General features: G+C 37.6%; 2 protein-coding genes across 4 annotated transcripts in view; one reads left to right on the top strand and one right to left on the bottom strand.

The window, feature by feature from the left end:
* Window positions 1-30,115: 30,115 nt before the first annotated feature.
* Osgin2 (oxidative stress induced growth inhibitor family member 2) lies at window positions 30,116-44,878 on the top strand. 3 transcript variants are annotated; one of them, XM_013012553.1, is made up of 6 exons: window positions 30,116-30,183; window positions 32,002-32,150; window positions 35,607-35,743; window positions 36,715-36,906; window positions 40,709-40,800; window positions 42,985-44,878. In XM_013012553.1, exons 1-6 carry the CDS (start codon window positions 30,134-30,136, stop codon window positions 44,015-44,017), a joined length of 1,653 nt encoding a protein of 550 aa, XP_012868007.1. In that variant the 5' UTR covers window positions 30,116-30,133; the 3' UTR covers window positions 44,018-44,878. The 3 variants fall into 3 exon arrangements, with proteins under 3 accessions (XP_012868007.1, XP_012868008.1, XP_012868010.1); XM_013012554.1 differs by lacking the exon at window positions 30,116-30,183 and adding an exon at window positions 30,553-30,838; XM_013012556.1 differs by lacking the exon at window positions 30,116-30,183 and adding an exon at window positions 31,293-31,311.
* An 11,449-nt stretch (window positions 44,879-56,327) lies between these two features.
* Nbn (nibrin) overlaps window positions 56,328-72,089 on the bottom strand; it is a 57,503-nt gene continuing 41,741 nt past the window's right edge. The window contains exons 10-13 of the mRNA XM_013012404.1: window positions 71,157-71,312; window positions 68,508-68,621; window positions 58,318-58,367; window positions 56,328-56,500 (exon numbers count right to left, since the gene is read on the bottom strand). Coding sequence (XP_012867858.1) covers window positions 56,470-56,500; window positions 58,318-58,367; window positions 68,508-68,621; window positions 71,157-71,312 — 351 coding nt within the window. The 3' untranslated portion in view covers window positions 56,328-56,469. The remainder of the gene's footprint in view (window positions 56,501-58,317; window positions 58,368-68,507; window positions 68,622-71,156; window positions 71,313-72,089) is intronic.

Here is a 72,089-nt window from a genome sequence, read left to right as displayed (position 1 = left end):
GGACAGCGTCCAGGCTCTAAGTTCAAGCCCCAGGACCGGCACTAGAAAAAAAAAAAACAGAAAAGAAAAAAGAAATATGAATAGTAAACATTAATAAGATCACTTAAGTTTTTTTTTAATACTCGGGCTAGGGATATAGCACAGTTTTAGAACACATGTCTTCTACATGACCCTGGGTTCAACCAATTCACTTAATAAATAAATAGTCGGAACAAAAATATGAAAAAGGAAAGCAATGATCACTTGAAGCCAGCATGAACTCCTGAAGCAAAAGTCATGCTTCAGTAACTGCATTTCCTTTTCTGAGAGGTCAGTAGCCTGGTAGATCTGGAACACAAATTGGCTAATGTATTTGGTCTGCAGAAAGCAATTAAAGCAGTTATTCTGGAACATTATACTCTGAAAACAAATTCTAGCCCACTACTTAGTGATAGCATAGACTAATAGAAATCTACAAGTAGTATACAAACTTAAAATTGTCTTTTCTCTCAAAGTTGTAAATATCTATGAGATAGTAATATCTTGTGTTTTCTTGTTACATTTAGCCTATTCCCAATGTCCAGACCAACAATCAAAAATTACATATTCTCAATAAATATTTATTGCAAAATTATATTTAGGACTTGAGTTTTCAAATCTATGTGATGGTCACTAGAGGGAGCTCAACATTTAATTTGCATTCTGAAAGAGTCCAGTACACTGGCAATCCACAGAGCAGTCCGCATCACATTTCCTTGTGTGTCAGGGGCTCCAAATAAAACTGACACCATTATTTTTTCCCACAAAATAGAAGAGATTGAATGGACTAGCCTCTTGTGCTTTTCATGGTACTTGGGGCAAATATAAACGCCTTGGTCTCTGTGGCGCCACTGTCAAAATAACATAATGCTTCTTTGATTGAAGCTACAAAATGTCTCAGGCTCTGTGATCCAAAATGCAAAGTAGGGATAAAGATCTGACATGATGCTGTGCCAGCAGCCCGGTAACCACAGGGACAAGATCTGGCCTCAGAAAAAATGTCTACCTTTCTATCTATATTCATATTTTATGTGAGCCACCCATAAGTACACTTCTTGTGATGGATAACATTTTTAAGTAACACAAGAAATACCTCTGTTTTGTGGCCCTATTTAGTTCTGTCATGGCCCAGAGGACCTTAAATTTCTAGTCATCAATTTATTGGCTTGAACAAATGAAGACCTTTTAGTCTGAATAAACTTGTGGCAGGAAATTTAAAGTTTCAGTAAGATTATCCCTTTTCTGCCAAGAATTTTAACTCCCAGAGAGTAAGTCAACTGGAAGCTCCTTCCCACTTTCTTTTCAGAAAAATCTGTCTGGCTCTGGTTGGAATGGCAGCCAGATGCTAAGATTCACCTCTGCTGTTCTCTTGATCAGCACCTTACAGAATCCACCACTTTCTAGAACCTTCCCAGGCAACTCCATAGTACAGAAACACTATCTCTTACCCCAGAATGTTGATTTTTTTTTTTGGTTGGGGAGGGGAGGATTGTCAGGTATGGGTCTTGAACTCAGGACCTGGGTGCTGTCCCTGAGCCTCTTTGTGCTCAAGACTAGCGCTCTACCCTTGAGCCACAGTACCACTTCAGGTTTTTGAGTGGTTCATTGGAGATAAAAGTTTCACAGAGACTTTTCTACTGGGGCTGGCTTCAAACCAAGATCCTCAGATCTCAGCCTCTGAGTAGCTGGAATTATAGGAGTGAGCCACCAGCACCTAGCTAGAATGTTGATTTTTTGGCATAGAATTTCTCACTAAGAAAAAGAAGAAAGCTTCTCATTCATATAATCCTATTACAAGAAGCAACTTGACGCTTCATGAAGGGAGTTCAATTTTTTAGAATTCTGTATCCACCAGATAGTACATCATCTTGGGAAGATCATTCGCAATTTTCAAACTTAGGATCTGAAGATATCCCCTTCCCAATGGGTAAGCCAATAGTTCAATAACTATATAACATATTAGAATAATACAAACTTCTCCAACTCAGTGGGTATAAAAATCATGTGGCGGGCCAGGCTTCATCCTCAGATATTCAAAGATAGAAGGCCTAAAGTGGGGCCCAGAAATCTGCTCTACAGGCATCTGTCCAGCAATGTAGATCCAGGTAGGTTAGGAGGTAAGATCTAAGAGGAAAGGGTGCTGTTTTTATGAGTAGCTACAGATGAATAATTGTATCTCTTCTGAAAACCAGTCCGACTGGTTACTTTAAAAGGAAGTTATTATACTTTAAAAGTAAGATCACTGCTGATTGTCTCCATGAGTGGAGACATTGATTTTACTTAGACTGAATGTGGTTTGAGACTGCTCTGTTCACCATCAAGATGTTTATACCTTATACCTTTACTGTAGCCCATAACAGGACTTGCTCAGCTTCTCTTAGTCACTAGCTGCAGAATTCTAGCCAGAGCCAGGACTCCTGGCCCACCACTTTGACCATTAATGCCTCATATTGACACTAGGTTTGTTTTTGGATTTTTTAACATTTGTCTATTGACATCTTTTCAGGTAATACTATGCCTTTATCAAGAAAGTAATGCATTCTTTAAAAAATAAGGTATTTAATTAATTGCTAAGGAAGTTTTTATTCTAGACCTTTACCCACAGTAGGAGTCCTTAATATCATTTGTATTAGTTCTAAGCTATGTTTTGTGTGTGTGTATATGTGTGTGTGTGTTTGTGTACATGCACACCAGTCCTGGGATTTGAACATAGGTCCTGGGCACTGTTCATGAGTTTTGTACTCAAGATACTGTTGGGTCTTCGTCCATCCCACAAAAGACAGACGGGGTCAGAGGAAAGGTAAGTGCAGCGCTTGCCTGTTCCCTAGCCTCCCTCGGCCCAGGAGACAATCAGACACAGCGGGGAGCCCCTTTTAAAGACAAAAAGGGTGGGTGGTATGGTAAGGGAGGAAGAGGAACCAATCACTGTCAAGGTCACACCCGATCATTCACCTGAGCCTTCATGGGCTGGTTAGGCACTGATCAGAAGATCAATTGGGGTCTGCCCACTCTACTCTCCCGCAGAGCCATCTTGGCTGGCCATGTGCTCTACAGTAAATTAGGCTCTGCCCACTCAACCCCCTCCCAGCGCCATCTTTGCTGCCCATGTGCTCCACAAGATACCATTCTACCAATTGAGCCACAGTGCCACTTCTGTCTTTTTGGTGTTTAATCGAAGATAAGAGTCTCACAGACTTTCCTGCCCAGGCTGGCTTCCAACCATGACTCTCAGATCTCAGCCCCTCAAGTTGCTAAAATTGCAAGCGTGAGATATTGGTGTCAGGCTTCTAAGACATATATTAATGCAAGATTAAGTTTACTGATGTTTAGTTCCATGTACACCTTTTACATATTTCTATTCCTTATAGATACACAGATGGATCTTTATTTTATACATGAGACACTTGCACTTAGATTAAATAATTTGTTAGGTTTACATAATCCACTATCACAGTTACTACTTAGAACAGGAAGCCCAGGAGAGTTGTCCTGTATCACTTGGCATACTGGATCTAGACATCATTACCGACTTGATGAGACTAAATAGGTCCCTTACCTACAATACATATGTGCTCATCCACAAAATGCTATGTTTCTTGACGACACTCTTAGAGCTTTCATGCCACACAAAACTCCTGACATAGAAAGACCTCATTAAATGTTTAATGAAAGAATTATTCTCATTGTATTGAGTTTATAGAAATATGGAATTCCATGACTTAACTAAAGAAGTGAAGGACCTTTATGATGAAAACTTTAAAAACCTGAAAAAGGACATCAAAGCAGAACTTATGAAGTAGAAAAAACTCCCATGCTCCAGGATTGGAATGATCAACATCGTGAAAATGGCAATACTGCCCAAGGCTACCTACAAATTCAATGTGATACCTATCAATATTCCAACCTCATTCTTCAATGAAATAGAAGTAGCAATCCAAAAACTCATATGGAACAATAAAAGACCCTGAGTAGCAAAAGCAATCCTTAACATAAAGATCAGTGTTGGAGGAATATCAATACCAAATTTCAAACACTACTACAAAGCCATAGTAATCCAAACAGCTTGGTACTGGCACAAGAACAGACCTGAGGACCAATAGAATATAATTGAAAACCCAGAAATAAACCCACAGACCTATAGCCACCTAATCCTCGATAAAGGAGCTAAAAACATAGAATGGACGGAAGACAGCCTCTTCAGTAAATGGTGCTGGCAAAATTGGTTAATCGCCTTTGGAAAACTAAAGCTAGATCCTTATATATCAACCTGCACCAGAATCAACTCCAAATTGATCAAAGACTTCGAGTCAAAGCAGACACCCTGAAAACATCACAGGAAGGATTAGGAGAAACCCTAGGTCTCCTGGACACAGGCCGAAATTTTCTTAATAAAGTCAGAAACACAACAAATCAAAAAAAGGTTGGACAAATGGGATTGCATGAAGCTGCAGAGCTTCTGCATGACAAAGGACATAGCTAGCAAGATCAATAGAAAGCCAATAGATTGGAAGAAGATCTTCACTAGCCATACAAGGGTCTCATATCTAAAATATACTTAGAACTCAAAAAATTAAATCCTCCAACAACAAATCCTCAAAGAAACAACTGCCCAAGAAATAAGTGGGCTAAAGACTTAAAGAGAGACTTCTGTGAAGAGGAAATAAGAATGGCCCATAGACACATGAAGAAATGCTCAACCTAACTAGCCATAAAAGAAATGCAAATCAAAACAACATTGAGATGCCACCTCACCCCAGTTAGAATGTCTATAATCAAGAACTCTAATAACAACAGATGTTGGAGGGGATGTGGTCAGAAGGGAACCCTACTGCATTGTTGGTGGTAGTGTAAACTGTTCAACCACTTTGGAAAGTAGTATGGAGTTTCCTCAAAAGACTCCACATAGAGCTCCCACATGACCCAGCAATCCCACTTTTAAGCATTTACCCAAATGATCACAAACAAGACCATACTAAAGCTACCAGCACAACTATGTTTATTGCAGTATTATTTACCATAGCTAAGATATGGAAGCAACCCAGATGCCCCTCAGTAGATGAATGGATCAAGAAAATGTGATATATATATATATATATATATACATATATGCATATATATATATACACACAATGGAATTCTATGCCTCCATAGAATGACATCGCCCATTTGTTAGAAAATGGAAAGACTTGGAAAAAAATTATATTAAGTGAAGTAATCCGGACCCAAAGAAACATAGGTCCCATGGTTTCCCTTATTTGCAATAACTAGTATATGTCTGGGATAAGCAGAAAAGGTCAAAAGCTATGTACATATGACCATATAAGATGATGTTAAGGGAAATGAACCAAAAGATGGGGACACAAGGTTTTTTTTCTTTCCTGCTATTGTTTCTAACGTATTTATAACATACCATGTGAATTTTTTTTTGTGCTTAGTATGTCCCTCCCACACAGTAAAACCCCTGTTTTCACTGTATTTGATGTCGGTGCTCTGCATCTTACATATACACTTTTCTAATTTGGGGAAGGGAAGGGAAAAAACAAAATGCTTAAATAGGGATACAGGTTGACCCATTGTGTTGAAAAATAAACTTTACAACTTGGGGAGGGTAGAAGTGAGGAATTGTAGTTGTGGAAGTGGAAAGGAAGGGATGGTAGGGGAAAAACAAAGGAGGGGATAACAATGCTTGATAGGAAATGTACTCATTACCTTGCTCATGTAACTGTTACCCCTCTGTACAATTAAAAAAAACTTGGGCTGGGAAGGTGGCTCAGTGGTAGAGCACTTGTCTTGCATGCCTGAGGCCCTGGGTTCGATTCCTCAGCACCACATAAGCAAAAAGAAAAAAGCTGGAAGTGGCGCTGTGGCTCAAGTGGTAGAATGCTAGCCTTGAGCTGAAGGGCTAAAGGACAGCGTCCAGGCCCAGAGTTCAGGCCCCACGACCAGACCCCCCCCACCAAAAAAAAACAAGGAAATGGAAGAATATTTCTTTCTCTATAATAAATCAAAGAAGATATACCCACATGTATCCATTTACCTATATGTCAAATAACTTAGTCCTGTGTATCTCTTAAAAAAAAAAAGAAAAAAACTTAAAAAAAAGAAATATGAAATTCCAAACAAAGCATACTTTAAAACACATTTAGTTTTTCTCAATCAACAGAATGCCTCAAAAGACAGGAATGTTTGTCAAGCTCCACTTCACCCAAAATATAAATCTTCCTTTGTTTCCTAACAGCTGAGCTCAATGTAACTTTCTCACAGTTGAAGAAGGGCTTATGAGGTCACCGAGTTCCACCCTGGAATGGAATGCCCACTTGTTGCTTGCTCAGGGATTTGATGATGCCAAATAGGCTTTGTGTTTGGTATAATCAGTCTGAAGTTTGTCCAGGCCTCTCCGTTCAGGCTGCCAACACTGGCAGCAACGTTTCCAGATAACTGACCTTGGTTCTGCTGACTTGGAGGACCAACTCCCAGAGTCAAACAGGACCTCTATTCACGCTGACTGGTATTCCTTCACTTTTCATTTTCCTCTCTTTTTGGGTGTGTGTGGAGGGGGCTGGAGGGAGAGTGCTGCTCTGTTCATAGACTGAAATAAAAGAAGATTCATGTCAACCAGGAAGCCAGTGTGTATAGACAACCAAAATAAGATTTGAAAATTAAACTACTCTGCAAAGCCAAATATTTTCTTTTATCCCCACCTAAAATATTTTCTACTGGGAAGAGAAATAGGCTTGAAAAAATATTGTCAAGAAATGTACTTATTACCTTACTTATGCAACTGTGACCCCTCTGTACATCACCTTGACAGTAAAAAATGAAAAAAAAGAAAGAAAAAATATTATTTCAGGTGTTATACAGAGATAAGAGGGTGTTTCAGACACTCTGACCATGAACACAATTTATACAGTAGTAACTTATTTAAAGCTACTTTTGTTTTAATGTGCTGTTGACATTGGTACATTTGAGAAAAAGGCAAACACAAGTTAACATGAGAAGAAGTTAAAGCTAGAGGTATAAGTAATGACAGTACCTATTACAAAGGAAATGTGACTATATATTTCCACTGACCAAGCTTAACAAGCTATACAGAAGTTTCATGCTTGAAACTCAATGTAAAAGGTTAATTGCTAGCAGATTATAATCTCTTTGTTCACATTTAAAGGCAGCATGCTGTGCTGGGCTATGAAATAACGAAAATCTTCCCACAGACACTCTCAGAGTCAAGGCAGTGCCCTGGTCACCATCCAACAAGTGTTTCAATTTTGCAAGATCTGCAAGCACAGGTAACAAACCAATCTTCCCCACGTGCTTTGAAAGACAGCTTGAAAACCTTTGCCTTACTCATGGGGCATGTTTTCCTTTCATAACACTGCATGCGCATTGTGATAATTTGCCAGACCAGAAAGATTATACCCTATTGTATTTCTAGGTCAGAGGTAGAATAACAAAGAAATATGGACTGATAAGACTATGAAGATAATGTTTCATCAAGAAGCTTTTGGGCCTTTATAGAAATGAGGAAATAATACATTCAGAATATTTAAGTACCTCTCTGAAATCAGCTAGTCAAAAGTGGTAAATTCAGTCCTATGACTCCATATCTTAATAACCACATTAAACGTCATCACACTCTAACTTGAATATATGTGAAAAATACTACTTATTTCAGAGTGTGGAATCAATATTACTATATACAATATAGAGTGAAAATAGAAGAAAAGTTTCCTTAAACTTTGGGGTTTTTCATATCCATTTTTGAACATGGGTTAAGATTCTGAAGATGCATAATACAACCTTGTCTACTAAAGCCAAAAGTAATTAGCTATCTAGATTTTGAAGCAAAATTCCTATTTGTTTCCCTCTTTTTTTTTCCATCAGTCATGGGACTTGAACTCAGGGCCTGGGCACTGTCCCTGAGCTCTTTTGCCCAAGGCTAGTACTCTACCACTTTGAGCCACAGCTCCACTTCTGGTTTTCTAATGATTAATTGGAGATAAGAGTTTGACAGACTTCCTGTCCAGGCTGGCTTTGAATCACAATCCTCAGATCTCAGGCTTCTAAGTAGGGAAGATTACAGGTATGAGCCACTAGTGCCCAACTCTTTCCCTTTTAATGACTTTGGTGTTCAAAAATTCCAAATCACAAAACAAAGTGCAAACATGTTTGAGACTAAAAGAACAGATTTAAAATCAGAGTTGTCAGAAACATAGTTACTTTCACTGCAAAATATAACTCAAGGGTATACATAGCAAAGTTAACGACTCCAGAGAGACCACTAGAATTTAGCAACTGAAAATTTCAGGGGAAAATTAAAGGCAAAATCTATTTTAGATAAGTCTGTATCCTTCATGCATTCCCAGCAGTGAGCAGGTGGCATTTTAGTGATAACATGTCCTGCTAATTCTAGATCACCGAGGAGACAGGAAAAAAAAAATGCTTATAAATGAAAAAGCAGCTGAGTTAATTTGCAGTGGTGTTTTCAGCTGAAACGTTATATTCTTAGTAGTCAGCTAGTGATCTTGGAATAGAATAGATATATTTAATATTCTGACAAATATTTTCTATCTGTAGAGTTTCAAAATTACTAACATGGCCACAGCATGTGGTAACAGTGGAAAAGGTGAATAATTGAAGCTATTTTGTCCAACATGTGGTTTTCATTAATAAGGCAATGAAATATTGAATCAGCAATAAAGCAACACATACATGTAGAGAATCTAAAATAATTTTTTAATTAAAATTAAATTTACTTTTGCTCTTTACTAAAAAGGAAACAGCAAAATTGAGTCTCCAAGCACTAATAATAACATTTTGTACGTTTTTGCATTTTATTCCTACCGCATTTCCAAACATTTTGCCATTTTTATCTATATAATTGAAATCCTACCTTATACTTGTTTTGCATTGTGTGAGAGCTTATGATGCTTTAAATATAGACAGAAGTGGATCCTATTTTAATTTTATGATTATAAGTATCAGTGTTGTGAACCTTTTTGTTTATGGATTTTTTACATTTATTGTTATTTATTCAGGGATGATTTCTGGCAACTGGATTATTGTTAACAAGAAGACCAAAAGCTACACATGAAGCCAGGCACTGATGGCTCAGACCTGTAATCCTCGCCACTCAAGAGGCTGAGATCTGAGGATCCACTCCAGGCAGGAAAGTCTATAGGACCTTTATTCCCAATTAACCACTAAAAAGTCAGAAGTGTAGCTGTGCCATGAGTGGTAGAACACCATCCTTGAGAAATAAAAAAGACAAATCCAATCTCTCAATTAAAAGTCCTAGTTCAAACACACACATACACACACACACACACATACACACAAGGTATGTGTCATGTAAATCTTTTCTCATAGCCATAGTTCATATTCTGTAATACACTAAAAATATTTTTACAGCTCTGAAATTGGAACACAACCATAATATATAATTCATGGACTCAGAAACAACTATATCCCAAGAAGTAACTGTTGTTGACCGTGTCCATGTAAACTTGGAGCTCACCTGGTGACAATAAGGGGATTACTGTAACCCTCCAAATTTCAGTCAGTCCTCAAGAAGAAATAAGACTTTATTGTGCTCTGAAAATCTTCTACTGATACTTTTTGAAATGATAATTTGCGGGTGGGGGAAGGCGGTCAGTCATGGAGCCTGAACTCTGGGACTCTGGGCCTGGGCGCTGTCCCTGAGCTCTTCAACTCAAGGCTAGCACTCTACCACTTGAGCCACAGCACCACATCCAGCTTTTTCTGCTTATGTGGTACTGAGGAATCGAACCCAGGGCCTCATTCATGCAAGGCAAACACTCTACCACTGAGCCACCTCCCCAGCCCTGGAATGATTTTTTTTTTTAATTCACGTTTTAAAATTTAATTCAAGTATAATGGGTTTGGAGGAAGGAAAATAATACTTATACACAATAGAAGAAATTGAATTGCATAGAAAAACATGGGCCAAGCACTCACTGGTGGCTCAAGCCTGTAATCCTTGCTACTCAGGACTTTGAGATCTGAAAACAGTACCCAGGCCCCTGAGTTGCAGCCCCATGATGAACCAAAAAAAAAAAAAAAATACATGAACATAATTCAAAGTTATAACTACAGAGTTGGAGTCTCAGTATAACGATGTTTGTTTGTATTTTGCTTTTCATACATGCACTAGAAGTACAAATAATAAAAATCTGTATCTGGAAAAAATCTAAACATTATTTTCAATGGTCACTCATCATTGTATCAAAATAAATGGCAGTTCTTTTTTCTTCCTTAGTGACAAAGAAAATGAAGGTACATCTTAAGGTTGAAAGATTAAAAATACACTAATCTGATTATTGCTTAAGGCACTTGAAAAACAACAGGTGCAAAAGTTCACTCTGATCTTGTTGCTTGCTTCAAAGGAAAAGATAGGATTCTCATGTGGAAGACACAATATCTTTATCCTCAAGGACAACCCAAGGCCAAGAGAATTCTATTCCGAAATCATGCCACAAAAATACCCATATCTTTTAAACCTCTGCACATAATTTATTTGCTCCTCTTCACAACTGATTTTTCTTTGTCTAATTTGGTATAAAAGCAACTGACTCTATCTGCATCTTTGGACTGTCCTTTATGAAGTTTTCATTGCCACAAAACCCTGTATTAAATACATTTATATGACTTTCTCCTATTCATCTTTCCATCAATTTTATTTATGCTGACAGAGGTAGAAGTAACCAGTACAGATTTTTTAAGTTAATAAAAGCTCATCATGTGCTATTTTTTGAATTTGTTTGTTTGTTTATGCTGGTACTGAGGCTTAAACTCAGGGTCTGGGTATTATTCCTTATCTTTTTTGTTCAAGGCTAACTCTCTACTACCTAGCCACAGCTGCACTTCTGACTTAAAAAAAAATTTTTTTTCAGGTTAATTGGAGATAACAGTCTCATAAACTTTCCTGTATGGCTGGCTTCAAGTTGGCTTCAAACCGTGATCCTCAGACCTCAGCCTGGGTAGCTAGATTACAGCCATGAGCCACTGTTGCTAAAGTACTTTTCAAAGGTATTCTATCAGTTTACAAACCAGCAATGTGTGATAGTGTCTAGTTAAAAAATTTGTTTTAAAAATCTATTAAATGTGTATTAAAGACAACATATCTTAAAGACAAAATAGTAAGCTGAATATAGTTCTTATGCACCTGTAATCTCAGTGCACAGAAGGCTGGTGCAGGAGGATGGTGAATTTAACATTTAAGCTACGTAGTAAAATCTGTCACAAAGAACAACAACAACAAAAAGAAGCAAAATACTGAGTAGTTTACAGCATAAACTTTATGAAAATATTAACGTTTATAAAAACTACTTAAAGATTAATGTTCACATATCTTTCACCTTATCCAAAAAGGTATTCAGTAAATATTTGTTGATAATAATATACTTCTTATTGCCCCGACAGTAATTTAGAATACAATACTACTATATTAATATTTTAACAGCTATTTTAACACTTAAAATAGTCTTCTTTAAAAATTTAAAGGAAAACATCAAATAGACATACCTTTTCATTCTTTACAATTAATCCATCCCAGTTTTTCTAAAATTATTCCTCTTTAACTGTCAAAGCAATAGTAGTTGATTCAAATGAAGATAAGCCATAACCAGGCATGATGATACATGCTTGCAGTCCCACCACACATGATAGAAATCAGAGGATCATAAATTTGAGGCTAGCCTAGGTTATAGCAAGACATTGTCTCAAACAAACAGAACAATAGCAGCAACGGAAAAGAGAAAGCCATACTTGAAAGTTCTGGAAAATAGGATAAATGGAGATACAGAATAATGGCTGGTAACATATGTGGCTCAGTGGCAGAGTGGTTGCCTAGCATTCATGAGGCCCTCGGTTTGACCTCCAGCAATACAGACAAAAATCCAGAAAAAAAATTGCATTTGTTCTTACAACTTCATTCATAGTCACAGATATGTCTAGGCAAGTCTAAAAACATGTTTCTATGGCCAATAAACATATTTAAAAGTATATAACCTTATTAATGAATGGGAAACTAGATTTAAAGCAAACTATCATTTTTACTCTTTAGACAGGAAAAAAGGAAAACATCACAAGACAGAAATGAATGTTCCTTTAATGCCATTTAATGATAGGTAATATATTATCTATTAAAAGAAAAAATAAAAATCTCCATACCCTTTCACATAGCAGGTCCATATCTTAGAATCCCTCCAATAGAGTCACCTAAATGGGTAAGGATATGTATGTAGAAGAATGTGAGGATTTTTTTGAGGGAGGGGAAGGGGGATCATGGTTGGTATTGAATCCATTGTCTCAATCTGGCAGCCCTACTAGCTTAATCTCCTGAGAAGCTGGGATACAGGCATGCTCCTCAATTACTAGCTCAGAATAATTCTAATAGTATTTGAAATCATAAAGAATTAGAGCAAATTCACATCAGAACAACTGAGGACTGATTTAAAAAGTTATGGTATATTGTTTCAACAGCATACAACTCAGACTTTTAAAATAATGAATAAGTAGTAGAAGGATATCTGTGATAGGAATCATTGAATTTAAGCAAGTTGCAGATACCATCTCAGTCATGATACAGATTTTTAGAAGAAATATATCTGCAGTACATACAGATGTGCAATAGGATAGGATAAATTATTCAATATGATAACATCTAAGGAGGCAAAGTTTCAGCACAAAATAGGCGATTCAGTAGATTTGATAATTTCCACCTTTTTCAATGGAATGATTTTTAAATAGTCCAGACCAGTCTGGAATTCACTATGTAACAAAGTTGATCTTATATTTGAAATCTTCCTGCCTCAGCCTCCTGAGTGCTACAATTACAGGCTTAAATTAAAAATATTTTAAGTCAAAAAGTGATAAACATTCTTAATGTGACAGAAGAATATTCCTAAGACAATTTGATATGAGAAAATATCAAGGAGATGTACAAATTAAGCATAATTGGAAATTATTCAAATCCAGTTATTTTGTAAATGAAAACCCAATATAAACTGGAAGTGTGCTACCTTTTAATCAGAATCATTGAATCATGATTTACTTATAGCAAAATTAAACTGATTTTAAATGCAACAAGGTTTTACAAGCTGTGGACACAACAACAAACATTTTGTTTTAAGGCTCAACTTATGAGATCAAGTGCTGATCATTCTTTTAGGCATATGTACACTTTAATAGAAGTCTGCTCAAATGTGCTATACTAAAGAGATAAAATACTTAGCAAATTCAATTTCTTATGTTTCTACTGCTATCGCAGCATTTTATATAAAGATAACTTCCCCTGTGCTATGCCCTGGTCACTCATGAAAGCAAGATAAGCATGAATGAGTCAGCCTCCACAATCTACACATATACCCAGATTCCAGAAAATAAATTATCTACTGGAATTCCCATTCATCTCCCGCCTACTGGTTCCCAATTTAATTGCGCATGCCAATTCTCTGTGCTCAGGTGTCTTGATTTCAGTTACCTTTGCTTAATAGCTCACTTGGCTCCTTTTAATCTTAGTTAATCTGTAAACTCTCTTTTTTGTTTGTTGTGTTGCCTTGGTGCAATTCTACAGTATTTAGCTTTGCATAGTTCATTGGTATTTGCATTTTCTACTCCAGCAATACCTCTTAGAATAAACTGCAAATCTCCAACATAGTATTACTGTAAATAGACATTTTATGAGTGTGGGGGGGGTGAGTGGGTGGCAGGAGGGGAGGAGGCTTGAACTAAGGGTCTGCTCACTGTTCCTGAGCTGTTTTAGATCAAAGCTAGTCCTCGACCACTTGAGCCACAGCTCCATTTCTGGCTTTCTGGTGGTTAATTGGAGGTAAAAATCTCACAGACTTTTCTGTCTGGGCTGGCTTTGAGCCACCATCCTCAGATCTGAGCCTCCTGAGTAGCTAGGATTACAAGTGTGAGCCACCAGTGCCCAGCTTTCAGTAAATATTTAAAGGAATCAAAGTATTTTTTTTACTATTTACTATTTTACATCTTTACTGCTGTGACATTACTTTTATGTGTATACGTTGCTTCTATTCCTCCTTCCTTTCTTGTTTCCACAATTTACCACCACATTTAGCCTTAATCCATGGCCCAGGAGGGAGCCTAGCAATGAAAATGTAATAGCCAGAGAAACTGTAATAGCAGTCATTGACTTCAAACAACTGCAACAAAAACAAACAAAAGCAGAGAGGCAGATCATAAACCAAACTTTTATTACAGCACTTCAGTCACTTTTTTTTTAAGTCCAACTTAGACCAGGACCATACAGTAAGGGATGTCCAGCTCAGTGTTCATCTCTCCAGTTTTATCCTAAAACATGAATTCTAAAAAGGCAGGGAAAAAAGTCAACACTGTGAGTTCCATTACTAGTAAAAATATTGACTTGTCATCTTTCAAAGGTCATCTCAAAACTGAAGAGCCTGCTACTTAAAACACACAAGATTTGTTGTTTCATGTTATTATTTCTCACAATCAACTTTCTAAAATATGTGAGTTAAGAGAAGAAAAACAGGTGAATTGAGATAATCAATGAATAGTTCTGCCATATAAGACTGGGCAAGACTAAAACAATGTTTTTTAGTATACAGAAACTTAGAGGGTAGTCCTTGGAAGCTGGAGTCTACATTTAAACCTTTATGAGCTATGTGATCTTGAGTAAATTATGTTACTTCTCCACATTATATCCTGAGCTATATAATTTGGCCATACATATGAATGAGGAATTAGCTCTAAAACCCTTGCAAACAACAAATATGGTTCTTAAATACTCTCTCAATTTTTTCCTATCTGGTGTTTCTATAATCTGCATTTTCAAATCAGCTTTTCTTAACAAATCCTCTGTAAAAAGTAAGGTAATTTCACAATCTGAAGTTCTTTAACTTATTTCAAGTTGATTGATTCTAGATAAAGAATTTCCTGTTCTAGTAAGAAGCCAATTACCTTACATGAACTCCCTACTTGGAACAGTATCCAGCCCAATGTCTATTAGAATGTGACTGTGTGGTATCCACTAGAATACAGTACATTTTTCTGAAAATTTTTCTGCTAGACCATGGAGAGGAAAGAGCTGTCAAAGAAATAAGGCCATGCATGCATGATCTTCTAGCTTTCTCCCCAGAAAACAGGATTTGATACAAAAAGACTTCATTGCTGATATAGTGTAGTCTCTAAATTGATAACACACACACCAGTATAAAAATGAGTTTAATTTATTTAAATATTTAAATTTAATATTAAATTAAATATTTAAATCTTATGTTTTGCACCTAATGTTCAACAAGAAGGTAGTCAAATATGTTAAAATGCAAAAATGCATATGTACTCATAGGAAACAAAATAGTTTTTTAAAGAATACTTAATGAGGAAATAGAGCTGTGGCTCAATTTGTAGAATACTTGCCTTGAGCTGAGGAGCTCAGGGACAGGACCCAGGCCCAGAGTTCAAGCCCCATAACTGACAAAAAAAATTAATGAAAGAAGAATTTTAAGGTATAAACATATATATATTCATAGTAACTATATTCATACTATTTATATATTTATATAGGTAAGCATATTTATTATAGAAAGGAATAAATAAAATATTAATGGTGGTTATATTTAAAGGTATGATTCTCAGTTTCAAGAACTGGTATTATGACTGTACAAACTTGTTTTATTTTTATTGTATTGGCGACTAATAAGAGGAATGAGTTGAATGGACCCTTATATAGGGAACCCCATTCTGCTAAAAAAAATTATATTCAGAACCAAAAAGTAACTCTTATAATTTAATGATATGAAAGCAAAAACTCTGATAAAGTAATGGGCAAAAGGTTTGAATAAGTACTTAACTAAAGAAGATAATAAGTACAAGCCATCAAAATGTCATTCAACTGTATCATGAAAAGACTTAAAACCACAACGAGATGTCATTGCATAGCACTGGTTATCTAAAATTTAAAAGACTGGCAACACTAAGTGTTGGTGAGGAAAATGAGTAACCAAAACTCTCATGCATTTCATGTAGGGATACCAAAAGTAGAGGTTGGATGTGTCTTATAAGTCTACTCTTACCTTATGGTTCAACAATTCCATTACTAGGTATTTCCTCAAGTAAATTAAATCATGCCTATACAAAGTACTGTACATTCAGAGTTTTGTTTTAAAATTTTTACTCATGTAGTCTCAACTCTAATACCTACTAACTGTTAATAAATTATACTAGTCCATATAATGGCATTCTCCTCTAATAAATGAGAGGTCATCCCAGAGAGAAAATAACAAACACCAAGGTTCAAGATAAGAAATAGCTTGATGTATTGATGTAATTACTGGTATTTGGAGCGGGTGGGGGGCATGGGAGAGTGTACCTTGATGATTTTGTTATCAGGCAAATTATACATTTTGTATACTACACTGAGACTTAAGATTTAGATTCTCAGTGAATCCATTTTCTACAATTAGATTTAGGCTAGAAAAGTCCAACAGGCACTGAGATAAACTAAATGGGAAATGTGTGTTCATAAGTAGATGAAATGGTGTAGTCTCAAGGTATTATAACCTGTGTAGGAGGTTAAAAACAGGGAAACGAACAGTTTTATTTATTAAAATTATGCAGGGGATGTGATTTAAATATATAGGACAGATGAAAGGCACAAGATTGTTGCTAAGTAATTTCTGTGTATTTGCATGCGATGTTACAGTTCCAGATGAGCATATTATCAAAGCCAAAGAAGAAGTGATTATCTTGACATTATTATAAAAAGTATAATACCCTTTCAAGTGATGAAAGGATAAAAGAGCACAAAATTTTCTTCTATCAACAAGATAAATACATTTTAATTCTATTTTACTCCAGGTGTTGGCTTTACTGTATATCTTCATAAGAAGAAGCCAAGAAATGTATCACTTAAATAAGCCAAAGAGTTTATAAACTATTCTTCAATACATTAAAGAAAAAGGAAAAGGAAAAGGAAAATCCCTTATTGAACAAAGCCTATCAAGATGCTTTGTCCTACAAGGGCCCATATAGAATATAAAGTAGGAAGAAACACATGGTCATCAGGACATTTTTGGAAGCAAAAAACACAGAGAGAAAAGGCGCAGTCAAGACAAAGTTCCAATGAAAGCAGGATACAACAATACAACACAATACAACAACTAGTGTCTCTTTTTAAATCAAGTTTCTCCAGAGAACTAGAGAACCCAATGATAGCAGAAGGATAGGATCTTTGTGTAAAGGAATCAACAATGACGAAGGGATGGAAGACTAACTGTAAGACAATGAATTGGCTCCAGTAGGTTGTAATTTCTTTTCTGAGCTTATAACCCACTTGGTCTAGTTCATTTGTGGCATACTTAGACATTCATATATTCTGCCTGATTTGTTCAGCTTGTCCACCTTGTGCTCTAATTCTGGCAATAAGTTTCTATTACAGGCCCAAACTGTACTTACTGATCTAAGTCAGATTTAAAAGCAGATACTCTATTCCATGTGTCAATGTCATTTTCAGTTAGTTTTCTGATACTTCATTCTATAACTTTCTACACTTTTGCTGGTTCTACATCATATGCAATAGAATCCTGATTTTTGAATAACAAAAATTAGTTGTATGTTCTACTACCAAAGTAGTTTTAATAGCTGTAATTAGACACCATGCAATAATAAAATGTTAAGTATTATACATATCAGAAGTGAATTAAAGTCCAGAGAGAAAAGATTTTACATTGTTGTGACTTGCCTTCATAGGAACTGTCTAGAGATGATAAAAGTTTAGAAATCACATACTATTAGACAAAATTTAGTTGTCTCAAGGTGAAAAGAAATGAAAATTTCTCTTTTTTTGCTATAAATGGAATTACAATGATAAGGAAATAATTAAGCCCAATTTAAGAAGCACTGAAATAATGACTTAAAGACATTTATTAAAGAAATCAATACATTTTAAATTAACAAATGAGAAAAAGATGATGAAAAGCTTCTTTTTTGAAAGACAAACACATGGAACACACATGACAGTAGAATATTGGGAAATCCTTCCTGTCAAACTGAAAACTGATAGGACAATTTCTAGACCACAGAAATAAAGAAGGAACAGAAAATAGTGTGCAGCAATGAATGAGGAAGAACCAAATTTAAAATAGCTGACCTAGTAGGGTCTTCAGTGAACTTGCTACTCCAGTTCCCCGATTTCAGTGATAAATTATAACAGCCTCCTAATTACTGGACCTTTTAAAATCAGATATTTTGCTTAGTAGTAGGAGGTCTGAATACTAATAAATGTGGACAAAGAATGTCCTATCCAAAAGGCCTAATTATCCTTTAAAAAAAAAAGGGAGCAGGAGTAATAAGGGGCTTATCATTCCATGAAATTGAAAAAGCTCTGCCTAGGAAACAAGGAAGGTTGTCTTTTATCTAGGTTTTTTTGTTTGTTTGTTTTGTTGGTCATGGGGCTTGAACTCTGGGCCTGGGCGCTGTCCCTCAGCTCTTCAGCTCAAGGAGCGCTCTACCTCAAACCACAGCGCCACTTCCGGTTTTCTAGTGGTTTATTGGAGATCAGAGTCTCACGGACTTTTCTGCCCAGGCTGGCTTTGAACCGTGATCCTCAGATCTCAGCCTCCTAAGTAGCTAGGATTACAGGCATGAGCCACTGGTGCCCAGCTCTATCTAGGTTCTTAAATGGAGTCTGAATTCATTCTGTTTAGCTCAAATGACCCTAAACTGAGATATTTGCATTACAACTGCCCATGATGTGGCAAAACTACTCACAGTCTAGACAGAAGCAAATGTGAAACTGGTTAAGATTTTATATCCTAAAAACATAGCACACATCTCCAGATCAACTTTCTGCTAATGATGAATTTACAGTCAGAAATTATAATCTGCTTGAGGAAGTGAGTCACTGTGAGAAAGCATTAACAAATCCAACAAATAGAATTTATATCTTGACTAGAAAAAAAGGATAGTCTAGTTATTAAAGGTATTTTGCAATAAGATAGTAATGTGTGTAATAATGAAAAAAAAGTGCTTTATATAAGAGCAGGAAGATTTGCAAAAACTTCAGGTGGAACTTTTTTAAGTAAAATAATTTATGAATCAAAATGTCTTTTGACAAATAGAGCTCAAATCTGTTTATTAGTTTACCTAAAGCTAGGGTGTTTTATATTATTTAACTCTACAACTTAAGTCTTATATACAGTTTTTTAAAACATGAAAGATTAATATTAATATTTACCCATGAAAGGGTCTTGAAAGCTGGATATGCTTTCCCTGCTTTTTTGGAAGTTTATCCCCAACTCTCAACTTTGCACCCTGAATGCTACATTACATTTTGTTTTTTTGGTCGGACACTGGAATTCGAACTCTGTACCTGCTGCTTTCACTCACTGGCAATCTACCAACTGAGCCATTACCCCAACCCTACCACATTATATTTCTAACACACTTAGTATAAGTTTTCATTGATTTCTACCATGATTCATAAATTTATATGCATATAAACATATTCCATGACAATCCTAACAGGGATGGTGAATGGCCAGCTTTCAGGTTGGGTAAAGTTCAGAAAGTCTTTTGGCATATTGAAAGAGGGAGATCAGATTTGGTCAGATCTAGCCAGTGACATCTTGGCCACATGGTACATGGTAGGGTCTGGCATCTTGTCTTCATGTTGGTAAAGCCCAGGCCTCCTAGCTGATGGGCATCCCTGAATCCCTGGAGGCAGGGGCATGGCAGTCCAGTGCCTGAGACTGGGAGTTTCCTGTGACCCTGTGCCCTGACCTGACCCTATTTAGGCTCAGACCAACTCAGGTGCCAGGACAACATGCCACATGTTTCTGTGTTTGTGTCCCTTCTCCAGTCACCATGGCATCCCAATTCAGCTCTCCACTGGAGTTGAATTGGTTTGTTGGTATTGTTTTTGTTCTTTCCTCTCCAGCCTTCATGGCTCAGTTTCCTAACAGTATTAAGTGCTTTTGCTGGCTGCTGGTCTTTTGAGACAGAAGTCTACCATACAGTTGCCAGCCTTTAAATAAAGACTCCAAGATTCGACCTCTCAAAATGTGGCTTCTCTGTTTTCTCACCTTACAACAATACTATATCTGGGATTTATTTTAAAAATCTCCTTTTAGATTAAGAACAAAGACAAATGAGTGTTCTAATAATACTATATATCTAATAATACTATTACATACATACACACAAGTTGCCTTATTATAAAACAGTAATTTTAAATGCCTTGAGTGTCAAGTAAACAATTATTTTACCATGGAAACATATTTAGATAAATTACATAACTGGAAACTCAAGCTTCTTTCCAAATGATTATTTCTGGTGTACTTGGTAATTGCAGTGCTTTCTTTATCTTCTACAGGAAAGAAATGGAACACAGCAGGAATGTCCAATAGGAGAACACTAAAGTCATTATTACCCAAGTACCTCTTTTGAATTACATTAGTAATATGAAAGAACTTCATTACAGTATTTCCATCCATACATATAGTGTACTTAGAAATTCACCCCCTCCACCATATCCCCACTTGTCCCCTCTTGCTGAGTACTGACATGGCAAGACTGGATCTAACCTGCGCCATCTTGGCCACATGGTGGATGATAGGGTATTGAGTTTAACTGGCACCATCTTGTCTTTATGTTAGAAGTAGACAAGTCCAACCTTCCAGGTGATGCGTGTGCCTGAATTTCTAGAGGCAGGGGCAGGGACTTGGACAAAAGGTTACCTGCCAGTCTTAGATCATGAACTCTCAAGCTCCCTGTGGCACTGCCCCCTGATCTGACCCTACTTAAGTACAGACCAGCTCAGGTGCCATTACAACATGCCTCCTGTTCCAGTGTCTCCTGGTTCTTGGCTCTCCTTTGGTCATTATGGTGTCTCACTTCAACTCTCCACTGGGGTTGATGTGGTTAGTTTGGTATTGTTTTTCTGTTTTTTCTTTGCTTTACTACTGTCATGGCTCAGTTTTCTAACAGTGTTAAGTGTATTCCAGGGGCTGTAGGGCTTTGAGACAAAAGTCCACCTGCAGGTGCCAGCTTTCCAATAAAGACTCCCAATCCAACCTCTCAAAATGTGGCTTCTTAGTTTCTTGCTGTACAAAAGTACCTCTTTAGACTTACATACAAGAAGCCAAGTAACAATGAATAAATATACTATACATACAAAAGGACTGCTGTCATAATTCTGTTATTGATTGACAATATTAGTGTTAGAACTAAAACAAAATTAGGTTAAAATAGTGAATTAAAATATACTTATAAGGAAAGCAATTATCTGTAAATTTACGCAATGATTTTACTTAGTGTTGTAATTCTGAAATCTGAAGCTTCTGGACTAAAATGTGAGAAATGGGTTCCTTTCCAAAAGTTCTTTGTCATACATCTTAACATTTTCCCTGGATTATGGACAAATAAGCATTGAAGAAGATTAGATAGAAAAGTTGTCTACAGTTGCACTAATTCTAGGCTTATTTTTTCAGATTAAGTGAATTAAGGAAAGGTAATGTACTTTAGAACACTGATTGGAGAAGCTTTACAGCACCAACCATATAGCTAAATGTAAATTAAAAAAAGCTGAAACTATCAATTTTTTCTCTAGTGAATATACACAGTAACTTGGCTAATAGAGACTGAATGTCATCATCTAAATAGGATATTATTGTGGAACTAAATTAGCACTTGTTATAGACTCTAAGATGAGCACATCCATCTAAATTAATTAATTGGACTGATTAAACTACATATTCTTCTGAGACAGTAAAAATTCTACAAAAGACAGGAAAATTCACTCATATGAAACCAAGAGGCTGAATGCACAAATGGACAAAGGCTAGACCTCAAATAAAAATAGAACTTTGAAGCTGGGGAGGGAAGGGATGGTGGGGAAAAACAAAGGAGTGGGTAACAATGCTTGATAGGAAATGTACTCATTACCTTACTCATGTAACTGTAACCCCTCTGTACAATATCTTTACAATAAAAATATATATTAAAAATAGAACCTTGATTAACCACTTAACAACCTGCCCAGAAAACTAACCCCTTTTTTTATTTATAATAACAATTTAGAAAGTTAGCCTGATATAAATCAGTCTTGCAGAAAACTAGATTGCTATCTTTAGTGACAATCCAGGAAGCTAAACATTAACTTCTGTAATAATCAGTAGATACCTGACTAGTAATTGACAGCTTCCCTATTTTTTTTCCCCATTTCTACCTTAGTACTAAGGTACAAAAACTCAATGACTGATTCTCTTTTTGTTAAACTGTCCACAACTTCCCCATTCCAACAGTCTCTAACCAGGGCACATCTGTAGCTTTCCAATGCTCCTATCTATCTCTGAGTCTCTACCAAAATTCAAGTTATAGGTACTAACTCCTTTGCAGTATTTTTCTTATTTAGTGAAATGTCTTGACTGATTTTCCACAAATCTACCTTTATAACACCAAGTACTGTGAAGATTAGCCCTTCATTAAAAGCTGATAACAATTACTAATACCTGACACGTTTCTCACATAGTTATCTAATTTGTCATCATAATACATATAAAAATGTGCTTACTGAAATTGGCACCAAAATTCTATTCATTATAGACAGAGTCTGAAGCTGAGATGTACAGAGCTTCTTGACACTCAATAAGTAGAGGAAGCTAGGAGGAGGGCACAGAATCAGTGGGAAACAGGGGTAAAAATACAACAGAGTGGGGCTGGGAAGGTAGCTCAGTGGTAGAGTGCTTGCCTTGCATGCAGCCCTGGGTTCAATTCCTCAGCACCACATAAGCAGAAAAAGGCGGAAGTGGTTCTGTGGCTCTAGTGGTAGAACGCTAGCCTTGAGCTGAAGAGTTGAGGGACATTGCCCAGGCCCAGAGTTCAGGCCCCAGGACCGACAAAAAAATAGGATGTAAATTACAACAGAGGGGCCCATCAGTTGCACTGAACACTGATGAAAAAGAACTAAGCAACTCAAGGGCAGTGACTGGAGTGAGGGAATGAGAAGGTAAGAGGGAACAGCTTCCACTAAACAAAAGGAAAGGCATGTACATATCACCTGAAGAGGAAGACATAGTTGTATTGTTAAAGCTTAAAGGATTCACAGCCTTTATAGAGCATGATAATGACAATTTGCCTTGCAAAGGTTAAAATGTGTTTGTGACTTTAACTATCACTATCCCACAATACTGTGAAATCTATGAAATTTATGTATTCACAATCTCAATAAAAATTATTTTAAAAAGTAATAAGCAGAGCAAGGACTAAAATGGAGACAATCTAAAACTAACTTTTAACTACTGTATAGTGCATTCAACTGGAAATGGAGACATAGGTGTATATTTTAACTGCATATAACACAAAATTAACATTTTTATTTCAATATTATAAGTGATGATAAAATTCTGTAACAGAAAGAGAACTGAGTCTTTTGTAGCAATATCTTTGTTTTGGTAGACTATACAAATAAGGCTCCATGGCAAAATAACTTACCCTGAGTTATGTATTTCAGTTAACAGACAAGATTAAAGTCCAGATCTTTTGACTACCAGATATTCAGCAGACTTCCATAGGAGACAAAATATTTGCCTAGGGAGATTTATAATTCCACAGACTTTATATAACAGGGGAATGCTAGCACCTGCCAAGCATGTTAATTATAGAACACGGCTAAACACATCTTCTGTGGAGACAATGAACTAAATGTTATTTAAAAGGCCACTGAAGTTCAGTAAATATTTACTGAGTGCTCACTAGTGTTAGATATTGATTTAAACACTTGAGTCATTTATTAACAAAATGAAAAAAAACTGTCTTATGGGTAAATGCAAGGTGACAAATGGTATTAGAAGGTGGTGTGAAGGCAATATTGGTAAAGTTAGTGCAATTGGGAGTGTCACTTTAATGGTTGCACAGGGTCAGGTACATGGGGAAGGTCAGCCATCTAGTCTTCAGAAACATGTCAAGGATACAGGTAGAGGTAACAGCAAATGCAAAGTCCCAAGAGCTTACTTGGCGTTGTTATCACAATTGGAGGGGGGTAATGAAGTAAGATTGAGAATAATAGGTTATGTTAAAATTTAAAGTGGGTGGGGTGCAGGGTTTTTTGATCACTGAACTATATCAATGAGGGAGGAAAAGTTGTACTTTTTCTATATATTCTGACACTATAGGTTAAAGAAGTGTCTGCAGTTGGTTCTGAGATTTTAATTATATTACAAATATCAGAATGGAAACACTTGAAAAACGGATCTGACACTTTGTCAGTTCAATTAATCATGCAGAAATGGCATTCGGATTGTACATAATGATTTCAATTATGAGCCTGATGTCCCTTCTCCTGAGAAGTTTTAACTAATTGGTAGTGTGAAGAGGTAGCCAGAAAGTTGGGGGTGGGGAGAAGGTGGAGGAGGGTAAGTTGGTGCCTTGTCATTGATGGTTTTTAAAACCCTCCTCTGTGATCTAGTATGCAGTCATGATTGAGAATCACTACTCTGAAATACATTGTTAAAAAAAACAAAATGCTGTTTCCTCATTTCTGTTAAGTCCTCTTCTCTGTGTGCTCACCATTGCTGTTCTAAAAGTCACTAAAAAAGCACCAAGCTTATCTAAAGAAATCATGGGACCTCTACCACCAGCACCCTATAGGAGGGCAAGAGTAGAACATTTTTTCCATTATTGCCCCATTTGTAAGCGCCCCCCCCCCCCGCCAAAAAAAGAAAAGACTGGAGAGTGGATATCAAAGACTGAAAAGTTTGGGTTAGAGAATAAGAATGTAAAAAAAACAAGCAACAACTTGGTTGATATCCAGATTTTAAGAACAAAGCTGTCTAATATTCAACTATAGATTTTGGTGGTATTATGATAGAAGAAAAATATCCCATCTCCACTACTCTACAGTAAAGTTTACATTATTTGTGTGCAACTGGCATACATGTGTATAATATGAATGGATTCAAGTAGATTGAATGCAAAGGGCAAGAGGTCCCCAACCAGCATTCCCAAATCCTTATCAACTTGTTTCCCAAAGACAAACACATCTCATTGTTTTTAATTCTCTTAAGTAAATATTATGCTTATGATGCTCTTTTTCCCCTCTCAAATACCAGTGTGTAAACTCAGGGCCTCACATTTGCCAGGCAAGACTTCTACCATTTAAGCCATACCCACAGCCCTTTTTTTGCCCTATGTTTTGAGATCTTGTCTCAAAAATTTGCTAGGGGCCATACAAAAATCAAAGCCATTTCCATTTGGAACTTTTAAGACATTGCCTCTAAAATCCAGTCCTGTTGATAAATCTATTATCAACCTCATTCTCATTCCTTTATGAAGAACCTGAATGTTCTCTCAGGAGATTTAAGTCTTCTTTATTCCCTGCTAATCTTCAATTTCATGATATGCTTGATACATGTGTATCTCTCTCTCCCATGCACACGTGTGTGTGTGTGTGTGTGTGTGTGTGCTGTTAGTCTCAAGTGTTTTGTTTTTTTTCAAGGCTGTTGCTTTACCATTGAGCCACATCTCCATTCTGGTTTTTGCTATTTTATTAGAAATAAGTCTCACAGCCTCTTCAATGGCTAAGATTACAGGAGTAAGTCACTGATGCTTAGTTATTTTTGTTCTCTTTCCCACTCAGTGCTCAGCAGTTCTTTTACATGTGCACTCATTTCTACCTTTGGTTCTAAAACTTTTTTCTTAATAAATGTTGCATTCAAACACGTTTATACATTCACTTCTGGAACTTCTGATAATAAACTAATTCTTATAACATCATTTGTCATATATTATTTTTCTAAACTTTCCCTCATTAGTTTGGAGAGAAAGGCTCAAACTGATGTTAGAAGAAATGAGACAAAAAATCTCTCATTACTCCTTTTTATCCTTTCATTGATTTTAAGGATTATGCAGCATTAGCACTGCTTTGTTTACTAGTGAGTTTTATCTGTCTCTGTGTTCTTTCCCATATCTGTTCCTTCCAAGATCTGTTCTAGGTATTGAGTTTTCAATGGTGAACAAAGACACAAAATTGTGACCCTTTGGACTCTGGTAGAAGGAAACAGAAGAAAAGACATTAAAACATTCCATGTCAGGTAGAGCTCTTCTCAGAAGCTATAGCTATAGTTTCCTAATTTTCCAGGCAGTTTTTCATTCACAGATAAGAAGTTCCTTTGGTTACTTCTTGCAGTGTGATTTTCAGAACTTTTGAGTCCTACATGTATGTACATATATCTATATCTATACCCATATTAGATATGTGTGTAGATATGTGTATTTTAATACATATCTACACACATATTCACACACACATATCTATATTCTCATTGTTCAAAATATGTAACATCCTTTACAAAATTTTTTTTTGCCTGTCCTGTGGCTTCAACTCAGAGCCTGGACGTTGTCCCTGAGCTGCTTTTGCTCAAGGGTAACACACTACCACTTGAGCCACAGTGCCAGTTCTGGCTTTTTCTGTGTATGTCGTACTGGGGAATTGAACCTATGGCTTTATGCATGGTAGGCAAGCATTCTACTACCACTAAGCCACATTCCCAGCCTGCAAAATTCTTTTTATCAATAAATTAGAGTGAATTCTATGTATTTTATCCTCTGCAACCAAGTGTTCTATAACACAAAAGTACACTTTTCAGTGGGAAGCCATCTTGATATATATACATATGTGTGTTTATATAGATATGTATTTATAAATATATATATATATATATATAATTGTTTAGTCCCCTGAGCTTGCTTTGCAGAAGGAAATCTTAAGTATGCAATACAGCTCCTGATAATATGATGTCTTTTCTGTTTTCAAAGCATTACTACTATTTGCTATCTAGGCAGAGAACTTCAAACTGATTCTAAACAAAGGTGTTTATTGTATTAGAAACTATCAAGGGGTCTAAGGCTAACAAATGTGAAAAGTAAGCTTCTCAGAGTGGTAAACTAGTAAAAGGGTAACTTCTTCAAGAATATTTTCTCAAACTCTCTGATAGAGTACTTATAAAATTATTCCCTTTTCTTGACAGATATCTACAGTTTATGAAATGCACCAGTTTATTTTGAATATACTTTTTGGTGTTTCTAGAAAATGCAAAAGCTGTATGCAAAATGATTGTATTGGTCAGCTCAGTTGCTATGACAAAATATTATAGTTAGGTAGCTTGAAACATAAAAAATACAGTTAAGTACCTTGTCTCTTCACAGTTGTGGAGGCTGGGGAAGCCGGAGAGGAAAGTGTCAGTTTGATTCCTGCCTGGTGAGGGCTCTTTCCAGTTAGTGAATTTATGCTGTATGCTCACTAAGGAGTTAGCACAAGCATCCCTTTCTCCTCTTATAAGGCATGAGTAATTACCTAACTTCTTATTTCCAAATAATTACCTAACTGCCTTTTCTTCAAATATAACCACACTGGGCAAAATCAGTGTGTCAGTATATAAACACAACAATGAATCCATAGTATGTACTTCCCAGAATTGTACTATATGAAAAGTTGAAATACTTTTTATTGATAAAAATGAAAAATATCAATTATCTGGCAACTAATCTGAGCCAGGAATTATATTTTGTTTTTGTCAATGAAATTTTATTATCCTCATTTTAGAAATAAGGAAGAAATATTTTCAGGTGCTAAATAACTTTCCCAAGATTACATTGAAGATTCAGGACAATCAATCATCTTGGCTAGTATGCTATAATGTGCAAAACAGTACTAGACTATTTACCAGTAAGAACTGCATTAAATAGCAGTCTCGTTACACAGTGAGAAAAAGTGAGAATATTGTTAGAGAGGATCGCAAGGGTTCAATAGCATGTGCGTATTATATATATGTGTATGTGCATCACATAAAATGATGCTTATCAAAATGAACTCCAAGAAATGAAAGCAAGACTTTTTTTACTTTACTATTGGTAGTTTTTTGTTGTTTTCTTGTTTCTTTGGTTTATTCCCTTTTGTCTCTGTTTTTAATTTCTGTACATTTTACCTTGTATGTTAGTTAATCTGATTTGGGAAGGGGAGGGGGAAGCACTGTGGGACAAAGGGCTAATCAATTCAGCAGTGAAATCTACTAGATACTATGTCGGAAATAAACTATACAAGTTGGGAGGAGGAAAGAAAAGTCAGGAGGGGGAAAAACTGGGAGAAAATTGGGAGGAATGACACTGTTCAAAAGGAAATGTACTCATTACCTGACTTATGTAGCTGGAACCCCCTCTGTACATTACCTTTACAATAAAATTTAAAAAGACAAAGAACAGCATTAGGTAAGACTTCTAAAACCTAGTAACATTGAAAGTCGTAAACTGTGAAATATACTCCACACTAAACACAAATTGCTGTGGGCACTAAAAAGGAGGAATGAGTTCCTAAATGCAAGGGATAGTGTTGGGATTACATACCAATTTACACTATAATCCACATTTCTCTAACACTGAGTTTTACATTTAAATAAATTCCACTTAAATTTAAAAGTAAAAATATGAATATTCTAGTATGCCCTGTTGGCCATAAAAAATGTCTTTTATATAATCTTTGTGGCCTAGTCTTTATAAACCATTATCAAATGTAAACCAAGACAACAAATTGACAGTGTTAATTATAGGCCACATTAAAACCTAAAATTTGATGTGCCTGTTTTGTTCTTTAAAATCATGAGATATGGCTGGGAAGGTGTCTCAGTGGTACACACTTGCCTAACATGCATGGGTTGGATTCCTCAGTACCATATAAACAGAAAAAGCCAGAAGTGGAGTTGTGGCTCAAGTGGTAGAGTGCTAGCCTTGAGCAAAAGAAGCTCAGAGACAGTGCCCAGCCCCTGAGTTCAAGACCCAGGACTGGCAAAAATAAAAATAAAATCATGAGATAAAGTTCAAAATGAAAACAAAGTTGTAGGGGAAAAATAAAAACTTCTAGTGATAGTTATCAGGAATTCAAGGTCCTTTGAGTATTAAAGGATGAGAACACTTTCATTTTCAGAACCAACATTAAAGTAAAATGAACATATTAGATTGTCAGTAGTTCAAAGAAAAGTGTGTGTGTGTGTGTGTGTGTGTGTGTGTGTGTGTAGCTGGAAAGAAGTCAGGGCATTGTCCTTTAGCTTTTTCTACTTGTGGCTGGTGCTCTACCACTTGAGTCACAGTTCCACTTGGGCTTTTGGGCGATTAATTGGATAAGAGACACTTGGGCCTTTCCTGACCAAAGGGCAATGTCAGCCTGCTGAGGATTACAGGAGTGAGCCTCTAGCACTCTGATGGAATTGGGCGGGGATGGGATTGAACTCGGGGCCTGGGCCCTGTCCTTGAGCCTCTTTTGTGCTCAAGGGTACTTGTCTAGGGCTTGAGCCACAACAGCCACTTCTGGGTTTTGAGTGGTTAATTGGGCACTAATCTCACAGGCCATTTTCTCCTCGGGGCTGGCTTTGACCACGATTCTCACAGTAGCTAGGATTATAGGCATAAACCAGCAGCGCCGGGAGAGAAAACAGTTTAAAAAGTAACTCTTAGATACCCCGTCCTGGGAGTGGCTGGGCCCGACGGCTCTGGGTTCCGCGCGATCCAAAGCACCGACAGGCTGCAAGTCGGCTTGGTGACAACACTCAGCGACACTTCAGGAAACTTCTTTTAAGCACTCTGGTTACAGGTGGGGATGGAGGGGTGCAAAAAAGTCATGTCCTCTTTACCGGACCCACGTTAACCGTCACCCCTGTGTACATCACCTTAATAACAATAAGAATTAATTCTAAGAACACTGTTTTTACGAAACACGTGTCTACACCGTCGGCCCCTCCCTAAATAGGCAGGGTTTTCGCTGGGAGCTTGAACGCTCACCGTCCGACCGAAGACGATCCGCCCCTCCCGTCGGTAACTCCAGGGCGGCCCGGCAGGGGTTTTCGGCGGCGGCCGCTCCAGCTCGGGTTGCATCACCGTCACCTGGGGGGCCAGCCCGCCCTCCCCTCCTCCTCCTCCAGCTAGGTCTGAGGTAATCCCCGCACTGGGAAGCGCGTGGGCCACTGGCTTCCAGAAGCGCTTCCAGGAAGCAACGTTTCCACCAGCGCAACATCCGTGGGCAAAGCCCTGGCACGTGAGGCTGGGCGATTTCACCCCAGGGCCTGGGATGCGAGGTCCGGGGCCTGCAGCGCCCGGACCTGAGCAAGAAGTGCTAAGGTGAGTTCCCATCCGCTCCCCCCGGGATGCTCGGGACGGGTCCGGGGCGTTCCGTCCACCCACGGGGGCCGACCCTCCGCATCCCGATAGGAGTTGTTTGTCCTCCGAGGGAAGCTGTGGGAACGCAGAGGTCGCGGACGCAGGCCGCGGACGCAGGCTCGGAGCGCGAGAGTCGCGGCAGGGTGGAGGGCCCCACATGCTCCCCGTTTCCCCGGCCCGCGCAGCTCCGCGGCGCCAGGCCCCGCCCCTCGCGGGGATCCACCAATCGCGAGGCTCGTTACGGCCGCCCGGCACCTGCGAGGGCCGTATCCGCCCGCGAGCCGCCGCCAGCGCCGTCGCCGCGTCCCCGCCCCGCGCTCAACCCCCCTGCGCGGCGCCCCGAGTTCACCCACGGCTGCGCGCCCGGCTCCCCGCAGGCGAGGAGCGGAAGCCGCTGCCCCGAAGCGGACGCTGGCGGGACCGAGCCGCAGTCACGGCGAGGCGCGGGGAGGGGGCGCCTTCCGGATCCCGCGACCCCGAGCGTGCGGGCGCCCGTCCCGGGCAGCCCCGCCGGGGAGAGCGGCGACGGCGGCCGCGCTCGAGCGCTGCTCGCGCCCTCGGCGCCCCGCTCCATGCCGGTGTGGTGCTGCCGCTGCTCCCTGGCCGGTCATTTCAGGTGACTTCGCCGCCGGGGAAGCGGGGGAGGCGGGCTGGGGGAAGCAGCAGCGCCCCGGGACCCCCGCGGCCGGGCCGGCGTGGAAGGCGATCGCCCGGCCCCCCGCCCCGGGCCACTCCCCGCTCGGTTCCCGCTCGCCCGGCTCCCCGCCCCGGCCGGCCCGCTCCGGGGCTCCCTGCTCCGCGGTCCCCCCTTTCCCCTCTCTGAGGATCACACGGGTCCCGGGACCGCGCGACCTCCTGGGCCCGTGCTGGGTCGGTTACGGGCGAGCTGGGACTTCTCGAAAGCACTAAGTTTGAGTGAACGCGTCCCGGGAAGGGTCTGGGGGATGTGTTTAGCTATTCTGTATTAAGGAACATCTCCGGGTAGAAAGCCCTGGGCCGAAGGGAGGTGGGGGGACTTCTGGGCCAGGATCCAGCCGCAGTGGGTGCTCTCTAGTTAAGATCTTATCAGTGATAAACCTCTCTGTACTGGTGAGTTTTTTGTTTGTTTTGAAGGGGAAGAAGAAAGTGACAGTGTTACTCCCAGATTGTGGGGGAAGTTTGTAGAGGTGATACAGTTTTAACAGTGAATATGTTCTAGATCTACTAACACAGTTTGGCCACCACTTGAGTTAAGCACAAGGGAGAAGGGAAGGCTAAGGACACAAGAAACTGAGGTCAAAAAATGTCGAGTTTAGTAAAGATTTCAAGACGTGACTTGATGATATGTGTCAGTGTTCCAAAATACAATTGCATGTGTTTAGTACAATATGAAACTGATATAAAAGTTCTTTAATTGGGGTTCATATGTTCACTTTTAATTCAGAAGAAAATTAGAGCTTAGATGATTACAAAATTTCCAATATTTTGCTTTCTTGAGTCATTTGAAAAGGCCTTTTTAGGGAATTTACTTGCAAAGTACCAGGGAGAGATAGTTACTTAAAATTTTTGGCCTTTAGAATATGTAACCTTGTCTTGCCCATGTAATTGTAACCCCTCTGTACAGAATTTTCACAATTAAAAAAAAAAGACTAGGGGAAAAAAATAGAATATGTAACGTTGGCCTGTAGCCAGGCTATAATTTTGAAGCTTGAGTATTTTATGATGTTAATAAAGTTTAAGTAGAGATTGATTTTTATAAAGCCCATATTGACTATCTCTTTTATATATATATTTTTAAAGAAACTATAGTGAAACTGAAACAGAAGGAGAGATTTTTAATTCCTTAGTGCAATATTTTGGTGATAATTTGGGGCAAAAAGCGATGCCATTAGTTGAAGAAACTTCATTACTTGAAGATTCAGCAGTGACGTTGCCTGTGGTAATTATAGGTAAGTTATTGAATTTTGTTTTTTTTTTAAATTACTATCCTTCATTTACATACCAACTGTTAGGTAGTATACTAGGAAAATATTGAAAAGTACTGTTATTCAAAATAGGTAGAAAAGAGGATTTTGAAAATTTAAGGTAAAGGATTGATTTCAGTATCATTACATTTATGTGTCATTGAAATGACCACACTTTACTCCACAAATGTATACAACTGGGCTGGTGGGTTAGTGGTAGAGTGCTTGCCTAGCTAGCATGCATGAAGCCCTGGGTTCAACTCATCAGTACCACATAAACAGAAAAAGCCACAAGGGCCACTGTGGCTCAAGTGGTACAGCGCTAGCCTTGAACAAAAAGAAGCTCAGGAACTGGAAGTGGTGCTGTAGCTCAAGTGGTAGAGCCCTCACTTTGAGCTGAAGAGCTGAAGGACAGTGCCCAGGCCCAGAGTTCAAGCCCCATGACCGACCAACTATTATGTGTTAGTTAAATTATTTTTTAAAAAAAAACTGTATGTCAGTATTGTGGTAATGAAGATAACCAGTGTCATTAGAATTCTGCCCATTCTGTGTATATTATTATATAATGCCTTCTAACCCCCTATCCCCTATAATGGTAAAACATATCAGACAAGAAAAAAGACTTAAATCTAATGTCTTATGTATGTTAGTTGCCCTATAATACTTTGTAGTAATGTTTATAATTACCATAACCATAACAACATATATTCCCTGTACCATCTCAACAGACAAATACAATGTTAAAATTACTGTATAAATAAAACTTAATTCCATATTAAAAAGCTGGGCATGGTGGTTCATGCCTATAAATCCCAGCATTCAGGAGGCTCACTCAGGTTACAGAGCAAAACTATTTCTCCAAAACCACATAAGCTCAGAACTACGAAGATTTTTCTAATTGCATGGATTTTGCCATGTATATATTCCACATAAGATTCAAACTCAAGGAAGTAGTATATATAGCATGAAATAAAGCCAAAAGAGATAATTAATGGGACATAAATGCTTTGGTGGCATACAGCATCTTAAATTCCTTTGGTAGCTTGTCTTAAAATTAATAAGAAGGGAATTAAAGTGATATCATCTGATTGGCATATGAGAGATACTAGGAAGGAAGGAAGGATGGAGGGAAGAGAACAAGATTGTTTTTCTATACTTCCTTGGAAATGTGATAGAGATGACAGTTTTTGCAGTAGTTTCTATCCAAGGTAGATCTCAGGGACCGTAATATTGTATTATCTTCCCCCTTTTGTCTAACTCTGGTTTTCCATCTTAGATTGAGTCAAAGAATTGGATTCTGAAAAGGAAAAACTATCTCTTTATCTGCCCCTACCTACCCTATTCCTCCCCAAACAATTGATAATCATTTTGCTCTATAAGACCTAAGATACAGCTTAATAGCGCCACCAGTCTAATCATAAGTGCAGAATTAACTTCTTCAGTGTATGTATTTTTCTGTTGTTATAGGAAATCATCACAAACACAGTTGCTATAATACAACATAAATGTGTCCTCTTGTCCAGTTGACCAGAAGTTCAGTACTGGTCTGACTGGGCTTAAATCAAGGTGTCAGCAGTCTGTGATTACATTTTGGAAGTTCTTTAAAAAAAAAATGTTTTTTTTGTTTTTTTTTCGTTGGTTGTGGGGCTTGGGCTTGGACTCTGGGCCTGGGTGCTGTCCCTCAGCTCTTCAACTCAAGACTAGTGCCCTACCACTTGAGCCACAGTGCCACTTCCGTTTATGTGGTGCTGAGGAATCAAACCCAGGGCCTCATGCATGCCAGGCAAGCACTCTACCACTGAGCCACCTTCCCAGCCCTGTTTTGTTTTTTTTTGTTTTTGTTTTAACCATTTCCATTCTATGGCTGGTTATAGACATTGGCTCCTGATTTCTCTCTCCCACTCTTTCTTTCTTTCTTTTCTTTCTTTCTTTCTTTCTTCCTCTCTCTCTTCCTTTCTCCTTCCTTCCTTTCTCCTCCTTCCCTCCCTCCCCTCTCTTTCTTTCTTTCTTTGTTCCTTTCTTTCTTCCTTCCTTCCTTTCTTTCTTTGTTGTTAGGCTTGAACTGTGGGCCTGGGCCCTATCCCTCAGCTCTTCAGATCAAGGTGAGAGCTCTACCACTTGAGCCACAGTGCTACTTCTGGTTTTTTGGTGGTTTATTGGAGACAAAGTTCAAGCCCAGGCTGGCTTTGAATTGTGATCCTCAGATCTCCGCCTCCTTGAGTAGCTAGGATTATAGGCATGAGCCACTGGCGCCCAGCAACTTCTTACTTTTTTATTTATTTTTTTTTGGGTCCGGTCCTGGGGGCCTGACTCTGGGCCTGGGCGCTGTCCCTCAGCAATTCAGCTCAAGGCTAGTGCTCTACCACTCTAGCCACAGCACCACTTCCGGCTTTTTTCTTTTTGCTTATGTGGTGCTGAGGAATCGAACCCAGGACCTCAGGCATGCAAGGCAAGCTCTCTACCACTCAGCCACCTTCCCAGCCCCAGCTTCTTACTTCTTTAAGTCAGTAACATATTTTTATTCTTAACCTTCTTTCAATCATGTTTCCCTCTGCACAGCTGGGAGAGCTTCTCTATTTTTAAGGACTCATGTGATTAGAGTGGTCCATTTAGATAGGTTACCCTCCAGCTTGAGATCTTGTATTTCCATCTTAAGTCCTTTGAAAAGTCTGGATTTAGCACAGGGTATCTTTCGGGTATCTCATAAGGTGTCTTTTAGCATAGAGACAAGGGACATCCCACCTGCAACAATTTTTCTTACATAAACTATTTTTTTATTCTTTTATCTTTTAAGTGTTGAATCTTTTTGTGTGTTAAGGAATTTAGCTCTGTGCCTCAAATCCTGACTCCTTCTATTTGGTTACCGATTGATTGGCTTAAATCCATAAGCTTTTCTTTATTAGAACCATTTAAGCTTATTAAAAAAGAGCAGAAAATACAGAAGAGTTCTCATATGTTTGCTCTCCTTGCTTTCTTTGTGCTCTATTATAAAAAGTAACATCTTTTGGTGTGGGATAATTGTTGCGTTGATTACATCAATATTGATATGTTATTGTTAACTGAAATCTGTCATTTACATTAGAGATTCACTTTGGTGCATAAATTCGTGTGTATTTTACTGAATGTATAATATCATAGATCTACCACTACAGGATCATACAGATTTTTGAGACTGACTTCTTTTACCTACTAATGTGTTTTTATGGTTTATCCTTGTCTTCCTGTGGCTTGATAGCTTATTTCTTTTTATCATTCAATAATGTTATACTGTGTACAAGTTTATAGTTGTTGAAGGTTTGAGTTGATGAGATTCCCAAAAGAAAATAAAAGGCAAGATCAACATCTGGTTTTTATAAGAGAAAAAAAATTAGGAAAGCAAACTTATACAAAACAAGCCAAATGAAAGTATTAATGTACCCTTTTCACTTTTTTCAAAATAAGGAAATGGACCCTCAGGAATATGCCTTTCTTATATGTTATCTGGCTATAGACCATATTTATCATCGGAAGCAATACATCCAAATACAATCCTACATAGTAAATTAGAAGAAGCAAGACATCTTTCCATCGTTGATCAGGTAGTATTTATGTATCAGTTTTTAAACTTTTTATGCTGAATCAAGATAATTTTTATTTCTTTTATTTTTATTTATTTATTTATGTCAGTCGTGGGGCTTGACTCTGGGCTTGGGCGCTGTCCCTGTGCTCTTCAGCTCAAGGTGAGCACTCTACCGCTTGAGCTACAGCGCCACTTCTGGTTTTCTAGCGGAGGGGGCGGGGTTTGGAGATAAGAGTCTCATGAACTTTCCTGCCCTGGCTGGCTTTGAACTGCGATCCTCAAATCTCATCTTCTTGAGTAATTAGGATTACAGGCATGAGCCACCGGTGCCCAGCTTCAAGATCATTTTTATTTATTTATTTTTTGGGTCCGGTAGTGGGGCCTGAACTCTGGGCCTGGGCGCTGTCCCTCAGCTCTTCAGCTCAAGGCTAGTGCTCTAACACTTGAGCTACAGCGCCACTTCCAGCTTTTTTCTTTTTGCTTATGTAGTGCTGAGGAATCGAACCCAGGGCCCCATGCGTGCAAGGCAAGCGCTCTACCACTGAGCCACCTTCCCAGCCCAAGATCATTTTTATATAAGCATTAAATAACAGTTTCTAAATAACTATCATTTTTTTCAATTCCTAATTTTTTTTTTCAGATTGTGTCATTTCATTTTCTTGACTTTTTTTAGAGCAGAATTTCCCAAATAATCCCCTGGTGGAGATTTAATAGGTACTCTATGCTTAGTTTGGAAAGTATTGGTTTTATTTTTATTATTTAAGCATCACAGTTGATATTTATATACAAAAGCCATCTTCAACTTTTGCAGAATAAGGCTGTGTATTAATTCCATGTATTAAACAAAACGAATTTATTAAGCTTTCAGAGATAAACAGTGTTCTATAATTGACTGTGTGGGAAATACTTGATTAGAATAATATCCTTCAAAGTTACCATCGTTGTTTCTGTGTTTTCCAACTCTTATTTACCTTTTTATTTTTCTTGAAGGACTTAGAATACTTGTCTGAGGGACTTGAGGGCCGATCATCCAATCCAGTTGCGGTACTTTTTGACACACTTCTTCATCCAGATGCTGACTTTGGATATGATTACCCATCTGTTTTGCACTGGAAACTAGAACAGCATCATTATATCCCTCATTTAGTGCTTGGTAAGGGTCCACCTGGTGGAGCTTGGCATGTGAGTATATTTCCCTAAGCCTTTACATGTACATGAATTACTATATGTCTTCTTGATAAAATCGACTAGAGTTTTGTATTATAATAGTACTATTATATATGTTTACCACATTTTTATCTGCTGCTGAATTAGCTGTAGGCCAATTGTAGTTGTTAAGCCAAGTTTTATTAGTGATACAGTTTTTGAATAAGCCATTCTTTATAAGAATGACATAGAAAGCATTTTAGGAAATTTTTGCATTATTGAAAAACATTTATTTACTCTAAAGTTTATATATCATATATTTCAAAACCAGTATTCATTTTTTCCATGCAGTTTCAAGATTTTAAAGAAAAAAATATTGTAAGAGAAAGATGTAATAGTATTCTCAGCAGCAGTAACAAAAAGGATAACCTGGTCGGGTGCCAGTGGCTCACGCCTGTAATCCTAGCTACTCAGGAGGCTGAGATCTGAGGATCACGGTTCAAAGCCAACCGGGACAGGAAAGTCCATGAGACACCTCCAATGAACCACCAGAAACCTGAAGTGGCACTGTGGCTCAAGCGGTAGAGCGCTCGCCTTGAGCTGAAGAGCTGAGGGATAGAGTTCAAGCCCCAGGACCGACAAAAAAAAAAAGGGGGGCACAGTTTAGTTTACAACAGATTAAACAAGAAAACCAATAAATTAAAAGATTCATATAGTACATGTGTCCCTAGCAGTTAACATAGTTTCAAGCATTGTCACAGTATAGTGGTTGTTTTTACATTTTAAAAATAAATGTTAAGTAACTGTAATCCCTCTGTACAGTATTTTTACAATAAAAAACATATAGAATAAATAAATGTTAAATAATTTAGTTTGCTGTCAAGAAATGTACATCATGGGAACTTTAGCATATTATCACATTTTTAGTACAAATATCAGTTGACTGTTGTGTGCAGTGTTACTTATCTAAAATTAACATTTATCACATATCAGTTTCAGTGTGTTAAGAGATATTTCTAGATTAAATATATGCCTTATCCCTCTTTAAAATCTTAATTTGCTTTATGCTAATATGTGGCTTTTTGCGTAATAGGGTTTGTTTGGTTTATTTTTACTGTTTCTGTTTTTCTTTATTGTTACTACGAAGATGATGTATAGAGGTGTTACAGTTATATAAGTTAGGTAATGAGTATATTTTTTGGACAGTGTTACCCCTTCACCCAGTTTTCCCTCCCATCCCCACCCACAAATTATATAGTTCATTTTCAGTGTAGTAAAGCTTGAGCTCAGGATAGGTACTGTCCTTGAGCTTTTGTTTTCTCGACAAGTTGTTGGTGATTAATTAGTGATAATGGCCTCATGGACTTTCCTGCGTAGGTTAATTTTTGAACTGAGATCCTTAGCCTCCTGAAATCTAGGGATCACTACTCAATACTTCTGAGTGAATAGGTAGGATTACAGGTGTGAGCTACCAGTACCTAGTTGTTGTTGTTTTTTTTAACTTTTTAAATATCAACTTTAAACATAAGTTATTTTTCTTCTTCTTTTTTTTTTTTTTGGTTGGTCGTGGAGCTTGAACTCTGGGCTTGGGTGCTGTCCCTGCGCTCTTCAGCTCAAGGCAAGCACTCTACTGCTTGAGCCACAGTCCACTTCCAGTTTTCTAGGGGGTTTTATTGGAGATAAGAGCCTCACGGACTTTCCTGCCCAGGTGGCTGGCTTTGAACCAAGATCCTCAGATCTCAGCCTCCTGAGTAGCTAGGATTACAGGCATTAGCCGCTGGTGCCCGACTACATAAATTATTTATAATAGGTAAGAAGTGGAGAAGGGGAAAGGGATGTCTAGCCAGTTGTTGGTGACTCATGCCCATAATCCTAGCTCCCCAGGAGGATGTGATCTGAAAATTGTTTTGAAGCCAGTCTTGGCTGGAAAGCCCATAAGAGATTTATCTCCAATTAATGACTCAAAAAGCTGGAAGTAGAATGCTAGCCTTGAGCAAAAAACCTCAGGCCCTGAGTTCAAGCTGTAGGACCAGCATACACATGCACACGCATCCGCATGTGCACGCGTGCGTGCGCACACACAACACACACACGCAGAGCCAACTAAGCATTTTCTTTTACAGAAAATTCATTGAACTAAGCAGTTTGTATATCTTATAACTCTTAAGTTTCTGTTATGGCCGAGAGTTAGATTAATGTGGAATTCAATGAAATACAAGGAATGTTAATAGTTTTAATAAATTTACACCTTTTTATACATCTATACTATTCTTTTTTGGGGGGGTCCAGTCGTGGGGCCTGGGCGCTGTCCCTCAGCTCTTCAGCTCAAGGCTAGCGCTCTACCACTTGAGCCACAGCGCCACTTCCAGCTTTTTTCTTTTTGCTTATGTAGTGCTGAGGAATGGAACCCAAGGCCTCATGCATGCAAGGCAAGCGCTCTACCACTGAGCCACCTTCCCAGCCCCCACATTCTTAAATTATAGATTTACTTTGCCAGTTTCAGATTCACTACACCAGACTACTTAATAAAATACACGTTTGGTCTTTATTTATATTATATATATTTATATTACATTACTTTTTTGATTACCTCTTTGGAACCTAATTTTCTTTGGGTATGTACTACACTTATGTTTATTTCTAACTACTGTATTTTTTTCTTTATATTTCTTCTCTTTAAAACACATCTCTCTCTCTCTCTCTGGCACTTTGCCAGTTGAGCCATACCTCCACTTCCTGCTTTTTGCTGACTTATTGAAATAAAGAATCTTGGGGACTTTTCTGTCCAGGATGGCTTCAAACTGTTAATCATCAGATACCAGCTTTCTGAGTAGCTAGATTTATCAGGCATGGGTCACTGATGCCAGGCTCCAACAGCATTAGTGTAAGAGTTAGGAGAACAGGAATTAATGTCTAAAGAACTGGTTGGGAAGTATTGGGATAGGTACTGTGCCCCTTTCAGCATTCTATGCATTGTATTAAGCAAAGGCAAAGTAGGGTCAGTGGAGCTGGAAGGGCTCACTTCTGTGAAGAAAGAGTTAATCTCAACAGCAAGTCTGTTTCTCAGGCAACCACTGCTTATTTTTACATTCTTAGGCAGAGATGCTGCTGAATTCAGCCTAGACTTCAGAATTATAATTGATAAAAGGAGGAAAAGTGTTCTAACTTGTAAAAATCTGTAAGAAATAGTATAATAGAAAAAGTTTAATGTTTTGTTTAAAAAGTAAAAATACTAATATTGATCATAGGCCAAATTACCATGTTGCTTATAAGCCAAAGCTATCAACTTATATAGTCACTGGATTATACTGTTTTTTTTTTTTACAAATAACTTTGAGTGAAGACATTTGGATGGATAATACCAAATGAACAAGGTATATAAAAATTAGTGGAATAAAATTGCTGAGGAAATCTATGTATACAGCATTTAAGACTACTTTGAGCATACTTGGTAATTATTATAAATATTATAAATAGGATGGTCTGTCTTTGGAAAAAAATCTTTTTGCTGCTTAATTACATTTTTTTGTTGTTTGTTTTTTTTTTTGTCAGTCCTGGGGCTTGAACTCAGGGCCTAGGTACTGTTCCTGAGCTTTTTTTTTTTTTTTTATTGTGAGAATACCGTACAGAGGAGTTACAATTATGTGGGCAAGATAACAAATACATTTCTTCTCAAGCATTGTTGCCTCCTCTTTGTTTCCCCTTCCCATCTCTTCCCATACTCCCCACCCAGTCCTCCCCCCACCTACCAAAGTTGTATTGCTCAAGGCTAGCACTGTACCACTTAAGCCACATTCCTAGCCCTTAATTAATGTTTTTTAACTGTACTGTTTTATAGAATATGGAAGGCTCCATGTTGACAATCAGCTTTGGAAATTGGATGGAGTTACCTGGACTTAAATTTAAAGATTGGGTGACTAGCAAACGAAGGTAAAGATCAAACTATTAAAACTCTTCGGTGTACAACACAAGACTGTGGGAAATTTCACAATATTTTTTATTCCTATTTTGGGTAAGAAATATATATACATACCAAGTAAAAATATTTCCTTGTGAATATAAAGGGGTTATTTCCATTTAGAGATGCTATAAAACTAAGCAGATTGTCTACAGATTGGTTTTCTTTGGCTTTGTTAATCATGAATCAATTTGTCTTATCACTTTAAATTCCTCATCTACTCATTTATCATTTTTGACATATTTTTATGAGTGGATATAATGTGTATACTTAAAGTGGTTTAAAGGTGAAGAGTGTATTATCTGATTGATAATTTGGAATGATTTAATAAACTAGAATCTAAGGTATGACTAGCTATGTGGAAATTAAATGTTCAATTAAAAATATGACAGTAGGGCTGGGAAGGTGGCTCAGTGGTAGAGCGCTTGCCTTGCATGCATGAGGCCCTGGGTTCTATTTCTCAGCACCACATAAGCAAAAAGAAAAAAGCTGGAAGTGGCGCTGTAGCTCAAGTGGTAGAGCACTAGCCTTGAGCTGAAGAGCTGAGGGACAGCGCCCAGGCCCAGAGTTCAGGCCCCACAACCAGACCCCCCCCAAAAAAATATGACAATAAAAACAGAAGAAATTTCACCTTGGAATAATGCAGGTTTTATTTGTTTGGGGGGAAAAGAAAGCAATATTTAAAAGGAAAAATATAAGTGCTATCATTTCAAGGATGGCAAATAAAATAAAATTGATAGGAATTATCAAAATAAACAATCTATTATAATTTTATTAGTAATGGAAGCAAGTTAAAGCTGGAAGTTACATAGCCTTTGTTTAAAAACAAAAACAGAATTTGAGTACTTGACTTCTTGCTAGCTAGCCACTATGCTAATCTAAAGAAATGTTTCTTCATTTGGGGCTTCAAGTGTAGTTCAGTGATACAGTGCTTGTTTGTTATACACTAGTGGATTTAATCTCCAGCTTTCCTTCATTTGAGGATATTTCAGGAGAGCAAATATAGATCTCGATGGGTAGTTGAGATGAAGTTTTCAGGAATTATATGTTTTGAAATTTAAAGTTGAAAAATCAAGCAAGTTGAATAAGTTCTTCATTTTCATAAATAAGCAAGTAAAACTATTTGGCATATATTTCCCTTTGTAAAAGAATAAGGAGGAATGTTTTACCATTTTTGTGTCAGAAGCATTTGTCTAAATTCTGCATATTGTGTCTTTAAATATTACATGAACATGCATCTGAAATTATTATTAGTTTTATTTCTGTGTTTGCATAATGATAAGACTATTCTCTTAGACAATAATAGTCTTACCTCTGTTAACTGACTTTTAGCTAACTTCTTGTGTTGTGGCCTTAGGCAAGTAACACAAACTAGTTTTCAATTTTAGTCTGTAAAATAGAAGTGACAATCATCATCACTACATGGGTTTTTTGTAAATAATGAGAAGTGATACATTTTAAATGTTATAATCATGTACAAATTTCTAATTGGAAGTTATAATGAATTATGTCAAATACTTTGTTTTTATTAATATATCTTTAAGAATGGGTTTAGAGAGATTACTACTACTTTGAAATTCAGTGGAAAATGAAAAAGACACCAATGTGCTTTCTTAAACAGAAAATTACATTGTTAGATCTCTTTATAAGTGGAAAAACATCAAGAAAAATGAGTAACTCAGAATTTTATATGTAATTTTCATTAAGAAAATAACTTACTAAAAATTATGTCAGGCCACTATTTAACCTTTGAGAAGCACAGATACTACAGTTGACCTGTAATTTCCTACTATATCCTAAGTAATGCGGTTGATAGTTACAAAATGCAGTTTGTGATGTAAAATAATCTACTTTTTCACATCCATGTTTCTCAATCCATTTATCAATGACATTTTATCAGGTAGTTAATTTGAACTTACACTAAACACTAAGGATGCATTAAATACAGTCTCTGCCCTCATGAGACTTACCTGTTGACATTCATTAACATTTTTAACTTAAAAAAAAAACAAAATTTTTTTTTCATAAAGTGTTGGGGTAATAGCTAAGGCAGTTCAGAAGACCTGACAGACATAAAAGCTAACTGGATGGAAACTTCTAATGAAAACTAAAAGTACTATCTTGACATAGAATGTTTTTCCTTTTCCTTTTTTTAGGAATTTAAAAGGTGATCGAGTAATGCCAGAAGAAATAGCTCGCTACTATAAACATTATGTAAAAGTCATGGGTCTTCAGCAAAATTTCAGAGAGAATACTTATATAACCTCCGTATCAAGACTTTACAGAGATCAAGACGATAATGACAACCAAGACAAAGCTATTTCAAGGAAGCATTTACAGATAGAGAAGTCAAAATTGATCAAGAGAAACTGGGAAATTAGAGGTTACCAGCGAATAGCAGATGGTTCTCACGTTCCCTTTTGTCTCTTTGCTGAGAATGTAGCTCTGGCAACTGGAACATTGGATTCTCCTGCCCATCTGGAAATTGAAGGGGAAAATTTTCCTTTTGTGTTTCATTCAATGCCTGAATTTGGAGCAGCTGTAAACAAAGGAAAACTGCGTGGCAAAGTGGATCCAGTGTTAATTGTAGGTTCTGGGCTCACTGCAGCTGATGCAGTACTTTGTGCTTATAACAATAATATCCCTGTGATCCATGTATTTCGCAGACGAGTAACTGATCCAAGCTTAATCTTCAAACAGCTTCCCAAAAAGCTTTATCCTGAGTATCATAAAGTGTATCATATGATGTGTACTCAGTCATATTCTGCAGACTCAACCCTTTTATCTGATTATACCAGCTTTCCTGAGCACCATGTGCTTTCTTTTAAGTCGGACATGAGATGCATTCTTCAAAGTGTCTCTGGATTGAAGAAAATCTTTAAGCTTTCTGCTGCAGTAGTACTGATAGGTTCTCATCCTAATCTGTCTTTTCTGAAGGAACAAGGGTGTTACCTAGGACACAATTCAAGCCAGCCAGTCACATGTAAGAGTAATCCTGTGGAAATTGATGTATATACCTATGAATGTGTTAAAGAAGCCAACCTTTTTGCATTGGGCCCTTTGGTTGGAGATAATTTTGTTCGATTTTTGAAGGGAGGGGCATTGGGTGTTACCCGCTGTTTAGCTGTAAGACAGAAGAAAAAGCAGCATTTGTTTGTTGAAAGAGGAGGAGGAGATGGGATAGCTTAAAGCAAGTTTACAAGTAACTCAAATGGACAGTCTATCATTAAAAATTTTAATAGTGGTTTTGCAGTGATTGCCTAGAATTTACTGGACTTGAATGAATTGGAGGAAAGTATCAAGCTATGGTAACTTCATTTTTAAAGTTACCAGAACTTGGTGTCATGATTTATATAATGTATCAAAGGTGTCTCTGTTGGACAAATAGAAACACTGCCAAGCTTTCATTTGACTAGAACATTTTCTTCCAAGACCTATTTTTCTTACAGTTTTTGTTACTTATATTTGATTCAAAACATCATATCTGGAATCTATAAAGCTATATAGTCCTAGTAGGACAGAAATAGTTCGTCATATTTGGGTCACCTTGTTCAAAGTTTGAGCCAAGGAACACAATCATCGGCTTCATCTGTAGCTTGTTAGAAATGTATGTTCTCAAGTCCCATAACATACTGCTTAATCAGAAACTCAATTCTTGCAAGATCCCCATCCCCAAAGGCTGTATGTTCCTTAATGTTTTGAGACTGTTCTAAATAAACGGTGTATAAGGTATGTATGATATGTATAGTGGGGTAAGGTAGGTGCAGGAGGCATTTTCAACTCAGGTGCGTTAATTTATTTTGAAATTATCAGTTGTATAAATTAATTTATTACCAAATATTATGATCTTTTGAAAAATATTTTTATTGTTGAAACCTTGACAGGTACTTCATAGTCTTCTAATAATGTAAACATTCCAATAATGTTGGTAACACTTTGACATTCAGGAACCCCCTATAATACTTGTCAGAGATTTGTTCTCTACTTACCTATCATAACATCGAACTAATCTGATTTACAATTCAATAAATTGTGGATGGAACTACTTATCTTTGGTGTGGACATTGAGTTTATTTCTAGCACTGAAACTAAGATATTTGGCCATCAAAATGGTACACTTTTTTAAAAACTGAACTTGTTTCTGTACTTTCCTACTTGTCTACTTTTCAACTTTGAATGAGTTTAATGTTTTTATTTTCCAATTCTAGGGTTTGAACTTGGGGCCCAGGTGCTTTCCCTGGGTTTCTTTTGCTCGAGGCTAACACTGTACTACTTGAGCCACAGTTCCACTTCTGCCTTTTTTTTTTATAATTGACTGGAGATAATACTCTCACAGACATTCTTGCCCAAGCTGGCTTTGAACCTCAATTCTCAAATCTCAGCCTTCTGAGTAAGCTACGATTACAGGTGTGAGCCACCAGCACTTGGCTTGAATGTTTTCTTATTGCTGTCCCTTAGCTTTTTTGCTCAAGGCTGGAACTCTACCACTTGAACCATAGTTCAAGTTTCAGTTTCAGATTTTTTTGCTGGTTAATTGGAGATAATAAGCATCTCCAATTAACCAGAAGAGCAGGCTGCAAACAGCAATCCTCAGATCTCAGCCTCCTCAGTAGCTAGGATTACAGAGCCACAAGCACCAACTGATGTCACTTCTAAATTGAAAGTGACAGTATTACAAATAGTGTTTCTAGAGAAAGATTTGTTGTTTTTTTTGATAGATTTGATGTGCCCATATTTCATAAGTCTGCTCTACCTTAAGCAGTAGTATTTTTTTGTTATGACATTGTTTAAAAAACAAATGCAGTGAGAGAAAATAAAGCTTCCTTAAGTAAAGCTTTCAAGAATCCTGGTAGATAATTTCTTCTCTGATAAAACTTCCAAATCAGCCTTAGCTGTTGTATGCAATATAGACCATTCAAGCATTTTTTTTTGGGGGGGGGCAGATATACTATACTCTAATACTGTTTATTGATGTACTGTAATTCCATATTATCTTTTTTTTTTTTTTTTTTTTTGCCAGTCGTGGGGCCTGAACTCTGGGACTGGGCGCTATCCCTCAACTCTTCAGCTCAAGACTAGCACTCTACCACTTGAGCCACAGCACCACTTCCGGCTTTTTCTGCTTATGTGGTGCTGAGGAATCGAACCCAGGGCCTCACCACTGAGCCACCTTCCATATCTTTCTTTACTCTCACTAAATACATGTCTAGTCATGCCATACACTGAGAAAATGTCTTTATCCTCCCATATCTAGTTGGTAAATGGCACGAACAGTCCTACTTGATACTTGCTCAAAGAATAGAATACACCATCTCCGTAGGATTTTAATAGTAATAAAACCATATATAGTGCATACTTGTAATCCCACATTCAGAGGACAGGCAGCAGGATTGAATCTGAGGATAGCTTGAACTACATAGCAACTATATATAAAAAAAAGAGATACTAAAAAAAAGTATAGCTAGTGATAGCTGTAGCTTTGAACCTTATTCAAATTTACTTTTTATAAAACAACTTTTTGTTATTTATGTTCCAATGCCATAAAGGTTTAGTAACATTTTTTAAAGCCTGAAATGTATTTTAAGAAAAATTGAATTCACTGATAACAAATGGTAGAAATTCTAAATAAATCCTGCTGTTAAAGCAAGTTCAGTTTTTAAGTCTCAACTTCTGAAATACTGAGAAACTCAGAGTGAAATAAAATTAGGCTTAATTTGAATGTTATTTTAAAACCTAACTTGGTTACAGGACTGCTTGTTGCATAATGCCATTTTGATCACATCAATTCATTACAGTCTTTTAAAAACTATCTATTCCTATAGGAAAAAGCTGATGCCCAAAGCTAACCTGAATATGTTAAAGAATTAAATAGACTTTGGATCATCTTCCACTTAGGTTATTAAAGAACTTTGGTGGGGCTGGGAAGGTGGCTCAGTGGTAGAGTACTTGCCTTGCATGCTCGAGGCCCGGGGTTCGATTCCTTAGCACCACATAAGAAAAAAGCCGGAAGTGGCGCTGTTGGCTCAAGTGGTACGGTGCTAGCCTTGAGCTGAAGAGCTGAGGGACAGCGCCCAGGCCCAGAGTTCAGACCCCATGACCGGACCCAAAACAAAACAAAAAAAAAGAACTTTGGTGAAGGAGCAGGGCAAAAAAGCATAGGCAAGGAAGATATTAGTAGACTTAGGATAATTTTAGGAAAAACCTAAAATTTTAACTCTTAAGATGACATCCTCTTGATGGGGTTAAGGAATTGAATTTATAAAGCAATGTTTTCACACAGCAGCTGATACTTAAGGTCTGATTTTTAAAAGAAAAGGTGAGCTTTCTAATCACTTTGCACATACAAAGTGAAGTGTGTCTGTGGGTGAAAATATCACAATTCAGGATTCCTGCTAGAGTTTTCTATCCAGGGTGCTGAACAAGAGGAAGCTGTACAAAGCTCTAGAAATTAAAAAGATGACTTCCTTAAAACTGGCTCAATACTTAGAGGGTGAGGTCTGGAAGAAGTCAGCAAGTAACTCAGTGGAGATTCTGGAGGTATAATTCTGGAATACAACAAGCTAGCCAGTCAGTACTGCCAGACCTTGTTGGACACCCCTTGTTTTCAAATGAGACAAAACCCCATACCTTAAAAACAGGGTCAAGCAAAACCTGCACAAAACTTTGAAACCTCAAAACAGTCCAGTATACCCAATTATAGGCATGCAGACAAAAAATTATAGGTGTGTATACAACCACGAGAAAACCTAGAATTGATAAAGATGTTGGAAACAGAAACTGCATTAAAACAGTATTCTAAAGCTAGATAATGTATTCTGAGATGAAAACCTCATAAAGAATAGTGCATACTAATGAAAGAGGGCAAGTTATCCAAACTGAAGTAAAAGTATTAAGAAATCGGACTTAATGGAATGGGAAAAATAACATGATCCAACTAAGATATAGATGGAATCTTGGAGAAAGGATGAATAAAAAATACATATTGGGAGAAACAAAAAATTATCAAGATCCAAGATACTCAAACTGCAAACAAGATAAACACAGGAAACCACACCTATGCATCACAAATTAATGTTAAAGAGAGGCACAGTTTTAAAAGTAACCAGGAAAAAGAATATACCTAACAGAACACATAAGAATGAACAAATGACCAGAAAAATTCAATCAAGACAGTCTTAAGTATTCTTCAAGTGCTGAGGTAAAATTGACAAATTGAAATTTTAATGTAGTTCAAACCCTAAGAAAAGTAAAAGCTATTTTAGGATAAGTGACTGTTGAGATACCTTGATGCCAGCTAATTACAGAATTTTAAGATACATGAAGCAAAACAAAATCAAAGAATGCTAACAATATCAGTATTTGTAAAGAGCTTAGAAGCTACCAGAATCAATATATTCATTACACTCCCTTTGATAAATACTAAAACTGGGTAGTTCAGTTTCTCTTTGCAAAGACCTGCATGAAGGTACCAATATTTGTCCATTGTATTGTTAAGTGAACAGCATATATGTTCATTGAGATTCATTGGCTAATTATAAAGTAAGGCTGTTAAGAGACTCAAATGACCCCCTGACAGTTCTCTGCATTATCATAATTTATTCTTACAACTTACTATACTGTTTCAATAATCTTTGAAGTGACTTTGATGTGAAGTAGGGCTCACCCTATTCCTATTTTCAATGAAGACCAAGATTCCCTTACAGTTAGAGTTCTACCTACAAAGTTGCAGGTTAATTGGGTTCTAGTGAGTGGATGGAAGATGAAATTGAGGTAGAAGCCAGCATCCTGTACCATTTGCTATTTGGGCTTGTTTTGCTATATTGGCTTGTAAGAGAAGTCAGAAACAATGGTTTCTATGTATTATTTCATTTCTCATTTTCCAGATGATTGATTTACTGTAATGATTCTTTACTAGAGCTTCCTTTTCTCCAAATCACAAGCACACTGACGTATTCTTTTTTTTTTTTTGTCGGTCATGGGGCTTGAACTCTGGGCCTGGGCGCTGTCCCTCAGCTCTTCAGCTCAAGGTGAGCACTCTACCACTTGAGCTACAGCGCCATTTCCGGTTTTCTAGTGGTTTATTGGAGATAGGAGTCTCACGGTCTTTCCTGCCCGGGCTGGCTTTGAACCGCAATTCTCAGATCTCAGCCTCCTGAGTAGCTAGGATTACAGGCGTGAGCCACCGGCGCCCAGCCCGACGTATTCTTAAACACATGGCTCCACTGAGATCTCAGAGGTAAGAGCTGAGAATGTTCTAAGTTGTTCAGGGAACTTATCCTGACAAAACAGGCTAGAACTTCCTCCTATCATAAGCATCTAATACCTGTATTCAATCCCTTCCCGATAAAAATAATACTATTTCTAGTATTCCATGTAGAAATGTCTTTGACCTCTATAGCTTCATATACCTTATGTAGAATTAATACTGATTTTGAAATTCCCATTTAGGGTATCAACTCCAGTTGTCTAAGAAATAGAGATGTTGGCCTGATGCTTAAGGACTTTCAATTTGATAACAAATCTGATGTTCCAATTAAAAGAAGTGCTGTTTTCCTTGTTAAGGAGGTTAGCAGGCAGAGAGAGGGGTACATCAGAAGGATTCAAGTTTACAGTTCAGAGCATTAGAATGGCTGAATTTGCCCACTACACATCATAAACTTACAATGGGAAACAAACTGATTCTATGCTTATTAATTCAGTCAGTTTGACCTTACAAGAGGAAAAAAACATACCACTTAAAAATCATTATACACAGACTTGCTGAGCTTTTGTTTACTGAAGGCTTAACGTGCTACAATCTCTATCTTCTTTCATAATATTTGTTGTCACATTTATTAAAAGTCAAAGGGACTATGAAATATCTTAGCTACTTTGTCTCTCAGGATTACACAATTCTTTCTCATATACACAGAAAAAGACCAAACACTGTAAGAAAGCCAGCCCTGAAACATCAAGTCTGGAGTTTTCACCCATCTGTTTTTCCATTACCCAACCATTAGTTGTAACTTTGCATAGTTGCTCTGCTGTGACACCCAGTGCATCTGTCTCCATTTTTCTCCAAGCATAAATACTTTAGGGTAGTTAAAAGGCAGAAAAAGTTGGCTTGAGAAGGGGCATCTGGGACAAAACAAAGCCAGAGGCATGGTTCAAATGGTAGAGCACTTGCCAGAAAGTACCTGCCAGACCCTGAGTTCAATCCCTAGTACTTCTAAAAATAAGAGCAACCAAGCAACAACGACAAAACACCTTTACTAAACAGATTGGTTCTGGTGTAGGATGTCAATCACATGACATGTACAGACGTGGTGCCATGCTTCATCATATGGGTAGTGTTCTCAGAATCAGTTATCAAGTGGACAAGCAGGTGGGATTCAGTGGAGTGGACTCTTGGGCAAGTCTTGCAGATTGGGACAGGTAGGAAACAGCTTTTTTCTCGGGAGAAACTTCCTGTCACCTAGAGTTTCAAAACGCTGAGCCTGGTTGATAGTGGGTACGATTTCTATCTCTGGACATAACAACACAGGGTTTTATACAAGTGTTACCAAGAAATTTCCTGCTAGCAAGAGATTGTGACATACTACACACACACACACACACACACACACACACATTTAATTTTGAGGGTCACAGTTATTATTGAACAATTGATTTAAAAGCTATAACTATTATAAATGTTCTCAGTCAAATTTGCTTGAGATATTTTATAAGCATTTGAAATGAGTCAGTAAAAAGGGGAAAAAAGTTTCATTACATCTAAAGCAATCCTGAGCAGAAAAAGTAGTGCATAGTGTTAAAGGTTGCCATCTTTCAAGAAGGAATTTAGTTTGTTACCCTAATTCCAATAGCCAATAGAGACTTACATACTGTGACCAACCACAAAGCTTCAGTTTGAGGAATTAGGAAGAAATCTTAGAGATACTACTGAAAAGTAAGGATGCTGAGATCTGAGAGAAGGAAAAGGGTATGCCATTTCATATTGCCTACTTGGTTAAAAATAATAGTAAGATTATGGCCACTACCTCCACGCCATCAGCTAGCTGACCTGACACACAGTTCTTAAGGCTCTTTGGTAGAAATGGGGGCAAAGTTTCCATTCACCTATTGAAGAAGGGGAGCAGACACAATTAGCTCTTTTACCAAAATATAAAGTCTTAGGAAAAGAGTTCCCAACAAACAGATCTAGTAGAAAAATAGCCTGCCTCAAGTGAGTCTGTTTGGGTCATAGCTAAGAACCTGAAGAAGATTGAACAAAAACATCGAAGAAAGCATTTAAAAATGCATCTGGGAAATATCTTCATTTAAAATTACTTTCTATGCTAAGTAAAACCAAAGAGGGAAATTTGATAACACTGTCAATAGTGGGAAGAGACTGTTTTACTTTTTCTTTAACCTTTGGATTCCTTCATTCCATAGTAGAAGGTATCATTTCTGTATAATAGTATTTTCCTGAAAATATATTGGAGGGTGGGAATAAAACAGGGCTGATGGCAAGATCAAGTAGTATTGCCAAAACAAACCACCACAACCACTACCACCACCACAAGGCCTGTACCATTTACAAACTATCTCCATTAAAAAAAAAAAAAAAAAAAAGTATGTTCTGAGGGCAAGTAAAAGGCAGAAAATATCTTCAGGACACTCAGGATGGCGATGGTGACTTCTTTTGACTTCAATATGAGGGGTGGGGGAAACACAATGATCCATGAAGTAACAATGTATTAACTTATGCTATACCTTTTTGTACTTCCCACTAACAACCTTAAAAAAGTTAAGATTAGCCGGGCGCTAATTACGGGCTCACGCCTGTAATCCTAGCTACTCAGGAGGCTGAGATCTAAGAGTCGCGGTTCAAAGCCAGCCCGGGCAGGAGAGACCGTGAGACTCCTATCTCCAATAACCATCAGAAAAACCGGAAGTGGCGCTGTAGCTCAAGTGGTAGAGTGCTCGCCTTGAGCTGAAGAGCTGAGGGACAGCGCCCAGGCCCAGAGTTCAAGCCCCATGACCGACAAAAAAAAAAAAAAAAGTTAAGATTATTGGGGAGGGGGTAGAATTTAAATGACTAGAAAGTTTTTAGTCCTTATAAAAGGTATACATTTGTGTTTAAAGATAAGATTTCACTATGATTCTAACACAAGAGTTGAAATTCATTTTCTGTTACCATCTCCCTTTAAGACTGGAAAGAGACACCCTCATTATTTCACTTTACAGGTGGGAAAACTAGAACTTTTAAGGTCAAAGCAGAGGTACAATACCTCAGGAAGACTACCAAAGAGAGGTATAATCTCTCTATCCTGGTAAAGTCTACCCACAGCTTGACGGAGCGCTTTCATACCATTTTGTTTATAGTGTAGGAATACATACACCCAAGATGGTGACAGAACAGTAGGGAAACACCACAGCTCTCTCCAACCAAATAGAATTTAAGTTTCAAGGCTCGGTTTCCCCAAGAGACCAACAACAGCAAGAAGGCGAACACCCAGAGAAATACAGAAAATAGAAAACAAAAAGGAAAAAACTAAAGAACCTATACAAAGATGGAAAAGCACCAACACCAAGCAGCCTGGGCCTTGGTAGCTAGAGACCCCAGAGCTACAGTGGTCTGTAGAACACCAGTGCTGACCTGGAGAGTGCAAGCTGAGACAGAAACCTCTGGCACAAACCTGCACCAAGCCTCTTCCCCACCCATTGCCAGCAGCCTGGCCTGGAGCTGCCAGAGACCGAAGAGCCACAGTGGCCCATAGAACGCCAGCGCAGAAAACGCCCATGGTGCCAGACCCGACGGCATAAACAGAGGCAGGGACTGTAAACCCAGACCCGGAGCCCCCCACCCCCATCCCCTGGCCCAGCCCTGCCCCCGGCCCAGCCCCATCATCTCAATGGAACGCAGAACACAGAATGTGTTCTCAGAAACAGCGATCTGCTGCAGCACCACTGGTCAGCCCCCAACCAGTTCCAGGATAAGTTGAGTACCCCACGGGGGATGACACCCCTCCTCCCCGTCACTGGAGACCAGAGCTTGACCTGGACCCCTCTCCCTACCTCCTGGGCTACTGGTCCCACTGAAGCTGGAAATTGTGCAAGCGCCCCAGCATCCAGTAGAGCACAAGCCCACCGGGCTTGACCAAGTGTGCCCCCGGGACGGAAGTCAAACGTGGCTGCTCCTGCACCCATGGGCTGAAAGAGCCCAGCCAGTACATCCTGGGCTGGGGATCAAGCAGCTCGAGCCGCAAGTACCTGGCTAAAGTCAGGAACTGCGATTGGGTGCCAGCAACTGGTGGAATACACCCAGCCCACCTGGGTTTGCCAAGAGCAAACCTCCTGAGAGGAGGGAGAACAATCTAGGCTGCTGGTCCTTGGCTGAAGTCAGGAATTGCCTGTGGGCAGTTCCTCCTTCAGCAGGTGGCTGAACAAGTCCTATCAGTGTCCCAGGGAGCAGGAGTTATAGACATCACCTGTCCCTGACTGAAGTCAGGAACTGAGCTCATGCCTCAGCAGAGGGTGGAGTGGGTCTGCCCGCCAGAATCTAACAAGAGTGAGCCCTAAGTGGGTCAGACTAGCAGCTGGAGGTTGCTCCCCTCCCCACACCCACACCCCCACTACAAAACTGAGACCAAGCAAAGTCTCTCAGCCAGCCTAGGGCTGAGAACAGGTCCAACAATTGATGTGGAACTAACTCAGAACCAAGCAAAGGCAGCCACCTATTGACCAAAACAGTCAGAGTTCGGGATTCATCTCTAATAATCCCTGAAACATCATGTGAAAATCACAGCAAAAAATTACAAGATTATCAACAGCAAAGACAGCAAATTATCCCAAAGACCAGCAGCCACCAGAGAAGATCTCCACTGAAAGTGAAAAGGAAATGGAACACAAACACTATCTAAGAGCTGAGAGAGGCAATGACACAAGAACTAAAGTGAGAAATAGATCATAAATTTAAAGAACAAAGAAACGAATTACCAAAAGAAACCCAGAATTTCAAACAAGAGCTGCAATCAAAAATAGATGCAGTACACATCTCTTTGAAAGGCGAAATTAATACTTTCAGAACTGACATAGAAATCATAACTGGTTCAATTTCCTCCATGCAAACCACAATTGAAGCCATAGTTAATAGAGTGAATGAAATGGAAAACAGAGTATCAGGTATGGAAGACAAAATGCAGCAGCTGGGAAAAAGTCACAAATATGGAAAAAATTAACTATGCCAAATGGAAGTCCAAGAATAGCAGACAGTGCCAAGAAATTTAACTTTCATATCATTGGGGTGGATGGTGAGGAATACCAGAACAGAGGGATGTAACACTCATTCAGTAAGATTATCACTGAAAATTTCCCCAATCTCTTTTTGTTGTTGTTAATCTTGCAAGAGTTCTGTCAACTTTGATTTTTTTCAAAAAAAAAAACAGCTTTTTGTTTCATTAACTTTATAATTTTTTAAATCTCTATCTGCCCTTATTTTGATTATCTCACTCATCTAGTAACTTTAGCTTCAATTGTTTCTTGCTTTTCAAACAATTTTACTTGCATCATAGGATTGTTTACTTGAGCTACTTCAACTATTGGTGCTGGGAAAACTGGGCAGCCACATGCAGAAAACTAAAAGTGGATCCCAGCTTGTCACTATGCACTAACATCAACTCAAAATGGATTAAAGACCGCAACATCAAACCTGAAACTCTGAAACTACTGTAGGACAGAGTAGGAGAGACACTTGGAACTTAGGCACAGGCAGAAATTTCCTGAATGAGCCCCAGGGTCAAAACAAATTGGAGAGACTCAACAAATGGGACTACCTTAAATTAAAAAGTTTCTGCACAGCTAAAGACATACCTACCAAACTAGAAAGAGCCAACTAAGTGTGAAAAAATATTTACCAGCAATATATTAGGCAAGAGCCAAGAGCCTAATATCCATTATATACAGGGAACTCAAGAAATTAATCCCTCCCTAATCTAACCAATCATTAAATAGGCCAGGGAGCTAAAGAGAGACTTGCCAGAAGAGATAAAAATGTCAAATAAACACATGAGGAAATGTTCATCATCCCTCGGTGTAAAGGAAATGCAAATAAAAACAACCCTGAGATACCACGGTACTCCTGTCAGAATGACCCACATCATAAATTCAGCCAAAAACAAATGCTGGATGTGGAGAAAGAGGAACCCTATTGCACTGCTGGTGGGAATGTACACTAACATAACCACTTTGGAAAGCAGTCTGGAGGTTCCTCAGAAAGCTAAATATAGACCTCCCTTATGACCCAGTCATATCACTCCTAGGCATCAATCCTGAGCAACAGGAACCAGGATACAAGGACACATGCACCTCACATGCACCCTCATGCTCATTGCTGCACTGTTCACAATAGCCAAAACAACCCAGATGCCCCACTACAGATGAATGGATCCAAAAATTGTAATATCTATATACAATGGAATATTATGCAGCCATTAGAAATGACAAAATGATGGCATTCGCAGGGAAATGGATGGAACTAGAAAAAAATCACTTTGGATGAGGTAAGCCTAGAGCAGAGAGACAAATGTGAACTCCAAAATGCAAGGTGTTATGACAAAGTAAACAGGACTCGAGGAACAAAGGATCTCCACTCAATTTGTCGTATCATTTCTAAATGATTCCATGTTCTTGACCACATATATGGTATATATATGTGGACATCTGACGGAAGCTAGGAGGAAGATACAGAATCAGAGAGAAATGGGAAATATACAACAGAGTGGCCCCTCAGCTGTACTGGTCATTGATGAAAACGAACTAAGCATTTCAAGGGCAGCGATGGAAGGGAGGGAATGAGGGAAAGAGGACACAGCTTACAATAAACAAAAGGAAAGAAACGTACATATCACCCAATGTGGAAGAAATAGTATTGTCAAAGCTCATAGAATTCACAAACATTATAGACCATGATAATGACAATATTTCTTGTGAAGTTTAAAATGTGTCTGTGACTTTAACTATCACTATCTCATAATACAGTGAAATTTATGTATACTTAATCTCAAAAATTTATTAAAAAAACTAATACATGATTGACATGGTAACCACTGAAGCTATTTCATTTAGGTGGTATCAGTTGGGAAGGATACACTATAAAGAAAAAGTTCAAATAAATATTATGTTGATATGCCTATAACATACCAATCTATTCTCTCTCTCTCTCTCTCTATATATATATAGCAAAATGTTATATGTTTTGATATCATACATGGAAGAAATTACTAACATTCATACTGATATTCATAATAATTTAAATGTGCACATAGAAATATGAGTTATTTTCCTTGGTGTACCAAATAGCAAGAGTGGTTGAAGAGAGACTTTAGTCTTTACCCTTAACTACCTTAGGGATTTTGGACTGTGAGTATTATTATTTAATATAAAGGAAATATGTTTTAAAATAGAAAAATTATCATGAGGTGAGGTGACAGCTCCTAAAAGCAAAACAAACAATATTCATTACCACACACAGAAGAAATGGAGTTGTATGCATTTTATGTAACAAACTTAAGACAAAATACTTTGCAACTTAAACCTTTTTGTATAGGCTATTCATTTATCTGTTAGTTTGAAGTAACTTCTAGAAACATGTTTTCATAATTTCCATTTGAAGTTCTCAGTTATCTTCTCCTTTTGACATTAGGATTATATCTGCAGAGAAATAAGTGACATTAAATGACATTTAAATAAAGGATCCTGTATTTTTAACTTTTAATGTTCCAAAGCCTGTCAAACTAGTCATACTTTGGCAAGCAGGATGAGAATGTCAATGCTGTGCTCAGAAAATAATTATTTTTATTTTCTTTTTACTTTGATGAATATTTGGTAAAAATAAATATACCATATTTGCATACAAGAGCACAATGAACCTAAAACATAATTATTCCTTACAAAACCTCTTACAGCAATTAAACAAATACAGCTGGGCTAGATGTCATCTTGACTATAACAAACCAGCATTGTCACTATTTTCAGTACAATGTCATTTTTAAAATTAGAGAATCATGAACTTAACTGCAAAACAGATTCAGAAATAATAGTACTTTTTGAAAAATGTTGTTCTCCTCACCGGTATCTACTTCTAAAATGGCATTTTATTAGCAGTTAGAAAGTAAATATAAGGTTTGGTGAGTCTTAAGGAGACTAAAATTGTGTTCAATAATAATCATAATCACTCATTTAGCTCCTCAAAAACCTGCTTTGAAACCATATAGTTTTTGTTTTTATTCATGTGTCAATTATAACAAATAATTAAAAATTCACTCATATTTCTACTAAAGAAACCTCACAAATTTATAAGCCAGAACCAGGTAAGTGAATGCACTCATGGTGAACTTCCTTCTACCTGACTCTATACACATTTTTTTATTTATTTTTTGGTCGGTTGTAGAGCTTGAACTTAATGAGCCTGAGTGCTGTCCATCAGCTCTTTTGCTCAAGGCTAGCACTCTGCCATTTTAAACCACATCTCCACTTCCAGTTTTTGAATGGTTAGTTAGATATGATAATCTCATGGGGACTTTTCTGTCTGGGCTGGCTTTAAACCTCAATCCTCAGATCTCACTTTCCTGAGTAGGTAGGATTATAGTGAGCCACTGGTGCCTAGCCTTTTATTTTTATTTTTTATTGTTATTGTAAAGGTGATATACAAAGGGGTTAGTTACGTAAGTCAAGTAAAGAGCACACTTCTTGGGCTGGACATGTGGCTTAGTGGGAGAATGCTTGCCTACCATGCATGAAGCCCTGGGTTCAATTCCTCAGTACCACATAAACAAAAAAAGCCAGAAGTGGTGCTGTGGCTCAAGGGGTAGAGCACTAGCCTTGAGCAAAAGAAGCTCAGGGACAGTGCTCAGACCTTGAATTCAAGCCCCAGGACTGGTAAAAAAAAAAAAAAAAAAGAGTACATTTCTTTTTGGACAATTTCACCTTTCTCTACCTTTCTTTTTTACTCCTGTCCCCACCCACAAGTTGTGTAGTTCATTTTTCAACATAGTATCTAATTGCTGCATTTGTTTACCCTTTGTTAATCCATTCAAATTTAAAGTATTTTATGGTAAAACTCAATCTCAAGCTCTAAAGGAAACCCAATTAATTAACAGGTGTTAAGGTAATAGAAAGAAATATACGTTGAACACAAAACATTCTTTAGATGAAAGGACTAGTGTATACTATATGGATAGGAAGCAATTATTTAATCTGCACATACAATAATTCATTTTGTATGAGATTAAAAGTACAAGAGGGGCTGGAAATGTTGCTTAGCAGTACAGTGCTTCCCTAGCATGCATGAAACCCTGGGTACGATTCCTCAGTACAACATAAACAGAAAAAGCTTGAAGTGGCGCTGTGGCTCAAGTGGTAGAACACTAGTATTAGACACAGAGAACTCAAGGACAGTGCCCACAGGCCCTGAGTTCAAGCTCCAGCACCAGAAAAAAAAAAAAGAGAAACCTGAAATCAAGCCTTACCTAAAGAGGTCATCAGCAAGAGACTCTTCCTTTGCATGTTGTTTTTGTACCTGTAAAGATGAACAAATTCACATGTTTTCTCAATAGCTTGAGAAATAGATAATGAATACTGTAAAGCTGTACAGTAATCTTGAGATCTCCATGTCAAGTTATTACCAAGCCTGTAAGATTTTGCCTCTACAATTTCCCATTTAACAGATCTTTTCTGTTTTTACTTCCTGTTAAGATTACTGCAAAAAGTGCTCTGAACAAAAAGCCTTCTCCAGTGAACACACTGATAGCTTGTAAGGATTTAAAACATTCCTTTTGATAGAATTCTTTCATTAAATAAAACAAAACATTGCTCTGGGGTCAGCTAGACCATTGATGATGTAATAGGGGACTTAAAGGAAGACATAATCATTGTGGTGACTAACTCTATACTTTCCCAAATCACATCTCACTTCTTCTTCAAAGATCATGAGTACTATATTTTGTTAATCACAAAACAAAATACAAAAAAATCAAAATCCTGCTTCTAATATTTCATGATTCTGCTTTTTCATGATTCAAACTCTGCCAGGAACTTACCTCCTCTTTCCCTTTGCTTTATCTATCCACTTTCAAGATGCATTCATTTAGTAATTACCTACTGCATACTATGTCATGAAACATCTCTGGACTTTTTTAAGAACAAAGGTTACAGGCCACCTTCGTTGAAATCTTCTGCTATGAAGAACTACCCAAAACTAAAATTTTAGCTACAGAATTTCTAGGATACTAATCAACTTCTACCTTCTGTTGCAACTGTTTATGTAGGTATCCTCTTCTCAGTAAAACATACACCTCAGTTTCATAATTTCATAAATGATAAGTGCTAAGAGGATAAGGAGCAATTTTGATTGCATCTAAATTTCATCTCACAAACTTCAACTTGTAATTAGGTATATGATATGTGCATATGTATATTAGGTATATAACATATGCATAAATAGAAATATCACACCAAGTGTCATTAATATTTAAAATTTTAGTAAAATGTATGTAATTCCTTCATATTTTAATTTTATTGTTATTAAAGGTGCTGTACAGAAAGATTACCATCTCACAATTCAGATAATATAATACGTACATTTCTTTTAGACAATGGGACACTTTTCTTCACTTGCCCCTACTTCCCTCTCCTGTCCCTGGCCATAAATTGCATAGTTCATTTTCCATATAGTGCATAATGAACAGAATGATTGCATTCACTCTCCTCCCTCCCTTTCTACATATCCCCTAAGAAGCAGAAAAAGAAAAACTATACATACACATCACCACCACAACAATAACCACAAGAAAAATGCATTTATTCAACAATTGTTTCCTAGAATTTGTTCTGATCAACAGTACTGTACATGTTCAATATAGTTCCACCTTTGGGTTCCTCCCCTACTGGTATCCTACTTTGGTCTGTTTGTATATGAATGCCTACAGTCATGTATAAGTTATAATGTCCAAATATATTTTACATCTACCTTCCACATACAAGAGACTATTTGTGTCATTTGTCTCTTGGAGTTTATCTCAGTTAACATGATTTATTCTACATCCATCCATTTCCCTATGAATGACTAATGGATGAGTAAAATTCCATTGTGTATGTATACTGCATTTTTTGGATTCACTCATCTATCATAGGGCATCTGGGCCATTTCCAAATTTTGTCTATTGTGACAGTACAGCAATGAACATGCATGTGTTAAGTGTAATATTCTGGGTAGATGCCCAAGAATAGTATGGATGGGTCATAGGAAAGTTCTGTCTAGTTTTTAGAGGAAACTCTAAACTAGGGTTCCTTCTCCCACATCTTTGCCAGCATTTGTTGCTATTTGAATTCTTGATGAGATGTAACTGGAGATAGATAGAATCTAAAAGTTGTACTTCCTTTATGTCCAGGACTGTTGAGCATTTCCTTATGTATTCATTTGCTATTGTAACAACTTCTTTGGAAAAGTCTGTCTTAACTAACTCCATTGCTCATTTGTTGGTTGGTTTGTTAGTTTTAGAGGAAATTTTTTGAGTTCCCTGTATATTTTTGATAGTATGCCTTTGTCAGATGTATTGCAGTGTGTTGGCTGTCTTTCTAGTTTCATAACTATGTCCTTTGCTGTGATGAAATTTTAATATAAGCCTTCCTATTTTTCAAGTCTCTCTCTTATTTGCTGTGCCCCTAGGAATCTTTTCAAAAACTTCCTGCCTATGCCTATAAGTTCTAATATTTCTCTTATTCCATCTTACAATAGTTTGTTGAGGTCTTTGATCCATTTTAGAACATGGTGACAAACAGGGATCCACCTTTAGTTTTCTATATATGGATGTCCAATTTTCTCAACATCATTTATCAAGAGGCTGTATCTTTGTTCTACCATACATTTTTGGCTCACCTGTCAAATATCAGATAACACTGAGTACACGGCATTATTTTTTGAGTCTTCTAGTCTGTTCCATAGATCTTCAGACCTATTTTTGTTATTACATCTCAGAGCTTGAGGTCTTGGGTTGCTTTTTTTTCTCTCTTAAAATTGCTTTGGCTATTCAAGGTTTTGCTTTCCCTAAGAAATTTTGGATTTTCTGTCAGAGAAGTCATTCAGATTTTGATGGGGATTATGTTCAATCTGTAAGTCACATTTAGCAGTATGGCCATTTTCACAACATTAATTCTATATATCTATGAAAATGGGATCTTTCCAGTTTCTGATTTTGTCTTTGATTTCTTTCTCCAGATTTTTGTAGTTTTCATTGGAGAGATCTTTTCCTTTTTTGGTTAAGTTTATTCCTAAATATTCTATTTTTTTTAAAGCAACTGCAAATGGAAATATTTTTCTGACATCCCTCCCTTGCTTGTACACTGTTGGTGTAGTTATTTTTGTGTCCTGTAGTTAATTTTGTATCCTGCTACTTTGCCAAAACTGTTGATCAGCTTTAGATCTTAGGTCCTTCAGATACAGGATTATATCATCTGCAAATAGGGATAATTTGACTTCTTCCTCTTCTATATGAATCCCCTTTAGGTCTTTCTCTTGCCTTGGTGTTCTGATAGGAGTTCCAGAATTATATTGAAATGGGGTGTTCCTGATCTTACAGGGAATAATTCTAGTTTTTGGCTATTAAGTATGATGTGAGCTGTTGGTCTATCATATAGCCTTTATGTGGAAGAGTGTGTCTTCTGTTTTTAGCCTTTTGGAGCTTTTACTATGAATGGATGCTGGAGTTTGTTGGCAGGGGAAAAACCCTTACTTGATCATACTGGTGGTTGAATTCCATTGGCAAGTATTTTATTAAAGGGCTTCATGTCTATGTTCATCAGAGACTGGCCGATAGTCTCCTTTTTTGTTGGGTCCTTATCTGGTTTTGGGATAGGTGTAACACTGGCTTCATAAAATGTTTGGTATGAACCTTCCATTTCTATTTCGTAAAAAATTTTAGTATTCGTTTATCTCAAAAGGTCTTATAGAATTCAGCTGTGAATTGAGGGACCTGGACTTTTTCTTGTTGAAAGACACTTTTTTGTCGGTCGTGGGGCCTGAACTCTAGGCCTGGGTGCTGTCCCTCAGCTCTTCAGCTCCAGGCTAGCACTCTAGTATTTGAGCCACAGAGCCACTTCCAGCTTTTTTCTGCTTATGTGGTGCTGAGGAATCAAACCCAGGGCCTCATGCACACAAAGCAAGCACTCTACCACTGAGCCACCGTCCCAGCCCCTGGAAGACTCTTTTATTACTTATTTGATCTCATTGCTTGTGATTTATATTTTCTTGGTTCAGCTTAGACAGCTTGTATGTCTCTAAGAACTTATCCATATTTGCTAGATTTTCATTTTACTTGAGAATAAATTTTAAAAAGTAGTCCCTCATAGCCCAGCACCAGCGGCTCATACCTTTAATCTTAGTTACTCAGGAGGCTGAGATCTGAAGATCACGGTTCAATGCTGGCCCAGACAGGAAAGTCTGTGAGACTCTTATCTCCAATTAACCACCAGAAAATCAGAAATGGCACTGTGGCTCAAGTGGTAGAATGTGAGTCTTGAGCTTAAGAGCTGAGGGACAGCGTCCAGGCCCAGAGTTCAAGCCCTACAACCAACAACAACATAAGTAGTCCCTTATATTCTTCTGGATTTCTTAGATATTTCTTGTGATGTTACCTTTGTCATCCTCCAATATTGTCGATTTGAGTCTCTTCTTTTTTTCCATCCATTTAGCTGGGAGTCTGTCAATTTTATTTTTTTTCAAGGGAACAAGTTTTTTTCTTTTATTGATTCTATGCATTTTTTTTTTTGTTCTCTAAGTCATTGATTTCTGCCCTAATCTTTATTATCCAGCTGGTACTTTAAGGTTTTGTTTGTTCCTGCTTTTCTAGTAGCTTTAGTTCCATCGTGAACTGTTTCTGTTTTCTTTATGGCACACTAAAAGCTATGAACTTTCATCTCAACAGTGCTTTTGCTATATCTCAGAGGTTCTTGGTATACGTTTCTGATTTTTTCCTTTATTTCTTCAGTGACCTACCTGCTATTCAATAGTGTGTTCAGTCTCCAGGTGTTTGCATGTTTTCTGTAATATCTTTTTTAATGATATCTAGTTTAATTCAATTGTGGTAAGACAGGATACAGGGAATTATCTCAATCCTTTTGTATTTCTTCAGGCCTGTTGAATGTCCTAGGCTACAATCTATTTTGGAGAAGGTTCCATGGGCTGCTGAAAAGGATGTGTTTTGGGTGGTTGTTGGGTGAAATACTCTGCATATGTGTATTGCATATGTGTATTTAAACGATTTGGGTTATGGTGTTCTTTAATTCAAAGGCCTCTTTGCTGATCCTTTGTTTGGCTGACTTGTCCTTTGGTGAATGTAGGGTGTCTCCTACTTTTATTGTGTTGGAGATCTATCAGTTTTTAAAGTCTAAGAGTGTTTTATATATCTGGTTGTTTGATGCATATATATATATATATATATATATGTATATATATATATATATATATGTCAAGCACTTTCCTTAATATTTTACTGTTAACAATTTATATTTTTATACTTCCAAATACTCTTTGTTTTCCTTAAAAAACCTTCTTTAATCTTCATTTTAACTTCATCACTACCCTTACACTATCATCCCAAATTTAACCATAAGGATAAAGAAACTTAAGGAATGCATAGAAAATTAAAAAAACAATCTAATGGAATGCCTGGGATTTAACTAAGTCTACCTTGAGAAGAATACAACCTTCGCTTCTAAGTCTAAGTGACCTATAGGGATTCAATCTTTTTTTTAATTGTCAAGGTGAGAGGTTACAGAGGGGTTACAGTTACATAAGTAAGGTAATAAGTATATTTCTTCTCAAACTTGTTATCCCTTCCCTCATTTTTCTACTTTTCCTACCATCCCCCTAAGGGATTCAATCTTATACACAGATTATCTTATTCAATCTTATACACAGTTATCAAAGAATTACTGTCATCACTCTTCTGATATTCCCCAACCCAGATGCCCCTAGGTACATGAATGGATCCAGAAAATGGTGATATATATATAACAATGGAATTCTATGCTTCCATCAGAAAGAATGACATGGCCCTGTTCATTAGGAAATGGAAAGACTTGGAAAAAAATCATATTAGGTGAAGCAAACCAGATGCAAAGAAACATACATCCCGTGATTTCCCTTATTTGCAATAATTAGTATACATCTAGGATACTCTTATCTGATGAGTAGAACAGCTCAAAGCTATGTACATATGATCATATAAGATGATGCTAAGCAAAATGAACTCCAAAACATAGACACAGAGGTTATTCTTTGTTGTTGTTACTTTTAGTGTACTATGTGAATTTTTGTTTCTTTTGTATATTCTTCCCCCTATGGTATATCCCCTGTTGTCATTGTATTTGATTCTGGTACTCTAGTATTGCATTTATGTTTACTTGAATTAAGGAAGGGAAGGGGAACAAGAGAATGGTGAGATAAAGGTCAAGGGGGGAATAGATTCAACAGCGATATACACAAGACAATATGTTAGAAACGATCTGTACAACTTGGGAGGGGTATGGGGGGGGAGAAAGTAGGAGAAAAAAGAGGGAAAGAGTAACAAGTTTGACAAAATAATGTACTTATTATCTTACTTATGTAACTATACATCACTCTGTACATCACCTTGACAAAAAAAGAAAAGAAAAAATTCAAAGATGACAAAAAAAAGATCTGAGTCATCTTATAGACTTTCAAAATTCAAATCAGTTCAGTCAAAAATTTGAGCTATACAAGGAAAATACCCTAAATTCAAGCTAACTTCAGGCATTGAACCACTGATTATGAAAATTAAGCAGAATTAGAGAAAGAAGGACTAAAAGGAAGGAATGACAAGGGATGTGAGGAAATAGTAGTAGGGAGCTGGGGAAAGAGATGGTAGAAGGGTTCCACAGCAGAAAAAAGGATGCCTTGCACAATAAAGCTACTCTAGGGGCTGGGAAGGTGGCTCAGTGGTAGAGTGCTTGCCTTACATGCATGAGGCCCTGGGTTCCATTCCTCAGCACCACATAAGCAAAAAGAAAAAAAGCCGGATGTGGCACTGTGGCTCGGTAGAGCGCTAGCCTTGAGCTGAAGAGCTAAGAGACAGCGCCCAGGCCAAGAGTTCAGGCCCCATGACCGGACTCCCAAAAAAACAACAACAAAAAAAATCTACTCTAGCTAAAAGAAGAGAATTGGTGGTTTAAATGTACACAGGTGGACCCATTGCAACAATGAGATGTACAAGTTATGTTGAAAATGAACTTTACAACTTTGGTGCGGAGGGGGGGGGGGCGGGGAGGATTGGGGTGGGGAGGAAGGAGGGAGGATGGGAAGGGGAAACAAAGGAGGAGGCTACAATGCTTGATAAGAAATGTACTCATTATCTTGCCCATGTAATTGTAACCCCTCTGTACAGTATTTTCACAATAAAAAAGAAACGTAAAATAAGTAAATAAATAAATAACTGTACAACACAGTGAATACCTCTAATTCCTAATAAATGCAGAAAAAACTAAGCAGTTACATCATCATTCTCCCAACTCCTTCCAAACCCTAAAACCAAATTACCAAGATGCAAAAGCAATAATTAATTAAGGAAAAGAGTTTAACCCAACCCAGATTTGATAAGTGTGGTTGTGTATAGACCAAGAAGATTCTGATGCGACTGGTTCCTAAAACTGTCCTAACATATGAAAAAGGTCCACAAAACTAGCCCTACCTGAAAGTTCTTACTAATGTCCAAATTTGCAGAGAAAAAAGTATCCTTAACAAGGAATGCAACTGTTGGCAGAATACTGGAAAAGAACTAATGGTACAGGAGGTAAAAAGGTGAGACTGACACTGACTAAAGACAAAAAAGTTCCAGGGATCCCTGACAAATTTCTAGGACAGGATGCATGCCTGATATAAGAGATTTAATTCTAATCCATAAAGTGAGGTTCAAGGAAGCACAAACAATGTCCATACTCTTTACAGAAGGCAGAAAACAAGTAGTATATACGCAGAAATATACAACTTAAAGCAAAAATCTCACAATGTTTTTTATATTTTCCCTAGTCTTAAAGTGAATCTCAGAAAATAAAATAAGGTGGAAGGAATAAATATTTATGCAAGCTCAGCATAGTCTTCAGTTTAATTTTCTTCTATCAATCTTCCTCAATTTGCAGTTCAGATTCTCACCTTCCTAAAAAGGTGAATCTTAAGTTATCCTAAAGAGATGTCTAAAACATCGTCACTTAATGTTTAAACAAGCAATTTCTAGGCTTTAGGCTTTAACTTTGTCATTGTTATGTGTACTACTGTAATTCTTCAGAATGAATACTGTATTTATAAAATAATAAAGACAATTTTTTGTTTTTTGTTGGTGTCTGTGTGTATGTGTGCATGCATGCTGTTCTAAGTGATGTGAAAGAAAAGTAGATAAAATGCTAGTAGCGACCCAAAACAGAAAGATTACTGTATACGGAGGAATAAAAGAAATGTTTTGTACTTACTGAAGGAAAAAAAATTACATTTATTTTCTGAGACTTGTAAGAGGTTCATTTTCAATAAGCTTGATTAAAATATCAAACCTTTTTTTTTTTTGGTTATGGGGCCTGAACTCTGGGCCTGGGCACTGTCCCTCAGCTCTTCAGCTCAAGGCTAGTGCTCTACCACTTGAGCCACGGCGCCACTTGCGGCCTTTTTCTTTTTGCTTATATGGTGTTGAGGGGACTGGAAAGGTGGCTCAGTGGTAGAGGGTTTGCCTTGCATGCATGAGGCCCTGGGTTCGATTCCTCAGCACTACATAAGCAAAAAGAAAAAAGCTGGAAGTGGCACTGTGGCTCAAGTGGAAGAGCGCTAGCCTTGAGCTGAAGAGCTGAGGGACAGCGCCCAGACCCAGAGTTCAGCCCCATGACCGGACCCCGCACCCCCCCACCAAAAAAAAACCAGGCTATATGGTGCTGAGGAATCGAACCCAGGGCCTCAGGCATGCAAGGCAAGCGCTCTACCACTGAGCCACCTTCCCAGCCCCTCAAACCTATTTTTATGTGTTTCCAGAAACTGGTATACACAATACGTTTAGATAGGTTAAAACATTTTCTTTGTGTTTTGTAGTCCCTTCACATTCTTTTCTGAAGGAAAGGATTTAAAAATCTCACTTGAAGCATATTATAACAAGCTAGCTATAACTAATTATTTTCAACACATAAAAACTGCCTGAATGACTTAACAGGTTTTAACTTAAAAGTGAAGGAGAAGATATAGCTCAGTGTAGATGCTGATAGGGGAAAATGGTCTCTATTGGTTAAAAAATAAGTAAGACTAGATAAACATACCTTTTCTGGAGGAAATAAGCCTGAATATAGGACTCAAGAAGATCCTACAAATTACATTTTAAAGTAAATAACTAGAGCTGTGTCCTGGTGGCTCATGCCTGTAATCCTAACTTTTCAGGAGGCTGAGATTTTAGGACTGTAGTTTGAAGCTAGACCAGGCAGGGAAAGGCATGAGGCTATTACCTCCAATTAACTATCCAAAACTAACAAACAAACAAACAGAAAATCCAGAAGTGGAACTGTGGTTCAAATTATAGAAAACTAGCCTTGTGTAAGAAATTCTGGAACCATATCCAGACCCTGAGATCAAGCACCAGTGTACACACACACACACACACACACACACACACACACGCCTTGTGTAAGAAATTCTGGAACCAAAAAAAACAGAATAGTAAAAAACACATCAACAAATAATGTGGTGGTTTGTTTCATTAGGCAAAAAATATTGGTAGGGAATAAGATTTAGAAAAAAATAAAACATAACTATTATTAATGAAACATACAAAATGTTGAATTAAAAACTCAGTGGATGATCCAATACAAGCTAGAGTTGAAGACAGAAGTACTGAACCAAATTATCTGAAGAAATACCAAAAACACTGCCCAGAGGAATACATAGAAGTCATTTAACAAATGTCAAATTGAAATTCCAGAAAGAAATAATAGAGAAAACAGGGAAAGCATAACTGTTGAAAAAAAATGAGAAGTTTTTAGAACTACTGAAACACAATTCCTGATTGTACCACTGTTATACTGTGCAATATTCTCCATAAAACTATGGCTATCCTTTTCATTACTATCTTTTAGTCTCCTTTAAATGTCTTTGAGACTTATTTCTGTCCTTAACTTAGGATGCATACTTAATTTATCTTTTAAATCACACTTTGTATGTGGTGCATGTGTGTATGCACATGTCACTTCTGGGGTTTAAACTCATAGTTTGGGTGCTGTTCTGGAGCTGCTTTTGCTCAAAGCTAGCACTCTACCACTTGAACCACTGCTTCTTTTCTGGCTTTTTGGTAGTTAATTCAAGATAAGGGTCTCACCAACTTTCCTACTGGTGCTGACTTTGAACTGTGATCCTTAGATCTCAGCTTCTTAAGTAGCCAGGATTACAGGCATGAAACACTGGAGCCCAGCTTTAAATACCACCTTTTTTTGTAGCTAACAAAAATCTAGAATTTCATAACAAAATGTTATGGAAAGGTTAATCTTAATAGTCTATATTTACTACCTTTCCTAAGTGAATGACTCCAAACCAAATTAATTTTGGTTTTGAGAAGCACATAATGATATAACAATGTAACAAAGTGCAATACAAAGAAGTCTGAGGACCTAGACTCCTACTAACCTCCATTTCCTGCTTCAGCCAGTCTTCTAATTCTGCATTCTTTCGAGCATGATGAGGTATTAGATCAGATCCTCCAATGATGCGTGGAAGTTTTCCTGCTCCAGGATATATGACCTGTTAAGTAGTAAAAGTTGGGAGGATTACATATATTAACAAAGATGAATAATCTTTTAAGAAAATTTAAAAGCAGGGCTGGGAAGTTGGCTCAGTGATAGAGCGCTTGCCTTGCATGCCTGAGGCCCTGGGTTTGATTCCTCAGCACCACATAAGCGGAAAAAAAAAGAAAAAACACAGAAGTGGCACTGGGACTCAAGTGGTAGAGCGCTAGCCTTGAGCTGAAGAGCTAAGAGACAGCGCCCAGGCTCAGAGTTCAGGCCCCACGACTGGACCAAAAAAAAAGAAAATTTAAAAGCAAAAAGTATAAATACTGCTTAACATAGTGTCAAAGATGTTTAAGAACCTATAACTGAATGTGAGAGACCCAATTCTGTGCTAGACCCATCTTGTTTAACCCTTTAGTTTTCTAGCTATTACAATACCGAGATTTAGACATGTTGCTAGGACTCAGAAGCTAAGAACAATTTAAGAGTTTAAAATTGTAGTTTTTATTTTAAAATGGCATTGGCCTTTTGTTACAAGTAAAGCAACTCAGTATATGAACATATATACTGAAATTTAAAATACTCTGATTTAAATGTTTGTACCCTTGGTAGTAATAAATGAAAATTTATGTGTTTTTTTTGTTTTTTTGGGTCCGGTTGTGGTCCCTGAACTCTTGGCCTGGGCGCTGTCCCTCAGCTCTTCAGCTCAAGGCTAGCGCTCTACCTCTTGAGCCACAGCGCCACTTCCGGCATTTTTGTTTTTGCTTACGTGGTGCTGAGGAATCAAACCCAGGGCCTCATGCATGCAAGGCAAGCGCTCTACCACTGAGCCACCTTCCCAGCCCTGAAAATTTATGTTTTTATACATTTTTGTAGTTTATAGATCCTTAACAGAAAATATTGGGGATGGTAATTTACACTTTGACATTGTTTACAAATAAAGGAGTACAACAAAGAGGCAATTTATGAAAGGGTCATATAAAACACTGATAATACTTAAGTTAGAAGGTAAGTAATTAGTTTAATATTTCTAAACAAGATTTTGAAATTTTAATGTGAACTTGAAAGAAAATTTTAAATTATTTTTCATCATTAAGCAATAATTAAAAAACAGAGATCCATGCCATTGATTTACAATGAAACTTAAGTACCCAGACAAATTCTTTGGAGAAAAATCTTTTTAAACATCTTTCTATACACATTATAGATTGAATTTCTTAGAGTTAGAAAATAATTTTGTTTTGTCTAGGATAGCATTATTCAGAGTTTTACTTCTTTCCAACCCATTTTACAGTAACTCTGAGCTCCTATACTTCAATTATTAATAGACCTCTTTTGCTTCCTCTTTGATATATAGTATGTCTGAATTCTTTTTGGCAATACCTGGATTTGAAGTCAGCACCCCACATTTGTTAGGTGGGTGTTCAATTGCTGAGATTCCTTTAGGACTTTTTCCACACTCATTATTTTTGACACAGCATCATGCTTTTTGCCTAGGCTCAGGCCTGTACACAATCCTATTTCTTATACTTCCAGATTTAATTGGAATGAAAAAAGTATACCACTATGCCCATGTATTGGTTGACAAGCAATCAGTGAACTTTTTGCCTGGGCGGGGGGGGGGGGGGGCCTCAAACCAGTCTTCCAGATCTCAGCCTTCTAAATAGCTATGATTACAGGTGAGAGCATTCCCCAGCTAGAACTGTGCTTAAAAAAAATTAGTTACAGTGAAAACATGGGTTATACCGTGGGGGAGGGATGTACAAAGCAACATAGAAATCATCTTATAAATATGTTAGAGACAATTGCATGAAAGGAAAAAAAAAACAAAAAAACATTTGAATACTTATCTTGTGGTTCATTCCCTTAACATTAACTTATCTGACCTTTTCTGCTTGACTCAGACATATACTAGTTATTGCAAATAAGGGGAACCATGGACCTATGTTTCTTCAGGCCTGGCTTACTTCACTTGATGTTGGTGTAATTTGTGGAGGGGAAGGGAAAAAACAAATTGTTTAACTAGGAATACAGGTGAACCCATTGCAACAATGAGATGTACAAGTTTTTATGTCAAAAAACGAACTTTATAGCTTTGGTGGGGGGTGGGGGGAGGATTAGGTGGGGGAAGGGAGGGAGTATGGGAAGGGATGGGAAGAGGAAACAAAGAGGAGGCAACAATGCTTGATAAGAAATGTACTTGTTATCTTGTCCATGTAATTGTAACTCCTCTGTACGGATATTCTCACAATAAAAAATAAATAAAAATCAGTTACATAACTCAGGTACAGAGTGTATTTCTTTTTGGACAAGGTCATCCCTTGCCTTGCTCTCTCAGGTTTTCTCTCCTTCCCATTCTCATCCACAAGCTACAAAGTTCATTTTCATTGTGTCCACTGCAGAATTGTGCTTTTTAAGCAGAAGAAATAACCTAAGTTTTTTTTTCCTTTTTTTCAACAATCTGCTTTTATTACTGCTTAATCCCAAGGGTATTTTTAAAACTATTTCAAACAATGCCCTCCAATGATGCAGTTTAAAAATTACCTACCTTTTTAAACTTCTTGAAATTCTTGAGTTGACCATAATTATTATTTACCCCACACAGATTTCTGGAAGTGGTGTTACTAACCACTAGTGATCTAAATTCAGTCAGTAGTACCTTTCTTGGAAGCATTTCACTACTGTCCTGAAGTTCATCATTGACCTTAAGAAGAGTAAAATGGATAGATGAAGAAGAAAAATGACTTATGATGTAATAATCTACAAGGGAGTTCAAATAACTGAAGAAAATAGCAAGAAGGGTTATTTCTGATATTTGAACTTTTTCTTTGGAATCAAGTCATATCCCTTTTAAATCAAAATTAAGTTACCCATGTGCTCTATAAATTTGAAAACAACATATTTATGTGTACTCAAAGATTAAAAGCCGGGCTGGGAAGGTGGCTCAGTGGTAGAGCGCTTGCCTTGCATGCTCGAGGCTCTGGGTTCGATTCCTCAGCACCACATAAGCAAAAAGGAAAAAGCCGGAAGTGGCACTGTGGCTCAAGTGGTAGAGCGCTAGCCTTGAGCTGAAGAGCTGAGGGACAGCGCCCAGGCCCAGAGTTCAGGCCCCACGACCGGACCCAAAAAAAAAAAAAAAAAAGATTAAAAGCCATGGAGTATTTTACCTTAGTAACTTAGTCTAATAAATACTATCTTAATGAATAATACATATTCTTGTAAATATTCTCTTGATTTGAAATCTCAGCATTGTCTGGTTCTTTTCAATAACGTTTTACACCAATATTGGCTTCAAACTGTAATCCTCAGATTTCATCCTCCTGAATAGTTAGGTTTTAGAGGCATGAGCCATCAGTGCCTGGCCAGAAATGCTTAAATTCTTCATAACAAAGGGCCCTCTCCCTTCCTACTCTGTGCAAAATGGAATCAATTTATTCCCTCCCTCCCTAATTTTGCTAAAGCTTAGAGTGGACCAGACTTT

This window comes from Dipodomys ordii, unplaced genomic scaffold (assembly GCF_000151885.1).
Source record: "Dipodomys ordii isolate 6190 unplaced genomic scaffold, Dord_2.0 Scaffold17, whole genome shotgun sequence".
Lineage (NCBI taxonomy): Eukaryota > Metazoa > Chordata > Mammalia > Rodentia > Heteromyidae > Dipodomys > Dipodomys ordii.
This window is presented reverse-complemented; position numbering and strand designations above follow the sequence as displayed.

Bases quoted from the DNA above. Each gene is read 5' to 3' on its own strand.
- Osgin2 (XM_013012553.1), top strand. From the start codon at position 30,134: ATGCGAGGTCCGGGGCCTGCAGCGCCCGGACCTGAGCAAGAAGTGCTA. The intron at 30,184-32,001 runs GTGAGTTCCCAT...ATATTTTTAAAG, and splicing joins CCTGAGCAAGAAGTGCTAAG to AAACTATAGTGAAACTGAAA. The intron at 35,744-36,714 runs GTAGTATTTATG...TTTTTCTTGAAG, and splicing joins ATCTTTCCATCGTTGATCAG to GACTTAGAATACTTGTCTGA.